Below are 72,089 nucleotides of genomic sequence, written 5' to 3'. Positions count from 1 at the left end.
AATCTTTTTAACCATAGTAGTACTGCAATTCCTTCTCAAAACTACACTACCTGTTGGAGATTGTTTTTGGAGCAATTCTCCCACCTCATGTGTAGCCCCGCTCTGATTGCCCTTGCTTCATTCAGACTCACTTCTCTCCTCTCCCACCCCCATTCCCACCCACCCCCATATCATCTCCTTTATAGCTAAACACCTAGTCCCACCCTACTCCAAAACCCCACTTCTTCCTCCCTAGCATTTCTGACTACTTCCTCTCTTACTCACTAAGTCTCACCTATCATACTTCACCCTCTCCCCCACTTACGTTAACATAGTTTATACTCTATCACTTATTACACTAAAACTACATTACTTACACCCTTTTTTCCTATATCCATCAAATATCACCAAATACTACTCCACTAAAATGTCTAGTCAATGCTTTTCAACCTTCTGATTTCTCCTTCTACCCCCTCTATCCCTTCTTTTAATACTCACATCACCCTACAACCACTTACACCCCATACACCCCTTTCCCACAAATCCAAATAGTAATAACTCCCTAAGCAATCATCTATCCTACTATATTTCATTATCTATCTTGATTTCAAACATTCTCATGCCTAAGGTTCAAATACCTCCCCAAAACACCACATTATTTAAATCAAAAACTAAGCCCTATATACTTACTCATGACAAACTCAAATTCATCTACTGTAACCGTATCACTCTCCTAGGTTGTGACATTCATCCTAATCTTGTCGCCACACCCCATACACCTAACCTCTCAAACTTTAACTCCAATCCTCCTCCAAACAAACACATTTCCTTCTACTCTATGAATACTAGAAGCATTTTAAACAAAGTAAGTGAATTACATATTTGGATCTCCCAACAAACTCCTGATATCCTAGTACTAACCAAAACATGGCTAAAACCCCAACACCTAGATAGAGGCTTCCTACTTTCCAGTTATAGTGTACATCGCCTAGACAGACAAAAGAAGAAAGGGGGTGGTATTGCCGTATTACATAAAAACCTCCTAACTACTTCAAACACTAAATCACCTTTTCCAGCTTTCCCCCCAGCCGAAATCTTATCTGTAAATCTAAGACTAAACAAATACTCTACCATTACTATAGTGGCAATTTACATACCTCCAGGAAACAACATTCCCCTTCTAGAAAACATACTTGCCTATTTCTCCGACAATATTTCCAATTAAACTATTATACTTGAAGACATCAGCATAAACTGGTTATCTCTCTGCCCTCCTAACCCATCCTCACACATAAATCTCTATGGATTTACCCAACTTATCACTGACCCCACCCATACCAATGACTGTCATTCAACCACTGACTGGATACTAGTCTCTCACCCTTCCAAATATCTCAAACTCCCTGAATGATTACTATCCTATAAAAGTTCTCAGATACACACCACAATATCATAAACCCCATAGGTCCATAAAATGCCGCAAACTAACAAACTTTGACCCTGTAATCTTCAGATCTCTCCTCTCTGAAGTAAATTGGACACCCTTACAACATCTCTCCTTAGATGAGGCAGTTCAGTTCTTTAACTCAACATTCCTAAATACTCTCAATTCTCTTGCACTTCTCCAAACAGTTCATATTAAATCAAACCCAGCTCCTTGGTTAACTAAAAGTACACGGGCATTATTAAAAAATAGGGATAAGGCATGGAAAACCTGGACAAAAAACAAACTCCAACAAGACTTGCAAAAGTATAAACAATTAAGAAATTTGGCCAAAAAATAAATAAATACAGACAAGAAAAACTTCTGTTTTAATCCACCCTCCACCTTTAAATCAAATCCCAGCAAGTTATGGTACTCAGTTAACCAAATATTACACCCAGGGTCCCCAAGCTCGCTCTTCAAATCCATGTCCTCACAAAACACATGAGGAAACTGCCACAATCTTTAACTCTTACTTTATTGATACAATAGCAAAACTGATTAACCCCACCCCCAACCAATCTATCCAGAATAACAATATGTATGTCACAGAACCACCACCAAAAGACAGCTCCATAAATAGTTTTTCCTTAAAATCAGTTTCCACCAACTTTATCAAAACACTATTATCCAAATTAAAACCATGCTCTACATCTGTTGACAATATCCCCTCTTCTTTCCTACAGATCACTGCTGATCCCCTTACTCTTCCAGTTTCTATACTAATTAATCACTCCATCTCATAATAAACTGTTCCTACAATCTGGAAACAATTCTATACCCTTCCTATACATAAAGGAGGTAACTCCACAGATACATCCAACTTTAGACCCATTGCTATACTCTCACCTCTCTCCAAACTTCTAGAAAAATGTATACACAAACAATGCAATACCTACTTCTAGAGAATCTACACACACCTACTCAACATGGTTATCGTCCTAATCATAGCACCACTATAGCCCTCCTCTCTTTCATTAATACTGTATCACTTGCCAGAGGCAACAATAATTTTATTTTTTATTTTACATTTGTTCACCGAGCTAGTCTAACTGGATATATGTCCATTTTCAGTAGAGGCCCGAGGAGATAAGCTCCATGACAAAACTGTTAACATAAAAAAATTACAAAGAGAATATATAACAAGAATGAAATTATAGTAACATATACACTGACAGATATGCTTAATAGGAAATCATTTGAAGAAGAGGTAACAAATACAATGAAAACTGGGATTTTAAAAAAGACATGGAGGTACATTCCATAAATGCAAAAGGAGGCATACAGGCTAGTTCAATTTACAGGTAAAGTAAATCTCTTAATGGCAAGGAAAAAAGAAAACAAGGAGGTAATACAGTCTGATGGCAAATACCGTACATTACACAAAGAAAGAGGATGCTTAATGATCAGTAATAGTACCAATGAGTTTCAAAGAAAAAATTAATAATTAAATAGTTTTACTAAAAAAAAAATTTTTTCTCACAGATAAGTGAGAGAGAGAAGGAAAAATAATGAGATACAGAGCATAGAGGTCATATATTGTAAAAAAGGAAATGACAGAAGAATTAATTATAAGGAAAAAAGGGGAGACAGGGCATAAATTGGGTAGGGGAGAGGTTTAGGCAGGTTTAGTACAGTTGCATGACCAGTGTGTTCTGAGGAAAATAAACTTACCTCCTGTCTGTTCTTAGACCTCTCAAAGGCCTTTAACACAGTCTCTCATGTTCTCATTCTGCAGAAACCCACGAACCTTAATTTCTCACCTGCTACTGTATCCTGGTTTAAACGTTACCTCTCTGATCGCTACCAGTCAGTAAAATGGCATTCAGCCTACTCCCCCTTGCTCACCATTAAAACAGGTGCTCCACAAAGTTCCATCCTTGGTCCACTACTTTTCAATATCTTTACCAATCTTCTCTCGTCTTCCTGTCCTGACTCATCTGTTATACAGTATGCAGATGGCTCTACAGTCATCTCTGTCACTGACTCTATAACTCAACCTGCATCAATTACTCAAACTTCCTTTAATTCAGTAGAAAACTGGCTAGCCAGCAACCAACTTATTACCAATCCAAGCAAGACTAAACTACTATTCTTTCTTCCAAAAAATCTTCACCACATCAAATCATCCTTCACTATACGGTCTCTAAATAATACCCCCATACAGGTAGACAACAGCACAAAATTACTAGGTGTCATCATTGATGACCACTTAAAGTTTGAGTTACATATCAACAATTGCATTAAGAAAACACATCAGAAGGTGAGGTTACTGTACCATAAAAAGAAGTTTCTTAATAAGGAAGCTATGTTAACCCTATCTAACTCTTACCTCTTACCCACCTTACTCTATAGTTCTCAAATTCTAACTAACCTCAACACTGGACTATTAGCCAGACTAGAAACAACTTACAACAAGATTGCCAGACTTGCTGCACAGAACGTATATAAGTCCCATCACTGTCTCTCTTTGCATGAACTATACTAGCATGAACTACCCAACCTTCTCCTACTAACTCAGACACAGATCATTCATTCAGTTCTCTACATCCCTCTTATTATCCAAGTCTCTCTACTCTAATCTCCTACTACACCCCAACATGATATCTCTGTAGTTCCAGCCAAGGGCTGTTACAAATTCATAAACCTAAAACTAAAATAGGGCAAAATCCCTACAGTTAACCCTTATAAGAGTTGGAATAATCAACCACTAGAAATCAGGACCCTTCAACAACAAAAACAATTCAAAACAGCCATTAAACAATACCTACAAACTAAATGGATATGTCAGTGTAACCATCCCCCATAAACCTGTCTCCTCTGGCTCCTAACTCACTCCTAGCTCCATCTCCTATCCCTCCTAACAACTGTATTCTACTTCTTATATCAACACCCTCCAGATTTAATCACATGTAAATATGTTTTTATTACTTCTTTAACTTTATTGTAATAAGATTTTATGAGTCTTGCATTATGTACACTTCTTTGTGACTTGTCTATGTATTACTACTTTGTATGTGAATTATGTAATCTCTCTTGGAGCTTTTCTCCTTGGGCATCCACTGAAAAAGGGCTACTTAGCTCAGCCAGACATTCCCAGTCCTCAAATGTAAAATAAAATAATAAATAAATAAATGTAGTTTGCACATACTCAGAGCAATGACATCACCTTCTTCTCCTTTGCAGCATTTCCAAATAAATGACGACTTGCCTGTGAATGGCTTAAAGCGTACCTTCTTGGTCATAGAAATGCAAGAGATGTATTTTCACAGTCTGCTTCTCTGTGTCAAAGATAAGCTACTACTTTTTATCATAGATAGGCTGAAATATGGAGCTGCAAGCTTTATTTTATTTTATACATTCCTTTCACAAGAACGATACCAAAAAAGTCACTCCCAGTTGTACAGCAGAAAGAATGTGTTTTTTGATTCAAATTAATGATGGGCTTTCTTCATAAATAGATGAACTGACAGACGTCATTGTGGACATTACCATGTGGGTAAGAGTCCCACATACAGGTGGAAATTCTCCACACTTTTTTTTCAGTTTGTGCTCTTGACTTTCCACTTTTTATTATTGTATCACCTATCTCTGTCGTACCCCATTGCTAATGAATACATGCTGTTATTTAACTGAAACACCAGTGCAGTCTCTACATTGACTTTCCCTACATTCAGAGAAATCCATTTACTTATATCTTAAATGAAGTGCTTGATATACAAAGTTTTCAGCATTTAACGTATGTAGTGTATAACTGACCACTGAACTCTTCAGCTTGCACACTTTATGTTTTACTTCCCTGCCGTTGGAGAGTTGGCTAAAGAATTAAGGTTAATGCACCCACACAAGCAAACATGAGCATGAATGTTCATGCATGAACAAGTATTAATATAAGTATGCACATGTGTAATTCATATTTATACCATATGTAGCTGTGTGACAATCTATACCTGTGGTATGAGTTACGGTATATGTACATGAGTATGTATACTAATACATTCAAATATCATAATTTGATGACGGACATGGTACTAGATTATGAACTACTTGAAGGTATTACAGGGTGTTATGCACAGATAGATATTGATAAATAAATACAGATAGAGACAGAGAGATAGCAAAAGCTTTGGTTAGCACTAGCTGTGCATTATACTTCTTCAGGTAATGCCATTTGAATGCCTGTAGTGAATCAGCTGTGATGGAGCATGTTAGATGACTGAAATAATGTTATACTTATCTGACTTGATATCTTTATATTAATATTAGAAACAAAAGAACAATAAAACACACACATTCTCACACGCCCACACCCCAAACACACACATTATGTGCACATACACTTATACAATTTAAATATATGTATATATGCTGAATAATAAAAAACCCTTTCTGCAAGTTATAACACATTGGTGCTTGGTTCCAGACCAGAACAGTTGCTAAGCTGATACAAATATAAAACAGTACAATGATGCATAAACACACTGGACTGTTTGGTAAAGAATACTTTTCACTCGATGAGCCTTATTACTAATTTCTCATAGTAAACCCTTAAAAGAGATTTTCAGTAAAGAATGTGGAATGAGGAATGACAACTCAAGATTTCAGGTTACTAAACATTTCAGTTACTGTGACAGCTACTCCTTGTGAAACCAGGTAAGAATCACCAGCAACCAGCTGCATTTCAGCAAATACCGGTTTGGCCCTGGGCCCCACATGTGTTCCATATTGTACATTGGATGAGCTGAAGACAACCCACAATGCTTCAAGAAGAAAGCCTTTATATTTGAAAAACATTTTCCTTAGTCAAAAAACAACACAAGACTAATATACTACAATCACAGATAACAAACTGATGGTTCAACAAAAAAACGGTTCTTGGGTATACCCCATTATCAAGCAGTACCAAAACTCTGGAATCACTGATATGCCAGAAAATGAATTCTTGACAATGCTGAGTAACACCAGTCACCTCAGAACAGCTAATATATGCTTAGACAAAGCATATATTATGAAAACATTGGAACTGTTGGTATACTTGTTTTCTCATGTAAGATGTAGTGCCATGCAACATACTGAAATGTGTTTGTACCACTGTAGAGAGTTTCAATTATATTTAATAACAGTGCATAACAGCAATGACTCTGAAGTGGACATGAGTAAAAGAGTGATGCCACAATCACCAGATTTAACTGCTGACTTTTGCAATGGAAAACAAGGCAGAATGGCTCTGTAAATCTGCTCTACAAATCATTTTTCTTTCTTTCTGCCCTTATCTTTTGTCAGTAATACAGGATTATTATTAATATTAATAATTTAATATTACCTATCATACTGACCAGTATGTTGTCCTGCATTTGTGAGTAGAGTGGTACAATAACAAAGAGGACCAGTTCACTTATTCTATTAAAACATTAATAAATTAAAATTAAAATGAAATTAACATTAAAATAGCAGCGAAATAGTGTCATTTAAGTAGACTAGAAAACAAAATTACTAATAAAAGGCAGATTACAATTTACTTATTTATTTATTGGCATTTGTTGACTGGGAAAGTCCACTGGGTCAGAAACCAATTTTCAAAGGAGGCCCAGGGAGAAAAGCTCCACAGACATTGTAATGTTCTACAGAAAAATACAAAATGAATACAGAGATATACATACAATACATAGGATAGGTATATTGGTACAAAGTGAATTTAGAACATTTACATATTATTACACTATAAAAATACAGAGTAAAATAATTTTTCATTTACAAAATGTAATCATAAGTGTAAATACAATATCGTAAATCAGAAGATTAGTAATATAAAGAGGAAGGAGTTAATATAGTAGAGGTTTTAGAAAGTAGGGTCTAAGTAGGTTAGTGTATAGGATTAAGGAGGCTTACACTGTATTCCACATGTGCAGGTGGTATTAAGGAGGTTTACATTGTATTCCACAGGTGCAGGTGGGATTAAGGAGGTTTGCACTATATTCCACAGGTGCAGGTGGGATTAAGGAGGTTTACACTGTATTCTACATGTGCAGGTGGGATTAAATAGGTTTACACTGTATTCCACATGTGCAGGTGGGATTAAGGAGGTTTACACTGTACAGTTGGGATTAAGGAGGTTTGTACTGTATTCCACAGGTGCAGGTGGGATTAAGGAGGTTTAAACTGTATTCCACAGGTGCCGGTGGGATTATGGAGTCTTACACTGTATTTCACAGGTGCAGGTAAGGATTAAGGAGGTTTACACTGTATTCCACAGGTGCAGGTGGGATTATTTAGATAGTGGCTATTTAGTGCAGTTTTGAAGGCTTTTATTGAGTCAAGATGAGTAATGTTAGGAGGGAGGGCAATCCATTGTTTGGCAATATTAAAGGAATATAGGCATTGCTCAGCTCTTTTGTTGGTTTAGTTACATTCAAAATGTTCTTGTTTGCTGACCAGAGGGTTCTAGTTGGGGTATATGTGTGTAGAATAGATTGGAGTGCTGGGCAGCTATTAGATTTGAATATTAGCTTGTGGGTGAGTGTTAACTGGCAGTGATGGAGATAGTGGTAAAATTCAAGCCAGGACAGGTTAGTAATAGCTTTATAGTGGTGTGAGCTGTTGGGCATGTTAGAGGCAAATTTGGCTATCTTGTAGTAACAAGATTGCACTTATTACTAATAGATGCATGGAGGTTTGTGAAAATGGGACTTCCATATGAGGGAAGGGAGAAGTAGAGTACTTGCTAGTATTATCTTTGTTTGCTTATCTAAGTAAAGTTTATGTCGATATAGTTTTCCAAGTTTGATGTGGGTTTTTCTTTACTGTATTGAGAATGTGTTGCTTGAAAGAGAGTTTATCAGGGGTGATTCCTAACAGTTTTGAACTTTTCACATGTTCAATTTCTGTATTGTTTTGTGAAAAAAATCTTGAAATATGTGGCTGGAGGTTTTGATGAAAATAGTAACAGTTTAGTTTTGTTGGGGTTCAACATTAACTGAGCATCATTTAGCCAGGTTTCTGTGGATGTGAATGAATTTTGGGTAATCTTTTGGAGGTTAGAGAAATTGTCGGAGGAAGAGATGATAGATGAATCATCAGCAAACTGAATAAGTATGCTTTGTTGGGAGGCTTTATTGAGATCATTAAAGAATATGTCATAAAGGAGGGGTCCTAAAATAGATCCTTCTGGGACTCCTATGTTATTGGCCAGATACTCTGATTGTTCATTTTGCCATCTAACAGATTGTTGTCTATTATTTAAGTAGGAGGAGAACTGGGTTAATACTCTCAGGGAGCATCCAGGTTTTTCTAGCTGTTGTAATAACTTAGGGTGTGATACTGTGTCGAAAGCCTTTGATAGATCTAATAAGAGTACAGAAGTTACTACGCCAGCATCAAGAGCTTTATTCATAGGTTCGTACTAGGCTTACATCCTTTTTGGACCATTTTAAGACTAGCCAATTACTCCTATCTGAGAATCAAACCCTGCACCTTCTGTCTGTACGGTAAACACCTTAACCATTACTTAAATTAACTGCAGCTGACTTTAGCGCTGTAGGTGATACAGCGCACAATTTCAGGAACAATATGCGAATCACAATGGTCACATCTTGATTGAAAAATAAAGTAAGCTAGTCTCGAACACCCAATGGCAGAAACTACACATCGAAGCCTGCCTAAAATTCCGGTTAGTGCCGACGGGTCTGAGAATTCTGAAATGCCACCTTCTGCTCATCCCATCCCTAATTATTGTGAGGCAATAAAAAAATCTAATAAGATAGTTTTTGTATATACAGATTCTTATTGAACACTATGATTCACTCATTAGTGAGTTAAAGAAAGAAATTGCTACTACAATAATAATGAATTAATTTTGACTTCGAGTTTGACATTCTGTTCAATGACCTTAAACACATGGTTTCATCTTTAGACATCAAATGTTTGAGGGACAAGAAACGTAAACTGCAAAGGGATTTTATTGATTTTAGTAAGTCCCAGGTTTTTTCTTGGCCCAAAGATTATCCATCGGTGAGGCTTGAAAAACCTGTTACTAATTGAGAATCCTAAACCAGTCACAACTACAGCGCCGGCGATACAAGAACAACGTTTGGATCAACAATTAAAAAACCAGTAGTAGTAGAGCGTCAAATTAACATTTATGATGTGGAGCATGTCTTTCAACTGACAAGCTCTAGTCTCGGTCACACTAGGAAACGGACACAACGCGTTATAATTTTCATTATTGACTATCGAAGTTATTTGAAGAAGGTTATTTGGCTTAGGTGAAGAAGGTTTGCCTTTTTTCCCTTGCCCTTGCCCTACTCAAGAGGAGAGGACTTGGCCGCCACAAACGACAAAAGGAAAAAGGAAGAAACAAAGAACAACAACACGACAAAGTAAAGAAGCAAGAAGAATGAACCAATTTGTTAACTTTGGACTGAATGATTGAATTTTATTAGCATTTATTAGTTATTTGTTTTTATTTCAATTAACGTTTGAATATTTTGAGACTTGGCTTCGGGTTCTTAAGTTCTTTCTTTCATTCATTGATCAAGTTGTAATGAGTTATTTATTGATAATGTTGCCTGAAATTGTTATTTTTAGAAAATTTAGATTAGAAATTGATATATGGTTTCAATGATTGTGAGAAAACATTTTTTTTTCTAAACCTTCAAAACCATTATTATTTATTTTTCAACAGCATCCTTTATTAGATTTTTTGGAACAGGCTGCTGATCTGATTTGTTTTGATCTATTTTTGAATCTGATGTCAAACCACAGTTTTTCTAATTTGACACCTAATGAGATGGTGCCCTGCTATTAGGCAGACATGCTGCGGACTATAGCTGGGTAATAAGCACAGCCCCAGCCCTGAGATGAGCAATGACAGTGCAGGATATGAGTGTTTCTTATGCATACTTATGCTTAAGCTATAAGACACACATACTTATTATAACCTAGCTATAACGCTTTATGAGACGCATCTGTGACAATGATTTGACATGATTTTTTATTGTTATTTGTTATGATTTGTTGATTTGTATTCTTTAGGAAAAGTAGAAAAATACTTAGAATACTTTTTTTCAACGCTTTATAAAAATACATAAGAAGTCGGGCTGGTTAACAGAACCACTGTCTTGTGTCCAGTCCAAACCGTTTGAAACACATTGTTTCTGAATTCAACATATTCTAAAAAAACCCATTGTTTTTGAATTTTAACAAGATATAAAAAGATCATCTTATCTTTAGTTAATTTAAAACAATCAATCAAACACATCCTATCTTATGATAATTGAATACTCAGTCACATTCAGAGTTTGATCCCGAGTATTGACATTCCAAAATCACAAAACATGGAGTATGTATGACAGGCTCAGAGTTATTGTTCAGTTAACATCTCATAAATGTAACAGATACATTATTAGAATAGAAATTGTTCTAGAATGGAAAAACAATAAATATTAGAATAAAACAGCTTTACTTACTTGGTATCCCATAATAAGCATGGCCATGTGCCAGAACCGTTGATTCAACTGGTGTGAATTTTGTGGGAAAATTTTTTTTAGTCTTTTTCAGATTGAGATTTTTCTGCCATTTGAAATTTGACAGTTCATCATGTTTGATTGGGTGTCAACTGGGCAGGGACAGTTCAGACCCTTATTTCAATTGCAATCCATTCTGCCACATCCACAGACAAGACTGGCTTTGATTCATGATATTCTACAATTTGAATAGATTTTTTTTAGAAAGAGCTATTCATGGGCTTAACATGTTAAGATACTGAGCCTTAATAGAAACTTTACACCGAAACCTTTTACACCAGGACCACTAGATCCTCAACATACTGGTAAGAATATTGTTAGGAACCAATTAACTAGTCTAGCAAGGAATACACAGTAGATACAGTAAAAGAACAACATAAAAGGAAGTTAGCTAGGAATTTCATATCTAGAGGTTACAACAAAAAGTTAGTGAATGAAGCCATCTCTAAGAACAAACTAAAAGAAATAACCATCACCAGAACAACAACCAAGACCATTCATCAGAATGATTCATCAGAATTTACCAATAGAATTAATAGAATTATCATATCTTTAATCAATATTATCATTCACATTCTTCATATACATGATAAACATTGGATGATCTTTCTGATAGATTGTAGAATACAATCCTCTATAGACACTCTCAATCTCATCAGGCTTGACAACTTGCATACTCTTTGACAAGAACACACTCACTATGACAACACTCATAACCACACAAACAACTCAAGCATCACAAGGCTCTCACTTTTGCTGTACCTAGCCTCATACCAATGCATACACACACATGGTTCCTACATACACACACAGTCACACACCACACACTACACACAGATCATAAGCACATGTTGATCATGCATGTACGCAATGTGTAGATGGAATTTAACTTCATTTATTTAGCCCTGACACAATTGAGTTAGTTCTTCTACATGGGGATGATGCATAGATCATTATGCTCAACACACCAGGACTGAAAAAGAACACACACAACATATGCATTAAATGCACTAAATGGTACACACACACGTGGAATAAGTACACATATATTTCACATATTGAAGTAGAGTTAGTGGACACAGATGGAAGGTTGTGCAACTAGGAAAACTTAAGTAAAAATTCCCCATTATTTGGGCTCTTGAAGCCATTTAAAACCTTATGATTTCTTAATAATAATGTTCAAATTTTAATATTGTTTTTTGCTAGGTTTTTTAAACATTGTTATGTATCATGAGCGCACCTTAACCATTATGCCAATCTCCCACCCTAAATATGTTCATAGATTAGTACTAAGCTAACTGCCCATGTAGATCATTTTAAGCCTAGCCAATTACCCCATGTGAGAACTGAACCCTGCAACTTGTGTCTGTAGGGTAAACACCTTAACCATTATGACAACCTCTCAACCTTATGACAACCTCTCACTGTATCAGTGAAGGAAAGTAAAGCTGTGGTTGTGCTATGTCCAGGACGGAATCCATGTTGAGTGGGAGCTAGGAGGTTGTTGTTAATGAGGTGATCTAGTAGTTGTGTATGTACACATTTTTCTAAGATTTTTGATAGTGGGGAGACTATGGATATTGGCTGGTAATTTGAGAGATCGTGGGTATTACTGCCTTTGTGTACAGGAGTTATAATGGACTTTTTCCATAGTTGGGGGACATAAGATTCAGATATTGAATGATTAATAAGGATACTTACAGGATAAGCTATATCTTTGGCTACAAGTTGCAAGTATTCAGGTGGTAAATTGTTGGTGGAGAGTGAGCAGGGTTTTAGTTTGGTTAGCAATCTAATAATTAGGGATGCAGGTACTGGTTGTAATGAGCAGGAAGGATTGAATGGGTTAGTGTCTGAGGAAAGCCTGGTGTGTATAGAGATAGATATGGGGTCCATTTGTATGACATTCTTATATTAAGATAAATAATTTGAAGCTCCATCCTAAAGGAGGCTACTGAGTTAATCTGACTTAATCTCCCTAAGAGACAGCCAAGTCCATAGAACAAGGCAAGATAATCAAAAGGCCATCTACTTGTAGTTTTCAACATACTTTTGGCATCAACTAACAGTACCTCAGTTGGTTTGCTCGGGCAAGTTGAGATACGGGACATATATATTTTTTTCTAATATGTGGTCCTAGATTGTAGAGGGCCTGATAGGTTTAAAAGCTAGCCTAGATTCTATAGTTCTAGACAAAACTTTTTCCACAGCACTCTGGACCTGATGCAATTAAAAGGTCTATTTTCAAGAACCCCTAGTAAATAAAAGTATAATATATGAGGATGGAGGAATGACTTAATGGTTAAGGTTTTTACCTCACAGATAGAAGGAACAGGGTTTGATTCTCACTTTTAAAAAGAAAATGGCTAGGCTTAAACTGGCCCATAATGGCAGCTAGCCTAGTATTTACATATGAATCTAAGCAATCCAAATGAAATAGTGGAGGTGCAGGTATATTCATTACAAATTCCACAACTGGAATAAACAGCTTGATCTACATAATGAAGTGCAAAGGTTTGAAAGCTACCAGCACTGAGCCTTGTGGGTCTGAGTATTGCCAAACACTAGACCTAGATATTTCAGCTTCAGTAAGAACTCTAAATGATTACCTCAATAAAATATAAAGGCAGACATGTAAGTGATCTTTGATGGTCAAACAGCAGCATAAACAAAGAGCGTTCCTGTTTTCATTGGTTTGAGATGAAGTGGACTGTTAATCATCCAATTAGCATGAAATTCAGTTTGGTAAAATCAGATGCCTGGCCCACACAAGTAAAAGTACAAGTGAACATCAGTTGTGTAACACTGAAAGCAATAACTGTGTTCCATTCATAACTTGTCTCAGCGGGTCCACCTACACCATAAACACTAGTGAAACCAAAATGATTTCTGTGGTACTTTGTACTTCAATGATAAATTAACCTTAAAAGTAACCCATTGGGAATGGCCTAAAGCAAGAGGGAAACCATGGAACATCTGGTGATTCATAGTGCTAAATGCTACCAAAAGATTAAGCATGAGCAATACGGAATTTAAAGCTTGATCCCTCAGCATGAGAAGGTTATTGACTACCACAATGAGATCAGATTCGCTGCTGTGATCTGTTCAAAAATGTGAATAGCATAAATCATGAAGGTCATGAGATTCATCTATCCATCCGCAACCTCTTTGGTTTTCCACATGGGATCAGAGTGTCACTTCACCAGTGACAATCATTTAGAACCAAGAAAGTCATGAGATGACAAGTGGAAATTGTGCTGTTCATAAATTACATCTTAAAGACATAACAAAGAAGTAGGAGTATATGGAGACAACTCCCAGTCTGACTAGACCAAATGAAGGCTTCTTAGCAATTTGGTTGTTAAATCCTCTTTTAAGTTAAAAGGAAAACCCTATGTCTCAAATAGGACCAAATGGTATGGAAAATAATTGCAATCAGGGACTCCTAGCAAGATAATACTAGCTTGCCAGTGTTCATACCAAATACATAGAAAGTTCAGGTAGCATACATAGTTATTAAACTGACATGCTAAGTCTGTCTGTAAATGAGCACAACTATGCCAAGATTTATAGAGGTCACTTATGTTAATGCACAATGGCTGTGAATAAGCCTAAGCAAATTAATACACAAAGATATGTAAATGAGGAATGAAGTAACCCAGTATATGCTAATGAATGTTTTTCTCACCTGTTTGCAATTCAATATTCCTGCGTTTTTTGCTGTCTGCAGAAACATTATATAAAGAGGAGTCTTGCCAGCCCTAGCTACTTTGCAGTCTGAAGATTCTGTCATTTGCTGATAGCCTTGCTATTTCCAGGTGTAAGCTGCTTGTCTAGGTTGAGCCAAAAGCAGTACTCGCCAGCCAAGAAGGCAGACATACAGGCAGAGGATAACTCACTATAATTTTGATAGGAAATACTTGACAGGATAAGAGTGGACAGGGATTTTACAATAGTCTTTGTGAGTATCTGAGAATCCCATATGGATACTGGAGGAATTCTTGGACTTCCAATCCCTGTGGATACAAAGGTATGTATAGCCCCACTATACTTGCCACATGTGAAAACCAAAGGAGGTGGTGCTTCAGTCTATATTAGAGATAAATTCACCTCCCGTCTAATTAGAGTGGACAACTACATGGAGTCACTCCAGGTCCAGGTTACAGTGGTAAGACTCACATTCAAGTCTTAGCAAGTTATAGATCCCCTCCATGGATCATGACACCCATGAAGCCTACTTAACCAAACTGAAGACAATTCAAATTTTACTGAACACACTAGCTAAGTGGTATTTCAATTATCCCACCATCAACTGGGAAACCTACACTAGCCCAAACTCACTAGCACAAAAGTTCCTTGGCTTTGAGAATTCAAATGCCCTGGAGCAAATTGTCCATACCCTGACAAGAGGAACAAACATTCAAGATCTGGTCCTCACCAACAGGTGCACTGCTGCAACTGCTGGATGCTCATTAGTTAATACTGACCACCAATCAGTCGCCTTCAAACTGGCACTAACACCAGAACTCACAAAGGGTGAAATCAGACTACAAAACTTCACCAAGGCAAATTATACCCTTCTAGATGAAGATATAAATGCATTCCATGCTCCACCCCAAGCTGGAAGTAATAACTATGCCAAAGCTTACATTAAAGCCCTGTACAATAACTTCCGTAAGTGTATAAACTGGGCTGTACTGGAAAGAATCAAAGCCACAGCCCTAAATAAAAACAAGCTGACATGGTGGAGGTCCAACATCAACAAACTCTACAATAAATGCAAAAAGCTGCTGTCCAAGAAATCAAAGGCAAGACCCTCAACAGGCATATAAGACAACTTGTCAAATCCTCCAAGAGCTCCTTTGAGAGAAACCTTGCAAGTACAGCCAAGGATAACCATAAGGCCTTTTACAGCTATGTAAGTAACCTAAAGGGTAGGACCCACGTAAGTGACTAACGGTATCACACACACTGACCCCACAGAGATAACAAACCTGCTAAAAGATAGGTCTGGTGAAAATTTTACTTCCTTAGCCCTTCCTAACTAAAACAAACCCTCCCCCACCCTACATATCTGAAGAGCAGGTCCTCAAAGCTCTGTCCAAGGCAAAAAAAACACAGCCTCTATGGGACCAGATGACACCCCAGGCTTTCTTCTAAACAGACTAAAACATGAAGTAGTATTTCAATCATAGTCTAACCACAGGCTTTGTTCCTGCAGAATGGAGAATAGCTACAGTTATTCCCCTCCACAAAGGTGGCCTAGCAACAGACTCAGGGAATTACACTTGTAAGGCCATGGAAAGTATCATTATGGACCTCTTGAATAAAGACATAGGTGACCAGCAAACCCTGGATTCTACCCAATTTGGCTTCGTGAAGGGTCTGTTAAATCTGGTGGATTTCTTTGAAAGTGTGACCAAGGCCATTGATGATGGCAAATCTGTGTACACAGCATACCTCGACTTGGCAAAGGCATTCAACACAATCCCACATTCAGGCATTACCAATAAACTTAGCAGACTGAATGTAAACCTTTTTGTTGCAAGATAGGTTGCATATTGGCTAACAAACTGGACAAACACTATCAACATGGGTGACTCCACATCAACCAGAAGACCTGTTACCAGTGGGGTACCACAGGGGACAGTGCTAGACTCCCTACTTTGGTATATACTTCACAGAAGTTCAGGTGAAAAGTAAGGGGTTGTGGCTGACTGCAAACAGATGACTGCAAACTAGGTACAATCATTGAATCACCAAATGATGTCAGTATACTCCAGGATCATTGCACACAGACCAGCAACTGGTGTATTACGTACAGCCTCAAACTGATTGCAAGGAAATGCATCCTCATTTCCTTCAGCACAAACAATATCCCTTCACACTATCAAATCAACAACAATACCCTAAGTACCCATGAAGTGGAAAGGGACCAGGGATCACAAGTTGACTGCGACCTTAACTTTGACCACAATGTGTCTACTATAGTAAGGGAAACATTCCACTTAGCACACTTGATTAGTAAACATATCACCTTGAGAGCAAAATAAGTTATAACCTCCCTATGCTTGGTACTTATCCAGCCCATAATTGAGTATAATACCCCATTTGGTATGTACCATACTAAGCACCTGCAGCAATTACAGAGACCTCAGAAGTTTCTGACAAAGATGATCAAGGGGCTCCAGCATGTGTCTTACACAGAGTGACTAAATTCTTAACTTTGACCACAATGTGTCTACTATAGTAAGGAAAACATTCCACTTAGCACACTTGATTAGTAAACACATCACCTTGAGAGCAAAATAAGTTATAACTTCCCTATACTTGGTACTTATCCAGCCCATAATTGAGTATAATACCCCATTTGGTATGTACCATACTAAGCACCTGCAGCAATTACAGAGACCTCAGAAGTTTCTAACAAAGATGATCAAGGGGCTCCAACATGTGTCTTACACAGAGTGACTAAATTCTTGTCACTATACTCCGTATCGTATAGACTTCTTAGGGGAGCCTTATGCCTGGCCTACAGAGTGATCCAAGACCCAAACCTAATGGACTTGCTGCATATCCGTAAATTAAATGAGTCTTGAGCTACCCATTCCAGGGACTTAAATATGCCCTGAGCTTTAAATAGGAGAAGCTAGAGGGACAGATTTATCTCTCAGTGACTGCCACGTCTTTGGAACAGGCTACCAATTCATGTAAAAAAGTGCACCATAAATTCTTGCCAGGGATATTGCCCACAACCCTCCTGGACATGGGCAGTCATCACTAAATGCAATCTTGGGTATTGACTAGCACACCATGGTATTACACTGGGTTGAAATGGCTAAGCTTAAAATGATCTCCGGGTTGATTGCCTAGTAATCTACTATGATCCTAAGGGACACAATGGGGATCTGACAGCCTTCTGCATCAAGGATACTGCAGCAATTCATGGATGTACTCTTGCAGCTGTATATCAGTACATCTAACTCCCAGTGTCACCTCAGGACCAGGCTAGGACTATGTGTGCCTTTTATGGGGTAGGACAGTTCCCCTGAGGTACTCAGTGTAATAACTTGCACCCATGTTGCAACTGGGGCCCATTCTAGTCCACAGGGTGAGTGGCACCACAAATACAAAGGGCTACCATTCCATCAGTTGCCAGGTAATGTGTGATACATGGGTGTGCATCACCAACATCTCTGCCCGGCATCCTGGCAGTGCACACTATTCCCATGTCTGTCATTGTATCTCACTCTACAGTCACTTCTTGCATTTTCTTTTTAGTACTGTATTTACATAATTATTAATGGTAAAATGTATAGCTGAATACTAAATCACTTTTCTTTTGTTTTGTCTCTCTCCCCTCTTCTTTCACTTGCTTTCTTTCCGCTCCCTCTCTTATCTGTTTTTTTTTTCTTTGAAGTAATGCTGGATGTCTATCAGAAGCATGGTTCATGAAACCAGTGAGAAATCCAAGTGGGATTGCAGAAGACACTTACAACACTGTCTCAGATCCATATTATCATCAAGAGGGTCTTCTGCCTTCAAGAGTGATTTTAGGTGCCTGGTGGAGCTCTTCAGTATGACACAGCTACTGAATGCAGGATATTTACTGCATGTTACATTCTGAACAACATGGTCATGCATCAGTCTGGTGGAGAAGTGACCTATGCTGTCACTGCAGCTTCCATTTCCAATAACAGTAAGAGTAATGATGACCAGCTGGTAACAGTAGTAAGGGACCCCATACTGCAGGCTTGCGCATGGCTTTTACAACTCAGAGTATAACTGAGTATAACTGATGCAAGCAGTCAGATCTATGGGCTAAGCTGTGTGGTGAAGGAACTGCTGTCATTGTTCATCTGACATTCTTTTTCTTCTTAAATAATTATTATTACTTTTTTCAGACAGTTACTCATAGTATTGTTTGTTAAAAGTCACGCCTGAGTACTCACTGACTTGTAGAGTGATCTCATATGGCACTATATAAGTAATAATTACATTTGTAACTGTCTTGCACAATAAAATTTACCTATGTATGCACGTACAAGTAGTACAGTTAGTAAAAACATATTTAATGAGTTCATACTTTGCATTTAAATGAAAACATATTTTTATATATTATGCAATGATTTTTCAGTTTAAAGTACAGTATATTGTCTGTTAAGGTACGGGACATCAATTATTTTATTTTGTCATACACAATAATTTATGACTTCAGAGACAAAAAATATCATAATTTGTGCAGTGGTGAGAGTGAGGTGGCAGCAATGTTTGTTTACATGGCAGAACAGTCATTTTAATCTGCAATTTTCTCATTACTGTGTTTCCATGAAGAATTGTGTATTATTACTTTTCAGTTACTGGTAACTGCCAGCTGTAACAATGGTAATGCATAGAGCATTGTAGTTAATGGCTACAGTCACATGTTAAGGCATGTAGATGTGTTTCCACAGTTCCATCAGGTTTTAAGGAGTATCATTATAGCAATGAAATGCATACAGTTGAAAAGTGTCCTAACACCCCCCCCCCCCTTTTAATAACTTATTCCCTTTTGAGTTAAATACTGACCTGTGTTTGTGAAGGTCAAATTGTAACTGAAATGTCACACTTGAACTGCAAGAGATCAAGGTCAAGTGTGTCCTACACATCTCCTGAAGGTAGGCTAGGTGAAAATGAAAGGGATGTTGAAGAGGGGCTGTCAAGAGAGCTGGATGGTGTTTTGGTTCCAATGTCATGGCTAACATGATGCAGGTGATCCTGCAGACATTGAATTAACAGTGTTGTGGGAACATGAACACAACCTTAAATGAGAGGTTCTGCTAGCTGTACACAAACACTGATGTGGCCTGAATGGAATCTGTTATACGTGTTCCCCCCTGACTAATAACAGTACTTTCTTGAGAAGCACTTGTAGTCTCATGTATTCTGCACCACATGTCCAGACATCCTGATATTAACTCATACCCCACTCTCTCTCTCCATTCAAACACTGACTCCAGCTTGAGTCTGGTAAGTCCTAACTAGTGTACAAATGGAAGCAGCCACAGATGGTGTGTCACCATATTACTCATCAGTGAGATTGTGGTATTATCCTTTCCCTGTGTCATTTCCAAGTAGTGCTGGAAATCATCACACATACCCTGGAAGACTCTGACCATTTCCAGCTGATGCTAGGTAGCAGTGCTCTGTGCCCTGTCAATGTCACAGCACAATTGTTGCTGGAAAGCCAATGCTTTATGTGTATCTCGGGGTACCTGTAACAAATTTCTGGACCTGGTTGCTCTTTAGAAAGCTGTCATTGTGAGGACTGTTACCTCTGAATGTTTGCCATCATCCTGAATGTGTTCATCTGAGTTTGGAGATACTGGTATAGAGTTGCAGGGGTGCTGCTCTTGTACAAGTTGAGTGCAGTGTCACCATGTGCTTGACTTTGTGATGCACTGTCATGTCCTGAAGAGTTACTAACATGTTGTGGGATGTGAGATCCTGACATTAAACTTAGGGACTGCCTCCCACTTTCCTCAGGCTGTCTCATAAATATAACTACGTTATCCACATCATCTCAGCAGCTACTGCCTATGTTCCTCAAATTTATTGCTATAGTGGAACTGTTTTTTTCTTCTGCTGACCCTGTAAAACATTATTTGAAAATATTATTAATAAAGAAATAGTATACACTGCTGTATATTTATTATGAAGATGTAAGTGACAGGAACCATTTGAAATATCTTAAGCCACCAGAGCGTGTCCCAAAACATGGAAACTGAATGGCTGAAAATGGACTTCCATATACCAACTCCAAGATGCCCATCTCACAGAATATTCTCTTTTCTATGAAGTACAGCAATGTAAGAGTTGCCAAGTAGTGCTGGAAATCCTTAGACATACTCTGGAGGACTCTGACCAATTACAGCTGACTTGGGAGTTGGTTGGGGTGTAAGGGGGTTTGCCTCCCTAGAACAATGAAGTTTAAAGGAGAATAGCAATCTTTGATGTTCACTCTTTTTGCCAGTTCTTGTTTTTTTTTTAGCTTGTTGGCACTCGGCATTTTGTTTGCCAACATTTCTATAGGGAACCAAGGTGGACACTTAGCATGTACACTGCCTCCATTGTCATTCTGTGCAAATGTGAAATGTTCACCTCATAACTGAAATTGCCATGTGTTTAATATAATTATTCTTTGTCAGCTTTTAATTCTCTATATAAGTATATTTTACTGTTTTTAAATCAGCTTTCCTGAGCAGATGAGTGTTGTTGCTGCAGATATTGGTAATAGCCAGTGTCCATACCATCTCTGATTATTCCAGTGCCATCATCTTCTGTGATAAAGTCATCCCCATGATAGATAAAGAGGAGATGTTCCTCATCTGGTGTTAGTGGGATAATTTTTGGAGGCCCTTGTGATGAGCCCTTTTTAACCCAGGGCAGTAACAAAGGAGTCTCAATCCTCACCACTGTCTCCAGTAAAGGACTGTCACTAAAAGCAGGGATAGAAATACACAATTTTCCCTAGGAGTACACTGGAACAGGTCCAAAAGCTGGACTATATGCTTCACTCTAGGTCTCCAAATGAGTCTCCACTCTAACCACTGCAGTGTGTCTCAGTTCTAGGTATCTGACACACTCACTCTTAAATGTCTGATATTCACACTTACACACACTCTTGGGAAAGACTAACACAGATTTACCTGCTATGTTTCTTTGCTCAAATTGCAAGGAAACAGCTGCCACCAGTCAGATACCACAATGCACTTCAGAAGGGGTGTTCAATTATATAGGACAAAATAGATATTGAAACAAACAGTAGCATGTATCCCAAGCAGTAAGACCTTTAGGAGTGGCCTGGTGTTATCACAATAAGCATAAACACTCTCAAGTTATTAAAAATATTAACTAAATAACCAGCCACAATGAGCGGTAGTAAACCTTTAATAACAAATAAAAGCATTCAAACCATGTAAATACTGAATAACCAATTCCAATAAAGTACAGAATTTCACACACAAGAAATATGAAAATAATACTGTAGGATAGATCTCACATTGATTTTAGAAAACCTCTAACTAGCTTGCTGTAGTTCCCTGATTATCTGAAGATTAACTGTCCCTATCTAATCTAAATAATTCAGCAAGTTCTGCAAAGTAAGATGAGGAATTATGTCCACACTCCAGGCTCACTGACTGGAACAACTATTCTCCTGGAAACAACTGGACCACTACTGCTGAACAGCTCTGGAAAACAACTACTGAACAATAATTGAACTACTGACTCAGAACCTGCTTTTTGTAGCAGATATTTTTCAAAAGTAACAGGAAGCTGCCATGAGAATTCTACTCTCATACCAGACTTTGAAAAGTAAACAAAGAGCTGCAGTGAAGATTCTATTCTCCCAGCTCTGGCACACAATGACATCACATCTAGGTCAGCTTACACTGTCATAACATGCATTCAGAATTTTCTTTACAAAAAGAATTTACATTTTGCCAGCCAGAAGATTGCTGATTGATATTCAAACATACTGCATAAATCAGAGTGATAATCAAAAGATATAAACTTATTTAAAAGTATAGCTAGTCATGCTGACATATGTAACATAGGGTAAGTTACAATTATTTACAATTATGTACAAAACTACAGCCAGTCATGCTAGCACAGATAACAAAATCTGATAGTCTCACAGCCCCCCCCCAGTATTGTTATGAACAATTGCATTCTGTCTCACCTTGCTTCTAGCACATCCAACCATATATTATTTGCCCTTTTCTTGCACTGTGTTAATATGCTGTTTCTGCCACCTACTGCATTAATGTCCAGAACAACTAGATTCCAAGTTTTAGCATTCTCAGCTTGTTTGGGTCCCCTTTACAAAACAGACATTTCTCACATATCCCAAGGGCTGCCATGAGGATGTGATTGTTCCCATGGCTGAAGGTGTTCTTTCTATGCCTTGATATGCCAGTATTACGTTAGAGATCATGACTGGTTGATTGTTCCAATCCAACACTTTGTGAATGCGGCAGCTGCTCCTCTCACCCCACCCTAGCAACATTATTGAGTAACACAAACTCCATAGTTATATACATATGCAAAATCTCAGTCCAGTCAAGTAAAGTTGTGCTACAGTAATAGTTATATCACAGGTATTTTCAGAACAGGACAGCACTTTTTAACAGCTTCATCTTTTTCCTAACCCCCTGTCATTTTCATGTATTCATAATACTGTCATTTTTCATTCTTCAATGACACTCAAAAATCTTCAAGTAGCGACACATGTATGCTTAGCCAACAACACATCCTTACTATTTCAGTACTTCACAATTAAAGCATGCATATATGCACAATCACCAAATAATACCAAAGTAAATTATTTTTTCAAGTGATTACTGATCACTTCCACTGCTGCTGTAAGTCTACATTTACAAGTGACAGCTTTACAGTATTCACTAAAGCCATGATAAGATGGCTGTCATATCAGTAAAATAAACATTCCTTCAAGATAAAGCACTACTTTTACATCATTTTGAAGTGTTTCAATATTTTCATATTTTTTCTTACTTTATGAAGGTGGAGGTTTCCTAAATCATCTACCACCTAACTCGAATAATTGCAACTTAAGATGTCATTGTTAAACTATTTCACATTAATTAAGGTCCATTTACATGTTCTGTATACAAATTAGGCCCTTTTACATTTATTTATATGAATTGCAATAATACGTGAAGTGTATGGTCGCATATCCATATAGCAAGCTCTCAGCTGCTCGTGAATGTAGCCTCAGGTTGGTTTGAATAGGTGGAGACAGTGGTGGTGTCTGCAGCAGTCTTCAGCAGGTCCCAGTATGCTGCAGAAATGTGAAAATAGCTTCAGATATGTTCAAAGCTGAATATATTTAGAAGAAATAAAATAAAGTCATATGTATGGCAGTCCGCATAACTATGAAGTATAATCTCTGCCCATCTAATCTGATCTGCCACATCTTCTTACCTCAAACCACTCAACATTTAATAAAAGTTGGTAATCACACACATAGGAATATGTATTTCTGACCTCCCCACAAATAAATAAATAAATACATAAGTATATACATAACTGCGGTTCTACTACATGAATAAATGACATTCAGGTGTAATACTCCAAAAAAGGTAGCTAAGGCATTACCCAGCAATTACAAGTAATACAAAGAAAAGTGATGGTTGTATACTGCTTTTTTTCTCCACCATATAAATAAAATATGAATATATTCCTTTTAAAAATATATATGTGACAAATCAGTTTTGGTTAAACCAGATGTGCTAATAACAGTACCTGGTCTAGTGCCTCTGCTGGTTACTGGGTGTGATTAAGATGAAGTCACACCCCAGCTGGAGTGGTACTAAACCTGTGAACTATAGCCCTGTTCATACTTTCTTCATTCTGATTCTGTCACAGCAAATGATGACAACACCTGTGAAGGGATGAGGCCACACTCCAAGCTGGTCATGCAAGTAGATCCTGATAAAGGTCCACCTTTTTAGGGAGTAGGATCTGGATAAGTTCCAGGCATGCACATATGGTTCAGACTGAAAAATAGATCAACATCTGGCAGGAGTTGTGTGAACAGTTCTCATCCCTGTCAGGAATCATCCTCTCTGGCCAATGGTGTCACTAAGCCCAACCAGCTGACCAACTGGGTTGATCATGGTCGAGAAAATAGGCCAGAGCTCTATAGTAAGCCAGTTTTATTATTTTTTGGGAGGTCATATGAAAAATAGCCTTAAAAATAAATGATAAGAAGGGTGCATAATTGAAGGTATTTTCTAGAAAAATATGTATCTGTGATATTATTATAATGATACAAAAGAAAGCATAAACATTAGGCAGGATTCACGAAACCTCCGTGTAAGAGTTAGCAAGTCTTACACGGAGGCTGCAGTTAAACTGTGTGATGTCAGCATGTCATGCATATTCATGAGGGCATGCTGAATCACACCCTAGGCTAACACGGTCCGTGTAGGAAAGTAGGGGGCGTGTCCGCACGGTGAGTCCTGCAAAGGGACACACCCCCAGAAGAATCACAGTCCCGAAAGGAAACTCCCACGAGCGAGTCCACGGAAATGTCAAGAAAAAAAACACCACACATGCCCCCACAGACTATAAACCCAACTGTAATGTAAAATGTAAAAATTAACAGTTTAATTTTTTTTTTATAATTTCAAAAATGTTTGCCCGTAATTGCGCTCATTTGCGCGGGTGTGCCCTTCGCTCAGCCACAGTTAGCAGTAATTGAAAAAGCATATTTTATTTTTTATTTTTTATTTTATTTTACATTTGTTAACCGGGGGTGTCTGACTGAGCCGAAAAGGCCCTTTTTCAGCAGAGGCCCGGGGAGAAATCTCTACAAAGAAAAATTACAGACACATTTAGTTATTTAGGCATGATCAGTATACACACAAATTACAAGAGACATGTTTTTACAGTGGTATGCGGCACAAACAGTTACAGTGGAGAGAACAATCAAAAAAATATTAATTTAAAAAATAAAGGTAAGTAATAGATTTGTGGTGTACGGCTGAACTTTGGAACGTAGGTAGAATACATACATAGTACACAGGTACAGTACATACATTGTAGATTAGTCAGTGTTTGTGAGTAAGATTGAAAAACTATCATAAAAATTGCTCTAGATTTAGAATGTATATGTTATCTGCTTTCACTAGCCTGGGGAGCAATCATGGCACTGCCAACTTTGCTTGAGATGTTGCCTGATGAGGTCTTTAAAGGAGGCTTTGGATGATGTGTTTTGAATGCTAGTAGGGACAGAGTTCTATTGTTTAGCCACCGAACTACTATATAGTGCATCTCCAAAGCTATTGTAGCTGTTGGTGACTTCTAGTAGTAGTTTGCTTAATGATCTAAGAGGCCTTTTGGCTGAGTGATGTTGTACTAGGTTTTTGAGGGCAGGACACTTATTGTGGAGGTAATAGATAGAATGACAGAGGCAGAGATGATTGAAGGTTAGGAGGTTAGGCAGTTCAAGCCAGTGGAGCTGTCTCAATGCAGTACAGTGATGAGTTCTATATGAGCAATTTGCAGCAAAGCGGGCAATTCTGTTATAGCAAGCTTCCATTTTGCTTAGTTCAGTTTTGTTGAGATTAGTCAGAATGGGAGATGCATAGAGTAGGGTGGATAGAAGTTGGGAGAGAGCAATGGCTGATCTTGTGTTGTTGGTAAGAAATGGTTTGATACGGTAGAGTGACCCCAGTTTGGCATGTACTTTTTTAATAGTCAAGTTCAGATGACTATCAAATTTTAGGTGTGAGTCTATGGTTATTCCCAATAGCTTAGTCTGTGCCACTGGAGCAATTGGAGTAGCATTTGTGGAGTAGATAGTGAATTGACTGTTAGTGCTTTTGTTAGAACTGGTTATAATCATAAGCTGAGTTTTCTTTGGATTGAGGATAAGTTGGGCTTTGGTAAGGTAGTTTTCAATGTCAGAGAATGCTAGTTGAGTTGTTTGCAGGAGGGTGGGAATGTTTTGTGCAGCACAGATTAAGGTAGTGTCATCTGCATACTGAATTATAGAAGCATGCTGTGTAGAGGTGTGGAGGTCATTTGTGAAGACTGTGAATAGTAGTGGTCCTAAGACAGAACCCTGTGGGACTCCTATAGTTATGGGCAGCTGAGGAGAGAGAGAATTTTCCCATTTCACAGCTTGGAACCTGTCAGTTAAGTAGCTTTGGAACCAGGTAAGAGTGGAATTAGATAGATGATATTGGTTTAGTTTGTTTAGCAGGATTTGGTGTGAGACTGTGTCAAATGCTTTGGACATATCCAAAAAGAGTTGACACTTGCAGGCCTTCATTTTGAGACGGTTTACTGTGTCTGCGAAGCAGAGGAGAGCTGTAGTGGTACTATGGGCAGGTCTGAAACCATGCTGAGAAGGTGACAGGATGTGGCAGTCTAGGAGATAGTTTAGCATCTGGGTATGGATGCATTTTTCTAGGATTTTGGCCAGGGGGGAGAGTAAAGCAATGGGTCTGTAGTTATTAAGTTCAGTGGAGGTCCCGCCTTTATGTATGGGTGTAACATAGGATATTTTCCAGAGTTTGGGGACATAGTTTTCAACAATTGATCTGTTTATGAGAGTGGAGACTGGGATAGCAATAGCATCTGCTGTGAGTTTCAAGAAATAGCTGGGGAGTAGGTCGGCTGCTGTTGATGAGGTTTTTAGTTTGGAGAGCATGCTTTTGATTGAAGTGGTGGAAACTGTTTTGAGGGTAAAGCCTGTATTAGTGTTATTTGTGTTGGGGGGGATAGTGAGGAAGGAACTGTCCTGTGATACTAAGGATAGAATTGAGTTCACAAAGTGGGAGTTGAATTGTGTTTTGATGGGAACTTTAGTGTCAGGGGTGGTTGGTTTGGGGTAGCCTTTTGGGTGGATTTCAGTAGCTGGTTTACATTTTTCCAAAATTGTTTGGGTTGTGTTGGTATTTAGTTTGTAATGTTGTGTAGTAGGATTTTTTGTCCATCCTAATGCATTTTTGCATGGTTGCAGTTCTTGGTACTTAGTTAGGCTTTGTGTTTCTTTGTTTTTGATAATAATGCCAGGCAGTGTCTCTGGACTTGAGGATTTGTTTGGTTTCTTTACTGAGCCAGGGGTTTGTAGAGGCTCTAACCTTGATTTTGCGCAATGGAGTGACAGTGTCTAGGTGTTGTAGAAATGTTTTGTTGAAATATGCTACAGCCTGGTCAAGTGGGAGAGTTTTTAGGGGGGTCCAGTCACAGTTACACAGTAAAGTGTTGAATACCTCAGGAGAGAACTTTTTTGTGTTTCTAGTGGATATATAGTTAGTGGTTTTGCATATGCTTGTTCTACTACGTATAAAGTATATTATGTTGTGGTCACTTAATGTGTCTGGGAGACAGCCTGTGTGGGGGTACAATGTGGGGTTGCTAGTTAGGACCCAGTCAAGGATGGATTCCCTTTTAGATTTTTTATCACACCTAGTTGGAATTTGGACTAGCTGCTGGTAGCCATGGAAATTTATTAGATTACTTGGTGGTTCTGATATACAGGTGAACCAATCTAGGTTGAAGTCCCCCAGAATAAGGGTTTCTTGTGAGTATGTGGAAGAACACCAGGATAAGAAGTCTTCAAGGCTAGCAGGTGTATTACCAGGTGGAATATAGATCACAATTGTGGTGATGACCTTTTTAGGGTGAAGTTGAAGTTGTGAGATAAGTATGTCCCAATTATTGGGGAGGGTAGGAGTTTGGTAATTGATAGACAGTTAAGTTGGACTTGTAGAGTAAGGCAGTTCCACCCCTTTATGAAGTGGTCTGTCTTGTCTAATGATATTGTATCCGGTAGGGAGAACTTCTGAGTTAGCTATGTTTTTATTTAGCCAGGTTTCTGTTAAAGCAACTATGTCTGGGGAGTAGTGTGCTATTGTGGCCTGGAGTTCAGGTATTTTATTTTGATACTTCTAATATTAATATTTAGCATTAAAAGATGGTTGGTTTTGCTGCTGTTGTTGATTTGCCCAGGGATGAAAAAAGTGGGGTGTTATGTTCTGACATTTGTGTTGGAGCAGTTTGTGTTGGACAGGATGGATTTGGGCCTGGGTTGGGGTGGATATCCCCACTTATGGTGAGCCTGGAGTTAAAATGGTTATACAGATGTTGGAGTTTGGTGAGGAGTGTGAGAAAGTATTGTGTTTTTGGAGTAGGAATGAGAGCGTATGTGTGTAGTTCTGAATTGGTCCTTATGTAGTTCTTGAATAAGTGTGGGCAGATATTATTATAATGTGTGGTGTCTGTGTATGAGAGTGCATAATGCAGTGTTGTGCTACTAAGTTTAGGGATATTGCTAGAGTGATAACTTGTGGTGTTGTAAAGAATTATGAGAAGACAGACTAGATTTAGTTGTGTGATAGTCATGGTTATAAAGTTTATGTTGTTTCTAGGTGGGGGTTCTGAATAGGAATTATAGGGTTGCACTATATGTGGATGGGGAAGTAGTGTGAGTAATGCAAAAAATGCCTAGTGGGAATGAGAGTGATTGGGAGTATTTTGTGTGGAGCAAGTTGGTGTGGTTTAATGAGATATGACTTGAGGAGCTGTGATTGGTGGAGGTGATGTGAGGGTGAGTTGTGGGTGTGGCTATGATTACTATAAATGTAGAGGTAGTGGGGGTGGGAGGGAATAGGGGGCAGGGCAGGGGAGAGAGCCCGAGGCATTAATGGAGCGGGGCAGAGCCAGAGCCAATCAAGGCAAGAGAAAAAAGTAAGTATTACTTTACAAATCCGAACACTTTTAAAACAAATTCCTGAGGTCTAATGGCTTACCTAGCAGAATGTAATTGCTGAAGAGCACTTGTGTCCTGGTGGGAGACTAGAAATTTAAAGATGGCTCCATGCTCAGCAGGATTCTAATATAGACTTTGTATTGGGGGAGGGAGATAGCACAAGGGGTGTAAACCAGGTGGAATGCAAAGAAATCAGAGAGGCAATCAGTGGAAATCAGTGAAGGCCTCAGAGAGGGTAAGTAATAATTCAAACTACCTGTAAAGTGAAGGAGAGAAGAGACAGCAAAGTTTATTAAGGTTGGGAGTGTGTCTTTACATTGACTTGCTGATTAGTAACCAGTTTGTGCACAGATTAGAGTAGGGAGATACATTAGCAATGACAGAGATGCAAATAAACAGGTGATCCTCCAAATGATACAAACTAAGGCAGAAAGAACTGAGAGGGCTGCTTGATGGTTAATTTAATTTAGTCACAGGGATGTGAATTAAATCTATACTGTCTATTGGACAGTTAGGATTACTGTACTATTGGGGGGGGGCACAAGGCTACAACAATCAGTTTTATTAGCAAGCTGAGAACTACTAAGAAATACTGCTAATGTAATAGCTTCACTCTCATAAAACATACAAGTAGAATGCCTGGGTGGACTGAACCTGCTCTTGAGGCTCAAAATGTATATCCTTGTTTAGTTTTAAATATGCAAATTAAGCCAAGTAGCAATAGCGTAGTGGTAGAGACGTCGGCCAAAGAGGAGGTAGTCACGGTTCGAGCCCCAACCACATCATTTTTTATTTTTAGTGAAATAAGCACGAAACAATCCCCTGACATATATGTACATATATATAACTATAATTTAAGTAAAATGTAATGAAATGGGCCATGTATTTTGAAGAAATCTGATACAATAAAAAAAAATTTTTATAAGTGCCCATAGCTGAGCAATGCTCTAACAAGCTGAGTATGACTGCCCGCAGGTGACCAGTGGTTTAACAGGTGTAATATGCGTGCCCAGAGTTGAGCAGCACTTTAACATGCTGAAACTGTGTGCCTGTAGTTGAGCAACATTTCTCATAGCGTAATATGCGTGCGCATAGCCAAATAACCCGTTAATCAGTGTAACCTGTTTGCTCGGAGCTGCGCGCCAACCGGCTTACCAGCGGGCAACGTTGAACAACCTGTATCAAAGCCACCTTTCCACAGACACACCTCCTAGCCTGTCTAGACAGAAGTAAAATAAAAAAAAAATGCCTAGGCTCGAATCCAGGATACTGTGCATCATAGTCAAAATACTGAACCACTAAGCCATGACAGCTGTACTGAAAAATGCAGTATTAGCATATATATAGGAATGAATGGAAATAGAAGCATGACAAAGCAGGTTTTTTTAAGCTGATACAATTCCAAAATGGCCAATCACATATAAGTGCGGGAAAAACGGCATATATAAGCCCCATAGGCGGGAATACACAGCATAACTGATTGTGGAACCTATTTGCAGTCAGGATGACAGGTGTAGGAGAGGGTAGTCGCTTCCGAGCACAGAGGTGGGGTGTTGAGGAGTCCAAATATATGGTTTGGCTCCTAGTCAATGATCATGAGGCTCAACTCATGCAGGGCCAGGTTCTGTGGGGAGCGTACAAGGCAGAGGCTTGGAACCGGTTGGCACATGATCTCACCAGTGCCACAGGCATACCAAGGACTGGTGAACAGGTCCGTCACCACCATGCGGACCTGAAGAGATGAAAGCAGGACCAACTGAAACGATAGATCCAGGAGGCCCGGCAAATGCCCAACGCCCCACTACTGAGTAAGTATCCATGTAATTACGTATGTAAGGAATTATCCTAGCTGATATTATGGAGATGCATGTTCCAATATTACTTAATTTATATTACAGCTGCAGGTGTGCATTCTGCGAATCGGCAAGCCTATGGTGATAGGCTGGAGCGGTTGCGCCACCAGGCAGGTTAGTAATTATTTTTCTGTAATTGTTATACAATATAAGTGAGAGAGTTTGTAAAAGAGTTCAGTGCAGTTACATATTAATAAAGTTTTGTATTATATAGGAAAAAATTGTTAGCCATGCTATAAATTTTAAAAACCTTAGTTTCTTGTTCCTGATGATGTACATCCAGAAAAAGACCGTAGGAATTCTGTTGAATTTTGCTGTTGTCTTTGAAAGATTTATATATTTCTTATATGTGAATTAATATAGAATTTATCTAAATATTCCAGCATTTTTAGGATTTTGTAAATATTTAGCTTAATTACTTTACATTTTAACATAGTATTACTATTATTATTTTACATGCTAATGATTTTTATGAGAAGCATTCCGTACATCATAGATTAAATGTCGTAATATAATGTTTATTTAGATATATAAAATATATAATGAATGCTTAAAAGAAAGGCTGAATTACTGAGCGACTGGTGACTTTCGCTTTGTTTTTAGACAGATTTTAATTGATCAGTCATTCAATTATGTATTCAATTAGTTTTAATGAAATGCTATATAAAGAAGGGTTTTGAACCTGTAATTTATTAAATCTGAAGAAGCGTATGTGATACGCGAAAGTGCTTATGTTATTTCAAATAAAGTTCCTTTCTGATTGATTCCTGATTCGTGGTGGTCGTTTTCCAGTTGTTCTTACATATTAATAAAGTTCAAATAACACTAGAAGAAAGATTCTGCTAGTACTGTATGATTAGATAAGTGATGCAGCCTGTAATCCAGAAATAAAAATTAAACAAGTCTGAAATAGAGATTTCCCACCTGTATTGTAATATCAGATAACCTGCTGCAGCCTGAAAATTAGTGGTAAACAAGCTAAAGACGTGTATCAAATGCATCCCCTTTGAAAATCTGCCATATGAAACAAGTGGGTCTGTTGGAAAGGATTGTTGTAACCAAGTATGACAGGTTAATAACGCCTAGAATAAAGTACCATCTTGAATTGTAAAAATAAAACAAGTGAGAGTATGAGAAAGAGGTATGAATTGACCAAGAAAGCTGTTATAACTTTTGAATAAAGTATACTGCAGTCAGTACATAATGAAATGAATGAGACAGCCACAACCAAAAAGTGAAATGTTTGAAATAAAGTACTGAAGCTGGAATGTGTCTGTCCCACAGTTTGGATATGTTGCTGTACCCTTGCAATATGGAGATAGTATGGTTGTATGAAATACTGAACATCCACAGTTGTGTAGAGCCATATAAATCAAATGTAGCAGGATGCTGTACCTGAACACAGCCAGATATGAACGTGTATGAATAAAATGCAATGTATATTAGTGTAGCAGTAACAGTCCCATCACCAACATTCCTATGGTTACATATAGGAAACTGTATTAAGACCTGTAGGGTATATATATCTGCAGCTAGTAGAGATGTACAGAATATGTATAGGTAGTTGAAGTTTTTAATGAAATATTTCTTCACCCTACCCTATATTTACAAATAATGCCGTTCCACAACAAACTGGGTATGTGTATTCACAATTAATTCCTATGGACATTTGTCCTGTTGGTTCAAACATATTTGCATGTACGTTGATGCATGTGCCCTGTTCACATGTTCAAACCTGATGGCCTGTTGCCATCAATCAACCCTGCATGCTGTTGGATTGTGTACTGTTGTTCAAAATATGCATGTGTTATGCTTGCTGTTCAATGTTTGGAATTCATGGGTGTTTGGTTAATGGGAATACTGATGCATGCTGAACTAATTTTGAATGGTATTGTTTGCAACTAACCCAAAATGTCCTAAAATATTGCTAAACATAGGACAACAGGGAAGGCGGGTTCCAGCGGACCCACCTCTCCCACCTCAGCTGGTGAGTGCACCTGGCACTAGTGCCCAGGCGGGAACCTCCTCCAGTGGCCCTGTGCCACCTTCAGGTGGAAGCACTGCAGGGGATGGGGCTCATCCCCCCTCTGTAAGCGTGGCCGGAGGAGACCGTCTACTCACCCTCCAAAGTGTCTGGTCTGTGGTGCATAGCGAGATCCAGAATTCTGTGCTTGAACCCCTATGCCAGCTTGAGGCTCGGGTGGTGCAACTCACAGGTGTGCCTACTGCCCGTCCTACACAGCCCCCAGCACAGTCCCATCCTGGGCTGTGAAGGCGCAGTGGCAACTGCCCATGGGTGGGGATCTCAGTTCCACTGTTGCCATCTGTGGGCTCATGGGCTTGCGATATCCAAACACCCATCCCTGTCAATTGTGTTTCCCCCCACGTGTCATACTCCGCCCCTGTATGTGTCTTGTTTGTCTTGTCTGTTAACCTCCCCTACCTACCTCCCCAAATATACCTACTTCCTGTACCTCACATTCCACTCTCACCTGAAAAAAAAATAAAAAAGGGCACTCTGTTCCCGCAAAAATTACCCCATACATAGCTGCCCATTTTGCAGACATATCTGCTGGACATGTGAACTGGTAATTACAATTGGCTGTACAACATATTTTGTTGCCCTCACCCCTCTCTTAGGGGTGGAAGGTTTCAAATTTCACACCAAATTACACACATATGCACAGCTGTTGCTGATAAAGAAATGGGAAGCTATGGGCCTTTCCTACATCCTTCCTGCAAATTCCGAGCTTGTTTTCCTACTGTCCTACTCTCTTTGTGCCCCCTTTTTCACCACTTTCCTATCTCCCCATTTTCTTTTCTTTTAAAGAAATTAGTACGGGTGTGCGCGAGAGTAAGCACTTATAAGCAGTAGTAAGCGGGTGTGCGCTTGTGTGCACTCAGCTAAGCATGTGTGCGCGAAGCTAAGCGGCACTGCGCATGTGTGAGCTCCACGCAAACCAGCGCTAACCCGTTTATAACTGCTTAAAAGTGCCTTAGTCACTCTGAATGACAAGGCCTGTAGTCTGCTCAGCAGCAAAATAAAATTCCTCTGTTAGTCTCGAACCCAGGACTTTGGAAACACTCGTCTGCATGACTTACCACTAAGCCATGACTGATATACAAGAACTTTGTGCTGAAAGCAATATATCATGAAATAGTAGGACTGAATATAAAGGGAATATAGGAAGGCTATTACACAAAGCTTTTCTTGCATCTTTACTGGCAATTCTTGTGGATTTGTATAACATTAGTGTGAGAACAGAAACAGCCATGCTAGTCGGTAGCTAGTAGGTAATAATGTGACAGGAGCACCTTGCAAACCACACACACTATCAGAGCAGGATAAACACTGCCATATTTGAATAGGTAAGAGGCCAGACCTCGCAACTGTGACTGATTTACAGGGATGTCCCTAATTTGAAAACAAATGTTAACTGTGCCCCACTGACTCCCTGTGAAATGTACTAACAGTAGGCAGAAAGGTGTTTTATCCCACGTAATGGTAACTGTCAATTACTGAAAGTATGCACTACTTGCATGTCAGAAATGGTGCAGTAATACATATGCTCAAAATATCCTACAGTCAAAACTGCAGAATATCTGAAATATATCATGGGTGTATCCCACTGATATGTACCATTCCCTGAGGCTGATAAAAGATACACCTGAGAGTATCTGAGGCCTGCAAGTATCACAAACTCACAGGCATATCATTCTGTCTGCTGTCACACATTCTGTGAATAGCTGTAGAATAGCTTCCACATGCACACCCGCATGTAGGTGTAAAACCCACAAATATCAAAGGATGTAGCCAACTAATCAAATAAGGACAGTATAGCAGTTTACAAGCGCTACATGTGCCTGCTATCCATAACTGCTAGTACAAAGTACAAGGCCCCACTACTGCTCAGTAGCAAAATAAAATAACCTTGTAGGTGTCAAGCCCCACACCTTGGCCAGACCAGACTGCATGCAGTACCACCAAACCACACCAAACATATAAGGAATTGCTGCTGAAAGAAATATGGCAAGCATTACAAGGAGTAAATGTAAATGGAAAATAGGAAACCATAGCAACACATTCCAGTAAAGACACCTAGCAGGCATTCAAGGAGTGAATGTAAAGGCCAAATAGTGAAGCCATAGCAATAAATTGCAAGAGCCACTGCTGTATACCAGTTACTCCACAAGTCCCACAGGAAAGCACATACTCCCATTTAAACAATATTAGTATTATTGGGTGTCAGTTAACATACACACTGAGAAGAATGAACTGGAGGAAGCAATAGTCAGGTTTCAGTACAACATGCATTTCAGTGCCTACAACACAGCCTGAAATATGAGAGACATACCAACCTTTATACTCACAGAACAGTGTCCACAGCATACCAGCATGGTCCCCACCTTAAAAATCTGAAAGGGCTATGCCTACCTAACCTAACATTTTATAGCACTGTCCTGAAATCACAGTGAGAACTGCAATTACCACACAGCAGGCTGCATGCAATTAGTAAATGCTGGCTAACAATTGGTGCAGAGGCAATCACATGCACATGTGCATATACCTACAAAAGCAGCCTGTACTCCCAGTCCACACATGCAATACTTTCATTGCAACATTCGGAGGGAGAGACAGAGAGAGAGAGAGACAAAGAGACAGAGAGAGGCACCAATAAAAAACAATAAAAACCAGCAAGCTAACCAGCAACAGGCCACCAAGCAGCAAGCCATCACAAACAGCAGTGACAAACAAAGGTAATGTAAACTAATAATCTAATAGTCTACATACCGTGAACCCTCCATATGTGTTAGCAGTCTGTATCTATATATATATGAAGATGTGCATAGGGTTGGGGACATACTGCAACTGTTAGTGATGGCTGGACATACATATGTATTTGAAGGTTGCTATGTGCTCATATCAATGTAGGTTCTAGTGCAACGTACAATGTAGGTTGTACAGTAATGGATGTTTAGCAGTATGTTAGTGTGTGTATTCGTATGTGTAAATAAAAAAGTATATATATATTATATGTGTATGTATGTATATTTATATATATGTATATATATATATATATATATATATATATATATATATATATATATAATATGCATATATGTGTACATAGATAGAGAGGGATGTATAAATAGATAGACATATATAGATAGACAGAATATGTATATACATATATATGTAATAGACACATACATATATAGATATATATATAGATACATACACATATACAGACAGATATGAATATCTAGGGATATGTATGTATATGAATATCTCTCTACCCCCCTCTCTATATATATATATATATACTGAGAGAGGCACATGTGTGTAGATGTAGTGCAACAGGTGCCTGGTGACAAAGGCATGGACTGCTAGTCACCTCTCCCACAAGGGGGGATAATATACTAGACCTGATCATCACAAACATGGGGACAAAATGCTCCACACCGGAAGTATCCCCCTCACTGGTGAGATCTGACCACAAACTAATCACCCTGGATATACATTTACCACCTCCACCCCCAGCACAAAAGACTACAGTGAGAAACTTCTCAAAAGCCGACTTTACACTTCTTAAGACTGAGATGGTATCATTTAAGCCCACAGGGCCAATGGAAACCACATCCCACAATGCTGAATCCTACACAAATGCCTTTTACGGACATCTCCAAGAATGCATGGATCGTGCAATCCCAAATAAAACCAAGTCCCTCTCCACCAAAGGTAAGCGTCCTGTCTGGTGGACCCCAGTCATAAACAAATTGTATAACAAAAGAAGGAAGCTACTGTAAGACAGAGCAAAATCCCATAAAGGGAAGGCATCTCTGATCAGCACTAGTAGAAAGCTATGTTCTCTCATAAAAACATCCAAGGCCAACTTTCAGAGTAAAATCACCAAGGACACTAAAGATAACCACAAGGCATTCTTCAGTTATGTTAGAAACCTGGGCGGAAACCCTCAGATATGCTCAGAGTTAGTACACAACGACAAAAAATTTACCGAACCCACAGATATTGCCAACATTCTGGCAGACAGGTTCAGTGCAAATTTCTCCCCTCCCTCACCTCCAAAAGAAGAAATACTCATGTTAGGTGAATGTAACCTCCTGTCATCTCTGATGTCCAGGTGAGAACCGCCCCCAGCAAAGCAAAAAACACAGCATCTATGGGTCCTGATGGTATCCCCGGCTGCGTGATACGTGAACTCCAAGAGGAGCTAAACCCTCATACAAAAATGTTATTTAACCTTAGCCTTACTACAGGATATGTACCTGAACACTGGCGTACAGCAACAGTGGTCCCACTCCACAAGGGAGGCTCCACTACAGACCCTGGGAACTACCACCCCATAAGCTTAACCAGCCTGGTCTGCAAAGCTATGGAAAGAATTATTATGGAACTCATAAACAACGACATTGGGGACCTACAGACACTTGATCCCACCCAGTTCGGCTTTGTAAAGGGCAGATCCTGCCTTTTGAACCTGGTTGACTTTTTCAAAACAGTCACTAGAGCCATTGATGAGGGCAAGGCAGTCCATACAGCCTACCTGGACACAATACCCCACTCAGGGATCATAGATAAGCTAAACAGCTTAAATGTAAATCCATATGTCACAAGATGTGTTGCAAACTGGCTAAAGAACAGAACCCATAAGTCAAAATTGCGGGAGCCATGTCAGACTCAAAACCAGTCACATGTGGTGTCCCACAGGGCTCTGTCCTGGGACCCCTCTTGTTCGGCATTTACTTCTCAGATGTGAAAGCAAACATGGGAGGGTTGTGGCTGACAAAGTTCGCAGATGACTGCAAACTAGACGCCATAGTCGATACACCAGCTGACACATACATCCTACAGAAAGGCCTCACCGAAACGGACAACTGGTGCCGGAATCATGGCCTTAAACTGAATGCCAAGAAATGTATAGTCATCCCCTTTGGGAAAAACAAAGTACCCACGAATTATCACATAGACAGTAACCCACTGAGTATGGAAAAAGTAATCAGAGACCTGGGGACCCAAGTTGATAGTGACCTCTCATTTGACACCCACGTTGCCAAAGTGGTTAGAAAGACTTTCTACCTTGCCCACCTTATCAAGAAGGGGTTCACATCCAGATCAAAGGAGGTCATCGTGCCCCTATACTCCTCCCTTATCAGGCCCATGATTGAGTACAATGCCCCATTTGCTATGTACCTCACCGGCACTTACAACAGCTGGAGAGACCCCAGAAGTACCTCACTAAGAGGATCAAGGGTCTCCAACATATGTCATATGCTACCAGGCTAAAGAAACTCCATCTCTATTCAGTAGCATACCGCCTGCTCAGAGGTGATCTGTGCCTGACGTACAAGGCCATGTCCAACCAGGAATTGATGGACATGCTCCACCTCAAAAAATCTAAATCCATAAGAACCACGAGAGCCAAAGATTTAAACCTCAGTACAAACATGAATAGAACATGCTGGAGGGACAGATTCATAACTCAGAGGCTTCCCATACTCTGGAACAGAATCCCAGTTCATGTTAGGTAGAGCCCCTCACTAACTCTCTTCAAGAGAAATCTTGACGAGTGGATGGGAGATCGTAGGTTTACCCCGAGGGTCACCCCTGTGTCGCTACTTGACAGAGGCACAGTAAACTAATTTTAATAAGTAAGGGGGTCTTCAATGTGTCACTACTAGACAAAGGCACAGTATTCTAAATTTATTCTGTACACCTTAGTACCACTACATGGGGTGGCGAAAGCTACATCTCTAGGGCTAGGCTTGCAAATGCCACAGGGCAGATAGCCTAGTACTAAACTAAACTATGAAACTATGAACACCAGTGTGGATACTGGAGTACCATACCCCATTCCAAAACACTTACACCACTAACCACCACATAGGTGGTTGCCTGCCTACTACTGGATGTGGCAGGAGGGAACATGGGAAACAAGTGTACAATAGCCTCCCCTTTGATATTCACAGTGGCACACTAGTCTTGTAATTCCTGTACATGGTACGTGTCAGCACAAATAGTGTGTCAGCTAGGGAAATATAGGTCACTGTACCCCTGTACACCTCACAATGTCCTACACGGTATGTACCTCCCATGACAACTACAGAAAGGGAGAAGGACACAGTCATACCTAACAAACAGTGATAATGCCCTCAAACACATTACCTATCCAGAGTGACTGACAAAACCACAGATAGAGTGCCTTTCATACTACCTACACAGAGGTTACCACTGCTGGATATACATAGTTAAGTCACACCCATAACTGTGACATACTGGGCAGGGTAGCATAACAGTATGCTGCTGTAGGCCCAGGGCCAATAGCATACTACCTACCTATGACACAATGCACGCACACATGTACTCATTGCAATAACAACTATGTGAGGTGGAATGAGTATGCCACTGACTGTGTGCAAGGTCTGTAATGGTGTGATTGCTCAGCATGACTTTGTGTCTGTCATGGTAGTGTGTGTCCTTGGTGTGAGGCCAGAGAAAGATGTGTCAGGTATTTGGATACAAACATACTACATTGCCATATGTTGTGCTGTGGTTCCCTGTATGTGACTGCGGTGTAGGTAGGGGAATGGCCACACAGACTAGGGTGCATTACCATTGAAATTTTTACTGTGAATTGCATGCATTGCATGGGTTGACAATGTTCCCCATCCATTACCTTGATACAAACCCCCAGTGTGAGGTTGTGCATTGGACCTCAAACAGTGTGCCGACTGCTGGTGTATACTAGTTTGTTGTATGGAGTGTGCCAGGCACTGTCACACAGTTGTTGGCTGAGCACTGATATGTGGTCATTTACATGTGTATCCCCCAATAGACAGACAGATGCTATATATGGCAGTTCAGTGATATCACTACAGTAGAGTATTATGTGTGCCATATCACTTGCTCACATATTTTTCTTTCCCTTCCAGGGCGATGGTGCACCAGTGCAACCCCACATACTCTGCTGCAGAGGAAGAGGAGATACACCAGAACCTGGTGCAGGATTTTGCCACACTCTTTTCCCACACCAGCCAGAACCAGCAGGAGAGGGCTGCACTGTGGCAAGACCTTGTCCGTTGGGTAAATGACATAGGCATGCATAACCAGACACATGAGCAGGTATGCCATCACTGCAGTGATTTAATTACAAATTCCCATCAGCATGCATCTGATATCCACAGGCAACAGCTTGCCACAGGTGGTGGGGCGGCTATACACCCCCCCTCACCAGACTGGAGGGGCTCCTCCTAAGTGTTGTGGCTCCAGCCCAACAACAACAACATCTACAGACATGTGTAATGATGGAGGCTGGAGCCACCCAGCATGTGGACTTGGAGCGTGCAGATAACATGCCATATCTATAGTTGACTGTTCTCTACACTGGTAGTTTATGCATGTGTGAGGTGTGTACTGTGTTTGTAGCTGTTATCCTGGTAAGTATTGTGCAAGAGTGATATTCTCAATATCAGCAGTAGACCTGTGAAAGCCAACTGTTGTACTACTGAACTGTATCATACTCACAGTATCAATGGCACAGTTGTGCCCACTGACAATAAATGTCTTATTTGTGCAGGTCCCTCTGGTGTAACAGCAAGGCAGCCAATCCATGCTGGTGAGTGTGTAATAACAATACTTTTAATACTAATGATAATAATAGTAATAATACCCTCAAACAGTATTGCTATGTGTTTGATTGCAGGTGTGTTTGTGTCTGTGTGTTTGTATCTCATGTACTGAGGAGTGTGCATGTGTGCATGTGCCCATGTGTGCATGTGCCCATATGTGCATGTGTGCATGTGCCCATGTGTGCATGTGTGCATGTGCCCATGTGCCCATGTGTGCATGTGTGCATGTGCCCATGTGCCCATATGTGCATGTGTGCATGTGTCTATGTGCCCATGTGCGCATGTGTGCATGTGCCCATGTGTGCATGTGTGCATGTGCCCATGTGCGCATGTGTGCATGTGCCCGTGTGCATCTGTGGTAACATTGTGTACACATTGTAAACTGTGTTTCCTGTCCTCCTCTCACAGGTTCTGGTGTTGCTCTCGTGGTGTGCAGCAGGGAACTTGAATCCACTGCTGGGGATAGTGATAATGATGATACATGTGTAATGGCACAGGGAGGTGTGCCAGGGTCCACTGTTGGTCAGTCAATCGACAGTACACAGCAGTCAACCCCATCAATGCGCACAGTCATCCTGCCAATACATCCATTGTCACCAGTGTCCTTAGGTGATGGACAGCATACAGTGAGCATTGACCAGGGTAATGTGGTATCAGTGGCACATGCATCCCCTCACAGCAGCCATGGCCAGAGTCCTGACATGGTACCACACAGGCAGATGTCCAGGGGTTCTCGTGGGAGCATCTGTGGTCGTACTGCCCCTGTCAGACGTGCCCACAGAGGTCTTTCAACCTCAACTATGTTCCGGGCTGTAATGCAGGCACAGGCACGTATGGAACAGTACACCAGACAGGGAGCTGAGAGCACATCGCACTGCTATGAATGACACTATGCGTGACGTTGCTGCTACCATCCGTAATTTCACCGAGGTCATTGACAGACATTGGGGGGACACATTAGATCTGTTCCACAACTACATGTCCATGAGTCAGGGCAATGCAGGACAGTTGAGGTGTCGAAGTGGATGTATGCCAGCAACATCAGCAGCTGGCAGTCGTCGCAGATGACAACAAACCTGCGTCCGCTCCCATAGTGTCAGTACCAGCCCCAGCAATGCTGGGTCTGTGCTGTCATCAGACCACCCTAGGAGACCATGTGCACGTGGTGCTGGACATTCCCAGCAGGGACATGTCTCCAGTCATCAACCAACTGCTTCTGATGACAGTACCCAGTCCGGCTTAGTGCCTGATACTGTCCGTAGCACCCCTGCCAGGCACAGGTACCGTGTCCGTGGCCAGAGACAGTGATCTATATGACCTGGCAGGTAGAGTCTGTGGCTGTCCACAAACACCCGTATATGGCAGCCACGAGGTGGAACTGTGTGTATGCATACACACATGCATAATGCTAACACCTAGGGCTAACACATACATGCACACACCACATCAACATTGCCCCATCTTGTACTGTTGTCCCTTACTAACACACACACACACATACATGTCGATTGGTTGTATCAGTGGCAGACTCAGGCATACCAAGTACACACCCTGTGCATATGATGAAACTGTGCCACCTCCTGCAATCTGTAACATTGATGCAGGAACAGGTTAACATGGTGCTGATGCATAGGGTGACTGCATGGAAGTGTAGTAATATTATCATGTTGTCAACAGTACAGTGTAATGATATCATTGTGGGTATATCCCAGCATGCCTGATGCATTAACAGTATGATTGTCATTGTATTGTTTGGTACACCACTATTAATTACCATAGTGTAATGTCTGCACATCTTTGCATTCTGGTGGTAAGGCTGAAAACAGAAGGCCACCTACATAGGTAGCACAGGAGATAAGACAATGGAAGCAATGATACTCAATGATGGACATGCAAACCGTAAGATGCATGCAGTCCAAACTCTACTCTGCATGGAGAATGTTGATATCTGTGCAGTAATAGACAACAGGTTCAAGACTCCCAAGAGCACCCTAGCACTACCAGGTTACACCTCATACCATGCTTGACTGCCCCAAAACACGGAACTAACTATGACAGGAGGGTGAGTCTCATTAAATGTCAAGGATACTGTGGTGGCAGGACAGGTAGCTTACATCCTTCTAAGTTGGGAACTGCTGATTGAGGGCTCAGTGTCTGTTATTCTAAATGTGTATTAGTTCTGGTTTAAGCACTTGGGCTTCAGGCCAGTTATTTTACATTACAAAGGTTCATGGTCTGCACTCTTGTGGGAGGAGAGGCTGGACTCTGCCCGTCTGAGCATGGAATTTCTGGCTAAAGGCTTATAGTGCCTGCATATTTAAACTGTTTCTTACTGAAATTGGTACACCTTGTTTGCTGTAGCATAGACTAGATCCAGACCTGCTGAATGTAGCTTTGTTTGTATGCTTGTTTGCTTGTTATTTCCCTGAAACACTAATTCCGCCTGAAACACAGCTTTTCAGTGCTTCTGTGGATCCCTAGTGACATCTGCATTGCTTACTGTATTCCTTGTTTCACTTGAAAGAAAGTTACTGTTTGTCATTTTTGCATTTAAGTTACCTGTAACACATTGCATTTGAGTTACCTGGCACTTGCTCACTAAAGCATTTATATATGCCAGCACTAACAAATTAAAAGCACTACACCCTCACAAACTCACCTTGAGTACCTTGTTCCCCATTGGCCCTTTTTGTTGTCAATTATAAAGGAATTCCCAATACTATTCTAGCATGTCCAAAGGTCAGTTGTCAATGTCCTCACTGGTCCAGCTGGTGAATCTGGGAATCTTGAGGTAATGTTACAACTGCCTCATGTACACAGACAACCCTCCCCTCCCCCCAACAAATTCCAACACATGTGAGAGATGCAACCATATAGCCAAACTGGAGGCTAAGCTCTCTCAACTCAGTACTGGCGAAACCTGTCAGGAGGAGAAGGAAACCACAGTCACTCCAATTCCAGTCTCACATAGACCTGCCACGACAGCAATCCAAACACATAAACACACAAAAACATACTCAGAGTCTCTAAATAAAAATCTGCCTAAGCAGCAGAGACCTCCAAAGCAGACACCCAAGCAACCACAACCCCAGTACAGATCACGTGCAACACATAGCTCACAAAGCCAGTGTGCCAAACAGTCACAGTCCTTAAGGCTAAACAACACACCTGATACACTTGTAATAGGTGACTCTATCGTCAGGCACACTGATGTCCTGCTCACCAGGCTGAACAAGGAGAGGGTCACGGTGAGATGCCTGTCGGGCTCTATGATCCGCCACATAACACAAGCACACAGGTCACTCCAAGGCAAGTACAAATATGACTCTCAGTCATTGTCCATGCCAGTGTGAATGACCTGAGACGTACCTCCCTGGACTACATGATAAGAGACATAGAGGAACTCTCTGAGCATGTGGCCCAGGCTGGTATGACCCTGACCTTGAGTAGCATCTTACCCTCACCAAGAATGATGCCACAATATGAAGACAAGATGATCAATTTCAACAATTGGCTTAAGTTTCGGTGTCATTCAAAGGGGATCCAATGCCTGTCAGCCTGGGATGACATGCTCGACAAGCCATGATGCTTTGCTAGGGACGGCTTGCACCTGTCACCCCTGGGCTTTCGGATATTAAAGGCTCTTTCTACCCCCATAGTGCGTTTTTTAGGCAAGGCTCAAAAGACAAAACCACCTACATAGGTATTACAAGGGATAGGAAACTAATAGTAATGCTACTCAACGCTAGCAGTGTAAAGCTCAAGATGCATGCACTGGAAACTGTCCTTAGCATGGAGAACATCAATATCTGTGCAGTAACAGAATTCTGGTTCAAGTCTCCTGAGAGCACCCCAGCACTGGCAGGTTATACCTCATACCATGCTTGTCGGCCCCAAAACTTGCACCGAACCAGAACAGGAGGGGGAGTATCAATATTCGTCAATGATACACACACCTCCAGGTTGGTGGCACAGCACGAAGCATCATAGACTATCCATGTGCAACTAACAGTGGGTAAAACTGCCTTCCCATTTATAGCCTGGCACACACCACCCTCCCAAACCTAGGAACCCCACTTGGCCTTCCTGAGAACACTGGAAATATGAAGGTCTCTCCAAACACCATTATATTGGTGGACTTCAACTACCCAAACATAGACTGGGAGCATTACTCTAGCTCCAACACCCTAGCTCAAAGGTTCCTAGCATTTATACACTCAAATGCTATGGAACAACTTGTTACCACTCCCACAAGAGGGGGAAACATACAGGACCTGATCATCACCAACATGGGGACTCTATGCTCCAGACCAGAAGTGTATCCCTCGCTGGTAAGATGACACCATAGACTACTCTCACCGTATATTCACATACCAACCGCAGCCCCTGCACAGAAAACCACAGTCAAAAAGTTGTGTAATGCAAATTCCATGTATTCACATGAGGCAGGCTTCACACATGGGAACTAGTTAAGGTCACAGGTACATATGTCTATGTGGCACACGCATACCTCATGTGTGCATTGACATTACTGATATAATCTATGTCATACAATATTAAGAGCAACACCCCACACACATGGACAAACTGTGTGACAAAAACACACATGGCATTTGAAGGATTCAAGCCCCTACCTAACAATGTTATGACACTTGAGAGAGACGCATTAGCAGAGCATGCTATTCACATTACTGGGAGGTTTCCCTTCTCCTGCTATACTTATAGGGTGCTGACATCATCAGTGTTTAGAAAGAGGAATGTGCATCATGTAGTGTGTTCTTCTAGTTGCCAAAAGGGACATTTCTTTCACACAGAATTACACACACACTAATCCCCCTCACCCAAACTGAGCATTTGCAGCATTCAAACCCCTACCTAACTATGTTATGACACTTGAGAGAGACGCATTAGCGGAGTGCACTATTCCTATTAGTGGGAGATTTTCCTTCTCCTGCTATACTTATAGGGTGCTGACATCATCAGTGTTTAGAAAGAGGAATGTGCATCATGTAGTGTGTTCTTCTAGTTGCCAAAAGGGACATTTCTTTCACAAAGAATTGCACACACACTAACCCCCCCAAACACACACACTGCGTATTTGCAGTATTCAAACCCCTACTTAACTATGTTATGACACTTGAGAAAGATGCATTAGCGGAGCACGCTATTTGCATTACTGGGAGGTTTCCCTTGTCCTGCTATACTTATAGGGTGCTGACATCATCAGTGTTTAGAAAGAGGAATGTGCATCATGTAGTGTGTTCTTCTAGTTGCCAAAAGGGACATTTCTTTCAAACAGAATTGCACACACACTAACCCCCCCTCTCCAATCACACAAACACACTGCACATTTGCGGGATTCAAACCCCTACCTAACTATATTATGACACCTGAGAGAAACGCATTAGCAGAGCGCGCTATTCAAATTACTGGGCATCTGTTCTTCTCCTGCAGTATTTATAGGGTGCTGACATCATTATTTATAAAGAGGTATGTACATCTATTACTATCTGTCAGTTAGGGGGATAGCATATATATGCATTAACAGCCGCCTACTTCAGGGTCACATATGCACATCAGCACTACCAGGTTATGTTTTATACCATGCTTCATGACCACAGGACCTGTAACACACAACACAACCAGTTCAGACCACCCCTCCCATATCCAGGAACCACACTTTGCTTCCCTGGGAACAGTGTAGGATATGAAGGTGTTCACATACACTGTTACAGTGGTTAACTTCAGGTACGGGTATATTGAGTGGGGGAACTACTCAAGCCTCAACAACATCACCCTACAGCCACTACAATTTGTGAATCCATGTGCTATGGCAGGACCACTCACCACAGCCACAAGGGGGAGTACATATTGGACCTGACCATCTGCAACATGGGGACTCTGTGTTCCACACCAGAGGTAGACCACCATTGTTAATATCTGACCATACCCAACTTTCCCTGGACATCCATATCCCATCCCCACCCCCAGGCAAGGAAGTCACTGCAAACAAAGTATTTATCAAAAGCAGACTTTGCACTTGTGAAGACTGGGGTGGAAGAGTTCAAAGGACCCATGCTGGGGGATTATACAGGACACTCTGCATAATCCTTGACAATTGCATTCTATGAGCATCTGGAAGGTTTGCATTGATCATGCTATCCCAAATAAACCCAAGACTCCTCCACAACAGGAGACCTGTCTGGTGTACACCAGCCATATATAAGCTGTACAACAGAACAAGGGAGCTAATACATTACAGAGCAATATCCCACAGAGGGAGGACGTCTCTGAACAGTATTGGCACGACACTTCAATCCCTCAAAATCATCACTTCAAAGTGTTGACAGTGAAATTGTCCAGACACTGCAGATAAGGCTCCCCTCAGTCTGTAATTGATGCCCAATTACTGTTATAAGTCCTCGCCAACCCTCTTCCAGCAAACACCAGCCACATGGATGTGACATTGCAAATTCAACCCCTGGGATCTCCACTGTGTCCCTGCTTGATGGAGGCACAGCACACTAGCCTTAAACGGTGCCTTCTGTGACCTACTTTACAGAGGCACAGTAGCCTTCTGTACTGGGGAGGCAGACGCCAAACACACTCTGGCTAAGTTTGTATTCCCTAGGGCAAACAGCCTAGTATTGACCTCTACACCCATATGTTTAATTTTCAGATGCACAATATTTGTTGCTGATAAACTGTTTGCAGGTCTTTATTGCCATAGCTTTCCCTGTTTCTATGAACAACTTGTTTATCTGTGGAAGATGTTTGAATATGAGAGGGATCCACTATTTAACTTATGTCTCTGTAGTCATTTAACTGGGTGCACTGGGCAGATTGCTGTATTGTGGGAGTTTCCTGGATTAACACATACAAATACCAGATATGTGTGGCCAACTGCTAAACTGAGACATGGCCTAAGTGTGTGAGCATGCCCAGTTCAGGATTTCCATGGCTTGTTGCCTGACATATGTCTCATTTATCAAAGTGTGCGAGCATGCCCAGTGTGAGCTTTCCATATGTTGAAATCTGCAGTCCACCACATTTGTGGTTGTGTGTGAACTTCAACAATATTTCACATTTATAGTTGTGTGTTGGGAGTCGTGTACTTACTGCCCAACTGCTTTTTGTCTGAACCCAACAGGGATTATACTGTGCCTGCAGGGTTTCCATGGGATAGTTTGCATACAGTTGTCAACATCCTTCATACTGACCAAACACTGTAATATCGTATAGCGTACTGGTTCAGTACTTTCACTGTGGTGTAGACTATCCTGGGTTTCAGTCCTATCACTGCTTTAAATATTCATAGTGAGCACACCAGACTGGTTAAGGGCCAGTTGTGCACATATGACCATGTTGCATTTTGTTCAGATATGGACTACTTAAACCAGGCTTGTCCAACATTGGTAGTGTATTTCCCAACTTGGGTGGACATTGACAAACACTAGCTATGTGCCCTAGGCCATTTCTAATGCTAGTCAGAGAGTGTGTTTGTCCTTCAACACACATTGTAACTGGAGTTTGCCATAACATATTTCAAGGTTAGTATACTGTGCCTCTGTCTACCCGTGACATAACAGTGATACCCAGGGTAAACCTACCATCTCCCATCCACTCATCAAGATTACTTTTGAAGAGAGTCAATGAGGGACTCTCTGGCTAACCTGTACTGAGAGTTTATTCAAGAGTGGAGGGAGCTTCTGGGTTATGGATCAATCACTACAGCATGTCCTATTTATGTCAGTGCTGGGGTTCAGGTCTCTCATGTGCATAGCTCACTGGCATTCAGATTTTACAAGGTGCAGTATGTTCATTGATTCCAGTTTGGACATGGCTTTATACATCAGGCACAGATTGCCTCTGGGCAGGCAGTATGGCACTGTGTGGAGCTGCAGTTTGTTTAATCAGGCAACACATGGCATCTGTTCGAGCTCTTTGATCCTCCTGGTGAGGTACTTTTGGGGTCTTTCCAGTTGCTGGAGGTGTCTGCTGAGGTACATCCCACAGGGGCTATTGTACTCAATTGTGAGGCTGATGAAGGATGACTGAAGAGGCACGATGACCTCCCCTGATCTAGATGTGACTACCTTCATGATTAGGTGGGTATATGGTATGTTTCTATAACCACTACAGCCACATGGTTGTCAAATGCAAGATATCTATCAACTTGTGTCACCAGGTCTCTTATTACTTCTAAAGTACTTAATGGGTTAACACCTATGTGGTAATTGGTAGGCACTTACTGTTTATCCACAGGGGATGACTATACACTTTTCTGCATTTAGCTTGATGACATGGCTCTGGCACCAGTTGTCTGTTTCTATGTGGCCCTTTTGTAGGATGCTTGTGTCAGCTAGAGGGTCAGATATGGTGCCCAGTTTGTAGTCCTCTGCAAACTTGTTCAGACAAAGTCCTTCCATGTTGGCCTGTACCTATGGGAAATATATACCAAACAAGGGAGGTACCAGGACCGAGCCTTGTGGGATGCCAGTTGTAGCTGGTTTGTAGTCGGACATGACTGCACCATTTCTGACCATGTCAGTTCTGTCCTTGGGCTGGTTTGCAACCCATCTACTGACATAGGGGTTTATATTTAAGCTGGTGAGCTTATCTATAATGAACACGCGAGGTATTGTATGGAAGGCTTTTGCAAGGTCCAGATAGGCTGTGTGGACCACATTCCCCTCATCAATGGCCTTGATGACTGTTTCAAATGAGTCAAACATGTTTAAGGGGCAGGATCTGCCCTTAAGAAAGCCACGCTGGGTAGGGTCCAGTGTCTGTAGATCCCCAATATCTTTATTTCTGAGATCCATGATGATCCTTTCCATAGCTTTGCAGACCAAGCTTGTCAGGATTCTGGGGTGATAGTTTGCAGTATCCATTCAGGGACCACCTTTGTGGAGAGGGACCACTGTTGCTGTACACTGCTCTTTGGGTACATATCCTGTGGTAAGGCTGAAACTGAGCAGTAGTGTTATTTGGCATTCCATTCTTCTTGGAGTTCATGTTGGACACAGCCCAGGACACCATCTGGTACCATTGATGCCGTGTGTTTTGCTTTGGAGATGCTGGCTGTTACCTCAGCATCTGCAATGTCAGGGGGCCAGCACTCTGCTGGGATAGATATTTGGCATTTTGGTGGTGGTGGTGGGGGTTGCACTGAACCTGTCAGGTTGGATGTTGGCAATGTGTGTGGGTTTGGTGTATTATTTGTAATATTTGAGTAATTCAGAGCATATATGTGAATTCCCACCGAGATTCCTACCATCAGTTAAGAAAGCCTTGTGATTATCCTTAGTGTCCTGTACAATTTGTATCTTCATAGGTTCATAGGTTCATACTAGGCTATCTGCCCTAGGGCATTTATAAGCCTAGCCAGTGTGTGTGTGGCTTTCACCACCCCTTGCTATGTGAATATTATGCCCATTTAGGGTTTACTTTACTGTGCCTCTGTCTAGACGTGACACAGTGATGACCCCCAGTGTAAATCTACAATCTCCCATCCACTCGTCAAGATTCCTGTTGAAGAGAGTCAGTGAGGGGCTCTGCCTAACATGGACTGGGATTCTGTTCCAGAGTGTAGGGAGCCTCTGGGTTATGAATCTGTCCCTCCAGCACATCCTATTTATTTATGTGTTGAGGTTGACATTTCTCGCTCTCGCGGCTCTGATTGATTTGGATTTTCTGAGGTGGAGCATGTCCATTAATTCTGGATTGGACATGGCCTTATACATTGGGCATACATCGCCTCTGAGTAGGCAGTATGTGACTGCATACAGCTGGGGTGTCTTCAGCCGGGCAGCATTTGACAAATGTTTGAGACCCTTTATCCTCTTGGTGAGGTACTTCTGAGGTCTTTCTAACTGCTGCAGGTGTCGGGTAAGGTACATCCCAAATGGGGCATTCTACTCAATTATGGGCCTGATAAGAGAAGAGTACAGGGGCACAATGACCTCTCTTGATGTAGATGTGAATCCTTTCATGATAAGGTGGCCAATATAGAAGGTCTTCCTAGCCATCTTGGCAATGTGATTGTCACATGAGAGGTTACTGTCCACTTGTGTCCCTAGGTCCCTGATTACTTCTTCCGTACGTAATGGATTACCACCTATGTGGTAATTTGTGAGTACCTTGTTTGGTATTTGGAGAGACATTCATACTCTCCAGTGTCTTCAGGAAGGCTGAGTGGGTTTCCTGGGTTTGAGAGGGTGGTCTGTAGCATGCTACAAACTGTACAGCAGTTTTGCCTATGGTTAGTTGAACATGGATGGTCTCTGATGCGTCGTGCATTGTCAGTAACCTGGAGGTGTGGGTATCTTTGCTGAATATGGATACTCCCCCTCCTTTTGTGGTTTGGTCCAGGTTTTGGGGCCGAAAAGCATGATATGATGCTCTCAGGAGCCTTGATGCAGGTTTCCGTCACTGCACAGACATTGATGTTCTCCATACTGGGATGGGCCTCGTGAGTATGCATCTTGAGGTTTAGACTTCTGGCATTGAGCAGCATTACCCTTATGTTTTTTCCACTTATGTTTTCTAGGGAGGTGGGTTTGTCTTTTCAGCCTTGCCTACAAAAGGCAGTATTGAGGTGTTAAGAGCCTTAGCCAATATCCAGATGCCCAGGGGTGACAGGTGCAAGCCATCCCTGTCAAAGCAGCGTGGCTTGTCAAGCATGTCATCCCAAGCAGACAGACACTGGATACCCTTGGAATGACACCAGTAATTGAGACAATTGTTAAAGCTGATCATTCTGTGTTTGTACTGTGGCATCATTCTTGGTGAGGGTAGGATGCTGCTCAGGGTGAGGGTCATACTGGCCTGGGCTACATAATCGGAGAGCCCCTCTATGTCTCTTTTCATGTAGTCCAGGGAGGTACATCTCAGGTCATTCACACCAGCATGGACAATGACTAAGTCATATTTGTACTTGCTTTGGAGTGACCTGCATGCTTGTGTTATGTGGCGGATTGTAGCAGCCTACATGTGGCTTACTGCACCCTTTTCCTTTTTCAGACTGGTGAGCGGGACATCAGTGTGTCTGACTATGGAGTCACCTATTACAAGTGTGTCAGGCATGTTGTTTGTCCTTAAGGGCTGTGACTGTTTGGCACACCGACTTTGTGTACTATGTGTTGCATGTGCTATGTTTGGAGGTAGTGGTTGCTTGGGTGTCTGCTTTGGAGGCCTCTGTTGATTTGGTGGATTTTTAATTAGAGCCTCCGGGAATGTTTTTGTGTGTTTATGTCATTGGTTTGCAGTTGTGATAGGTCTATGTGAGACTGGGTTTGGGGGGTGTGTGGTTACCTTCTCCTCCTGACTAGTTTTGACAGTACTGAGTTGAGAGAGCTCAGCCTCCAGTTTGGATAAATGGTTGCATCTCTCACATATATTTGTATTTTTTTTTGGGGGGGGGGTTGTCTGTGTACATGGGGCAGGTGTAACATTGCCTCAAGATTCACAGATTCAACATGTTGTAGCTGTCCATAGTGGATTTTATGTGTGGCCATATTTTATTGCCATAATACTGATCAGAGATTACTTCCCTTTTTGGGATTTGCTCTATCATGTAGTAGCTTCCTCCTTCTCTTGCATGGTTTGGTAATGGCTGGGGTCCACCATGCCAGATGCCTGCATGTATGGAATTGGGTCTTGGTTTTATTTGGGAGTGCATAATCCATGCATTCCTGAAAGTGTTCATAGAATGCATTTATAAAGGGTTCTGAGGTGTGGCCCATATTTTCCACAGGCACAGGACCTTTAATGGATTCCACATCAGTTTGGAGGAGTGCAACGTTTGCTTTACACATGTTTGTCACTGTGGTTTTTTGCCCAGGGACTGGGGTCAGGATGTGAATATCCAGTGTGATTACTCTATGTTCTGATCTTACCAGTGAGGGATACACTTCTCATCTGGCCATAGAGTACCCATGTTGCTGATTATCACATCCAGTATGCTTACCCCTCTTGTGGGAGTGGTAAGTTGTTCCTGAGCATTTTGGTTTATGAATTCCAGGAACCTTTGGCCTAGGGTGTTGGAGCTAGAATAATGCTCCCAGTCTATGTTTGAGTATTTTCAGTCACCCAATATAATGTTGTTTGGAGAGCTTGATATTTTCATGTGTTCTGACATAGGCCAAGTGCAGTTCCTGGCATTAGGAGGGTAGTCTGTAGCAGATTACAAACTGGGAGGCAGTTTTAGCCACTGTTACTTGACCACGGATAGTCCATGCTGCTTCTTGTTGTGGTACCAACATGGGGGTGTGGTTATCCTTGAAAATTATTGCTAGTCACCCTCCTTTTGTAGTTTGTTCCATGTTTTGGGGCTGTAAAGCACGGTATGAGGTGTAACCTGGTAGTGTTAGGGTGCTCTTGTGAGCCTTGACCCAGTTTTCTGTTACAGAACAGATATCAACATTCTCTATGCTGATGGGAGTTTAGACTGCATGCATCTTGCTGTTTAGACTTCTGGCATTGGGTAGCATTACATCTAGGTTATTATCCATTGTGATACCTATGGAGGTGAGTTTGTGTTTTGAGCCTTACCTATTGAAGGCACGGTGGGGGTGACAACAGCCTTTGCCAGTATCCAAAAGGCCAGGAGTGATAGCTGCATGCCATCCCTAGCAGGTGGAGCATCGTGTCTTGCTCAGCATGTCATCCCAGGCTGGCACACATTGGATCCCCTTTGACTAACAGCAATACTTATGCCAATTATTGTAATTGATCATCTCATCTTCATATTGTGGCATCATGCTTGGTGAGGGTAGGATGTTAGTCAGGGTCATCAAGTTTGCATATACTACATGGTGTTACATTGCTTAACACATGGCAATCATGCCTCAGGTGCTGCTGCAGGGCTGTCTATGTTGGATGCACATACTACACTCCCTGTACATGTTTGAAAGCAGGTTGTGTCAACTTAGGCATCCCTTTTACTATATGTGTGAGTCAGAGAGAGGTATCATTTCCAGGGTTCCTACTGAGCCAGTGTATGTGCTATGCGTTGCCACTTTGCCAAGGCCAAGGCATACTGGACACGCCTTCTTCTGCCTCCTGGGGCAGGCTCAGGTTGTTCCTCCTCCGAGTCATGCTCTGCCTGTGATTGGCTTGGCAATGGTGGGGGGCTGTTTGGCCCAGCCCTATGCTGGACCTGCTGCAGCTGTTTTCACAGAATCATATTATGTAGCATAGCACATACCATGACAATTTGGGTACATGTAGTTGGTGAGTACTGCAAGGCTCCACCAGATGTATCCAGGCACCGGAACCATGACTTGAGCAGCCCAAACACACGCTTGATTACATTTCGTGTTTGTGTGTGTGTCTCATTATGGCGTTCTTGTTCAGGTGTGTGTGCATTTCTGATAGGTGTCATCAGCCATGGCTCCAGTGCGTAGCCAGCATCCCCCACTAAGTGACCATGTGGGATGTCCCCATTGGCAAATGTCTGGTACAGCTGCGTCAAATGCCAGATATGGGAATCATGGTAGCTTCCAGGGCAGCCAGCACACACATTCATTATTATGCCCTGGGCATCACACACAACCTGGCAGTTGATGGAGGGGAAGCCCTTGCGGTTAATGTAGGCCCTACCCCACTCACCAGCTGGTGCTTTGATGCATATATGTGTGCAGTCTATTGCACCCGCTATTTGCTGGAAGAGACGCATATTGCTGGCCAATACCTCACGGGAATTGGGGAAATATACATGATCACCGACATGTGCTGACATGGCATCCAGGAACTGGTGCAGTACCCTGGATGCTGATGCCTGTGATATCCCCATCATATCCCCAGTTGGTCTCTGGAAGGTACCTGTTGCTAGTATTCTTAGGCCAACACATACCTTGGTTTCCACTGGAATGGGTTCCCCTCTGTTGGTTCTGTGTGCGAGGCGTGGCCTGCACAGCTCAACAATTTGCTGTAGGAGGTCTCTGTCCACTCTATAGCGCTCCACTATCTCCAGCTCATGTAACCCCTGGTAGGTGACCCTGGGCCTGTACACTCTTCACCGTCTCCTCACTGTGGGTTGTCCGGCAGCATTTGCATAGTCACCACCCTCAGCAAGTTGCATATGTCTCCTTATAACAGCTATGGCAGCCCCTAGCATTTTTGGTCTGAGTGAAGCTTTTTCAGTTTTCACTTCTAATAGCTTACTCCTCCGTTGCAGTGTCTCTTGAGAGAAACATTCTGCACTGTTGTTTGTAGAGTTTTAAGTGCTGGGCTGGGCTACTGTTCTGCCTGTGTAATTGCCTGCTTCTGATTGTTTTCACCTGGTAGCTCTGCCAGTTATACCTGCTAGCTTCCTACTATTTTTCATGCTTCCTTTTTCCCTTCTGTTTCCTCAGGGGGGAGCGACGCGCATACCAGCGAAAACACGCTCACAGTGGCTAACAGGCTTAGACGGACTAGAATCTGCTTATTCGGGTTAAAATGCGCACACACCAGCGCAAACAAGTTTACAGGTGTTTAAACAGGCTCCTACACGCTTACTCTGCCTTAAACGCACGCACTCACACTTACACGTGCGCACTCTGGCTTACTCGTGCCTACCAGCGTGCACACACGCACATGCACGCCCAGCAAGAAACTTTGGTGTTATCCATAGTGTACACCTTCCATTTCTTGGCTTTCCCATGTCTACTTGTTGACACTCCTCTTTCCATGACGTGTGACTGACATCTTTCACATGCCACTGTGCTCCAATGAGCTGCATTTCTTTCATACATTCCCCCCTGTGATGTCACCTATCTCCTACTCTGTTACTCCCCCTTATCCTACTCCTACACTGCACGGAATGTGCTCATTTCCTATGTGACAGTACGATTCACTATCCTACCACTCATTTACATGGGATTGCCTACTAGTGCTTAGTTACATGTCTTACACTCAGCTTCTCCCCTTAGCAACCCCTACTCAGTGGCCATGTTGTTTTAGCCTGCTATTCACTTGCATTGTAAATTCATGCTTTGCATAAAACCCACATTTGTGGGTTTGATTTTTTTGTTTTTTTTATAGCGCAGTCCATTTGTGTGGCGCTGCACTACAAAAAATAAAACATTTTTATTTTATTTTTGCATCGGGGTACATGGCCAGTGGCCACATATTTGGCCATTGGCATGCTGCCTGGGACATTTGCAACCTTTATTTGGAGCTGACAAGGCTCCATTGTGTTATTTGCAGAATGGTACTCAGTTATCAACTGAGTACATTTCTGTAGATAACATGGCTCTTACACGGGCAGGTTTCTGCTTCCTGGATCGTGAAATTACCTCATTTGCATGCCTTTCAGCTGCAAGTGAGGTAATTAGCATATCCACGCCCTGTCCATGTAAGAGCCGTTTTAGGTGCTCTCTTACACGCACATACAGGCTGTTCCTGGATTGCGATGGCTGCATGGAGTCTTACACTACTCTTAGACTCTGTGCAAGCCATCATGAATCCTGCCCATTATCTATATAAAGAACTGCATCTGTATACAAATATATGGAATGTTTATATGCTAACATAATTGTCTATATAAATACAAATGTAACACGTGTATGAGAAAAATAATCTGCATATATATGTCTGTAAATCACAGATATACATCTGCATGTGTACACTTACAGCTATTTATTAATACATTTATACAGAAAGCAAAAAAGTTTGCATTTCCATATATTTTTCATTTACATTACTTGCAGACAGTTTGTGCAAGCCAGAAAATTATTTATTAGTATAATAATTGTAAAAGGTAGTAATTTGTTCCAAAATATTAACTGTACATACAAGATGACTGAACTCAGTCAGTCGCCACACCCTAGTCAAAGTGGTGGCTGGGGGAATGCGGTGGAGACTGCAGTATCAAGTGAATGTCCAGCACATACTTTGTTAAAAAATGACCATTTGTATTACTTCTGTATACATTCTTAAATCATTCCCTTATGTGCTTATAATTCTTAAGCAAGAATGCTATCAAAGCACACACTTTTGTACAGTTAAGGAAATGAAAACTTCTATGACTTGCTACATTGTGTGTGTGTGTGTGTGTGTGTGTGTGTGTGTGTGTGTGTGTGTGTGTGTGTGTGTCTGTCTGTCTGTCTATGCGCACACTTTCTGCCTGAACAGAGACAATTAAGTCAAATAATGCGTTGACTAAAAGAAGGGCTTCTCCATCATTCCACTGATTACCATCCCTATTTGCAATATGAATTCCATGAAATATCCTTGAATACAGGCTACAGAGGAAGCCTCCTCACAGAAACTTAACCTCTCATAATCTGAATCAGTTCCATGTGAAGTTCACTAGATTTTCCTTTAAACCGCTATTTAAGTCACCTAAAGTAATCGATTTTCATGCTCTAACACTGCATTAATGAGGAAACTAATGAATGTATGAATAGAAGAACCACCAGGAATGGACTCATTTCAAAGATGTTTAGCAGAAAACTAGAAGCCTTGATCCCATAAATTCAATGTATTCCTGCTGATTAAGCTAAGAAGCATGAAAAAGTGCAGTGTGATATATTCCAGCATGATGGTTGTGTATAAGAAGCCTTGAAAGTATTCATTTTTCTTTTCTTAAAGAGCAGAAAGATAAAATTGCAGCAACTAGAGAGAAATTCAGTAATTATGTGAGCACAGAAAGAATTTGCTGTTTGTTCATCATTTGTTCTTTATAAGAGCACAAGTTCCTACAGGGACTAAAGATGCTTACATTCAGAACCAGAGCTCATTTGGTGTCATGTGCAAACCCAGCCTGGCTCCCCTCAGCACAAAGATAAGGAGGCAAATTTGTAACAGGCAGTTTCAAAAGTTACCACACACTCATCTCAGTACTTCAGCCGAGAGCTATATAGTTGAATCTAGCATCATTATTTGCTTATTGGTCTGTCTTATCCCCACAGCAATATCAATACTGATACCACACTTCTGCATCATTGGCACCTGCCCATTATGCCCCTGACATGTTGCACCCAAGGTACCTGACTCCTTTGGCCCACCATACTTTTGCTATAGATTACTGATGTTGAAGAATAGGGCTAAATACTGTGAATTTGATGAGCTGCATGTTTAATTGATAACAATAGCATAGTTTGTGGTACAACAAATAATAAACAAAGAGAAAACTATTAACAGAAATGAATCTGATTCATGGCTAGCCTTGCATGTCAGTGAATTGGGCAGCCACCTAGAGTACCTTTCAGGCAGGGGTAGTTTTCTGACTTGTGTAGTTTATTTTGATAGAATAAATCAAGTGTTAATTTACTTTAAAGTACATCAATAAATATATAAATTAAGACAAAACAAAAAAGTAAACAAAGTTAATGGTCCATGGCACTTCTGTTCAGAATCAAAACTGACATAGCTGATGCAGATGACAGGGAAGGTGCTGTTTTCTGCCCAGTCAGTACATGTGTTTTTCTGGTCCATACTAAGGCAATCTGTCTAATTCACTGGACAACCAGGACATGAAGCCTAACAGTTTTCACTGGTGAGGCAGATAGAAAATACATGGTGGTACAGGTGCAGTAGCAAGAGGTAATTTTATTTGATCCTTGTAGAAAACCAGATAAGGCCATGGGACAGTTTTGCAGGGCCAATTTTTGAGCACTTTACTGCGGCTGCCATACTTATGTGAAATAAAGTTGCAGCACACTGTGGCCTGCCATACTTATGTGAAATAAAGTTGCAGCACACTGTGGCCCTTTTTTATTTCATTTGGGCATTTGAGATGTACACAGAAAATTAATGCTGTTTGTTAATTATTGTGGAATTACTGCACTAGCATGATTATTTGAGTGAATGACATTTGAATACTTTATTGTGACTGTTTGTGTGAAATAATATTTAAATATGTTGCTGTGACCATTATTTGTTTTCACAAAGCAGATGTCTGAGGTGCACACAGTCAACAAAGTTGGGTATAACTGTTGATTCTATTGGTAAGGGGCTGTCTGTGGATAAAAGTGAATGACCCTTTTGTTGGTTGCTCATTTTAAACTCACATTAATTTCTCTTTGCTGGACTAATGTACATTTATGTGAAGTAAGTTAGAAACCCTTAGCTTTGCTACTGTGTGTTTGTGTGAATCAAGCTTACATTACTTTGGACATGATTTTTACAACAATCAGAAATCTAAGGTGTACACAGTCATTAGTGTAACTTTACCTGGCCTGGCTCTGTGCCACAGAGGGATGGGGCCTTTACTGTTATCCAGCAAAGTGGGTTCAAATATAGGCACCGTCACTGGAAGAACCAAGTTGGGTGTGAGAAGAGTGAAGGAGTACAGCTCACACTCCTCTCCTGGAGGAAGGGGTGGGATCCAGGTGCTTGGGGAGCACATATTTACCATGGAGACTGAGGATACCCAACTCCCATGCCTAATAGAAGTTGGCAGGGCTGATTGCTGGCAATGTTTTTGTAGAAATAAGGGACAGTCAGCACAGCAAGCATATTGCAGGTTCCCCTTCTTCTTCTTTAGCTGTTCCTGAAAGGTAAAAAAAAAAAAATCCTCAAACCACCAATGAAGGGTGCCTGCATGACAGCCCTCCAGACTGACCGCCATGCCTATGATGGGGAACAAATGAGCCAAATTACCAGAAGGAGGTTAATGATCAACAGGCTGTTTGGCAAAAAATATTAGACCCCCCCCCAATGTAGTTATACTTTTTTTCTGGATGTGGGGGTTAACTGATCCTGTGGTGATGATCTAAATAGTCTACAACAGGGCTTTGTAGTACTACTACTGGTATTTGAGCAAAACAACCTGGATACTTTATTCTGGCTTTTTATGTATGCAGCCAATAAAGTATTTTTAATTGAGGAGTACAGAGGTCATTTTTGGAAAAAAGTGACTTATCTCTATTGCGATGTGATAACTGTTGATATAGTGCCAGACTAGAGTCAAGCTCAACAGGGTCTTCTTTCCCCACTGATTATGCCAAGCCCATTCCCTTGGCTGTGGTTTCGCTAGATAGTAGGTAGGGACAGTGGGAATCTCATTCATCCATTCATGTGTGTCACTAATTAGATGATGAGGCATTTGGCTACCTTAAGAGAGTCATAGTTACTCCCGCTGTTTATCCATGTGTCATTCACTTTGACATTCAGAGCACTGGGCATAAATAAATATTGATATGATAACTATTAATAAACCACTGATCTGGTGTGGCAGGACTTAGAAGTATAAAATGCTGTATTGTTTGTGCTGAAATTAGTATGAAGCTGTCATTGCAATGGGTTATGCATTTACACACTTGTATGTGTGTCTGTGTGTATGGGGGTACTGCTTTGTATTTAACAGTAACACAATTGCAGTAATTTCTTTCACTTTCTGTCACATGTTAACATCAATATTATACACAATAATAGCTATCTTTGGTGGTATGAGGAAGATGTATGTGAAGCCACTAATTGCTGGCACAATGATTTAGTGGATAGCATTACCATCTCACATTGCTTGGCAGTCTAGTTTGTTTCTTGTCTGTGGCTTCTCTTGTGATAATTCTGCAGTTCTGCCATGTCTCTTAGTTGGTTTGTTTATGTACTCTGGTTCCCTTCAACACTTCAACGGCATGCCATAGGGGAACTGGCATTCCTCCAATTTTCCTATTAGTGAGTATTCTTTGTGTGTGTGTGTGTGTGTGTGTGTGTGTGTGTGTGTGTGTGTGTGTGTGTGTGTGTGTGTGTGTGTGTGTGTGTGTGTGCATGTGCTTTAATCAGTGTTGCTTGTTGTTAGATGTGTGTGCATCTATAAAAGATCACTGTATTTTGTGCTAGCCCTAGCTTGTCCAGGGCAGTGTGCATGTGTGTGTGTGTGTGTGTGTGTGTGTGTGTGTGTGTGTGTGTGTGTGTGTGTAAAACTAACAACCAGTTCTTACTTGTTGACACACATGCACAATTCTCATAGGCAGATATATAACTCTTCTGGGTAGCAGTAAAAAAGAATCATTACCAAGACATTTTCTATAATGTGTATAGTGTGTTGTGTAAATGTGCACTGCTGTAGTATTATGATGTAGTTAGGTAGGGGTTTGAATCCTGCACTTGCCAACTGTCTGTGTATGTGTGTCTCCCTGTGGAGGAGCAACCTTTTCAGACATCCAAAAATCCACCACCTCAAAACAAAACACATGCAACGCATACTTCAATAAATCAGTGTGCCAATCAATCACAGCCCTTAAGGCCAAACACCATGCCTGATACACTAGTAATAGGTGACTCTATAGTCAGACACACTGATGTCCCGCTTACCAGGCTGAACAAGGAGAGGGTGACTGTGAGCTGCCTATTGGGAGCTAGGATCTGCCACATAACACACGCACTCAGGTCACTCCAAAGCAAGTACAAATATGACTCCATCATTGTCCATGCTGGCATGAATGACCTGAGACGTACCTCCCTGGACTACATGAAAAGAGACATAGAGGAGCTCTCTGATTATGTAGCCCAGGCTGGTATGACCCTGACCCTGACCCTGAGCAGCATCTTGCCCTCACCAAGAATGATGCCACAATACAAAGACAAGATGATCAGCTTTAATAATTGGCTCAAGTACTGGTGTCATTCTAAGGGGATCCAATGTCTGTCTGCCTGGGATGACATGTTGGATAAGCCACGCTGCTTCGCAAGGGATGGCTTGCACCTGTCACCACTGGGCTTCCGGATATTGGCTAAGGCTCTTGCCACCCCATAGTGCCTTTTTTAGGCAAGGCTCAAAAGACAAACCCACCTCCTTAGAAAACAAAAATGGAAAAAAACTAAGGGTAATGCTCAACGCCAGAAGTCTAAATCTCAAGATGCAGGCACTAGATGCACTCCTCAGTATGGAGAACATCGACGTCTGTGCAGTAACTGAAACCTGGTTTAAGGCTCCTGAGAGCACCCCAGTGCTACCAGGCTATACCTTGTATCATGCTTTTCGGCCCCAAAACCCGGGCGAACCACAAAGGAGGGAGTGTCCATATTCATCAAGGACACCCACACCTCCAGGTTAGTAGCAACACATGAAGCATCAGAGACCATACAGGTGCAACTAACCATAGGCAAAACTGCTATACAACTGGTAGCATGTTACAGACCACCCTCCCAATTTCAGGAAACCCACTCAGCCTTCCTGAAGACATTGGAGGATATGAATGTATCACAAAATACCATCATACTGGGAGACTTCAACTACCCTAACATAGATTGGGTACATTATTCTAGCCCTAACACCCTAGCCCAAAGGTTCCTGGAATTCATAAATTCAAATGCACTGGAACAACTAGTCACCTCTCCCACTAGGGGAGATAATATACTAGACCTGATCATCACAAACATGGGGACAAAATGCTCCACACCGGAGGTATACCCCTCACTAGTGAGATACCACAAACTAATCACCCTGGATATACATAACCCACCTCCACCCCCAGCACAAAAGACCATAGTGAAAAACTTCTCAAAAGCAGACTTCACTCTTCTTAAGACTGAGATGGTATCCTTTAAGCCCACTGGGCCAGTGGATACCACATCCCACAATGCTGAATCCTTCACAAATGCTTTCTATGGACATCTCCAAGAATGCATGGATCATGCAATCCCAAATAAATCCAAGTCCCTCTCCACCAAAGGCAAGCATCCTGTCTGGTGGACCTCAGCCATAAACAAATTGTATAACAAAAGAAGGAAGCTACTGCACGACAGAGCAAAATCCCATAAAGGGAAGACATATCTGATCAACACTAGCAGAAAACTATGTTCTCTCATAAAAACATCCAAGGCCAACTTTGAGAGAAAAATCGCTAAGGACACTAAAGATAACCACAAAGCCTTCTTCAGCTATGTTAGAAACCTGGGTGGAAACCCTCAGATATGCTCAGAGTTAGTTCACAACAACAAAAAATATACTGAACCCACAGATATTGCCAACATTCTGGCTGACAGGTTCAGTGCAAATTTCTCCCCTCCCTCACCCCCAAAAGAAGAAATACTTATCCCAGCTGAATGTAATCTCCCTGTCATCTCAGATGTCCAGGTGAGAGCTGCCCTCAGCAAAGCTAAAAACACAGCATCAATGGGACCTGATGGTATCCCGGGTTGTGTGCTACGTGAACTCCAAGAGGAGCTAAACCCGCACATAAAAATGCTATTTAACCTTAGCCTTACTACAGGATATGTACCTGAACACTGGCGTACAGCAACAGTGGTCCCACTCCACAAAGGGGGTACCTCTGCAGACCCTGGGAACTGTCTGCAAAGCTATGGAAAGAATCATTATGGAACTCATAAACAGAGACATTGGGGACCTACAGACACTTGACCCCACCCAGTCCAGCTTTGTAAAGGGCAGAATCTGCCTTTTGAACCTGGTTGACTTTTTCGAAACAGTCACTAGAGCCATTGATGAGAGCAAAGCAGTCCATACAGCCTACCTGGACTTGGCTAAGGCCTTCGACACAATACCCCACTCAGGCATCATAGATAAGCTCAACAGCTTAAATGTAAACCCTTATGTCACTAGATGGGTTGCAAACTGGTTAAAGGACAGAACCCATAAAGTTAAAATCGCTGGAGCAATGTCAGACTCAAAGCCAGTCACAAGTGGTGTCCCACAGGGATCTGTCCTGGGACCCCTCTTGTTCGGCATTTATTTCTCAGATGTTAAAGCAAACATGGGAGGGTTGTGGCTGACAAAGTTCGCAGATGACTGCAAACTAGGCGCCATAGTCGATACACCAGCGGACACATACATCCTACAAAATGGCCTCACAGAAACGGACAACTGGTGCCGGAGTCATGGCCTTAAACTAAATGCCAAAAAATGTATAGTCACCCCCTTTGGGAAAAACAAAGTACCCACAAATTATCACATAGACAGCAACCCACTGAGTACGGAAAAAGTAATCAGAGACCTAGGGACCCAAGTCGACAGCGACCTCTCATTTGACACCCACGTTGCCAAAGTGGTTAGAAAAACATTCTACCTTGCACACCTTATCATGAAGGGATTAACATCCAGATCCAAGGATGTCATTGTACCCCTATACTCCTCCCTCATAAGACCCATGATTGAGTACAATGCCCCATTTGGTATGTACCTCACCCGGCATTTGCAACAGCTGGAGAGACCACAAAAGTACCTCACCAAGAGGATCAAGGGTCTCCAACATATGTCTTATTCTGCCAGACTAAAGAAACTCCAGCTCTATTCAGTAGCATACCACCTGCTCAGAGGTGATCTCTGCCTGACGTACAAGGCCATGTCCAATCAGGAACTGATGGACATGCTCCACCTCAAAAAATCCAAATCCATCAGAACCACGAGAGCTAAAGACTTAATCCTCAGCACAAGTATGAATAGGACATGCTGGAGGGATAGGCTCATAACCCAGAGGCTTCCCATGCTCTGGAACAAGATCCCAGTTCATGTTAGGCAGAGCCCCTCACTGACTCTCTTCAAGAGAAATCTTGATGAGTGGATGGGAGATCGTAAGTTTACCCCAGGGGTCACATCTGTGTCACTACTAGACAGGGGCACAGTAAACTAATTCTATTATATAAGGGGACCTTCACTGTGTCACTACTAGACAGAGGCACAGCATTCTAAATCTGTGCATTTTGTACCATTTTATGGGGTGGCGAAAGCCACATCACTATGGCTAGGCTTACAAATGCCCAGGGCAGATAGCCTAGTACTAAACTATGAAACTATGAAACTATAAAAGTAACACATAAAATGCATGACAGAGCAGCTAGTTCCTCAGAGCTTCTGGGGACCTGGAGCATCCTACACTAATGGCTACTTATGTGGATCTGGACATTGGTTTTGTTGAGACCTAAATAATCTAGAACTGGTACTGCACAGAAGGTCAGAGTGTGTGTGTGTGTGTGTGTGTGTGTGTGTGTGTGTGTGTGTGTGTGTGTGTGTGTGTGTGTGTGTGTGTGTGTGTTGGGGGGTGCTGAGGAAAGCATAGTCATTATTTCTATAACAGGTTCATAGGATGATACTAGGCTACTGGCCTGGAGGCCCTTATAAGGCTAGCCAAGAATTTTGCCCATGTTCCCATAAAGTCAGCATATCTGTTTCCCCTGTCCAGCAGGGACACAGGTGAAATCCCAGGGGTGTATTTTCTTTTTCCCATCCAGTCATCCAGGTTCCTCTTAAAGAGGGCTAGAGAGGTACTATGCTTGACATGGAGTTTATTACATAGATCTGGGAATCTTTGGGGCAGAAATCTATCCCACCGACAAGTTTTATTAATGTCACAGAGCAGGTTGAGGCCTTGCGTGCAGGTTTCCCAAGATGAGTTTGACTTACAGATATGCAGCAATTCCATCAAGGCTGGGTCTGAGATGGCCTTGTATGCCAGGCACAGGTTACCTCTGAGCAGTCTGTATGAGACTGACTAGAGGGGCAAGGCGTTTAGCCTATCAGTATAGGACAGGTGTTTGAGACCCTGGATTTTCCTGGTCAGGAACCTCTGTGGGCTCTCCAGCTGCTGCATGTGCTTGGCAAGGTAAATGTCGAAGGGGGCACTGTACTCAATAATGGGCCTGATAAGGGAGGAGTACAGGAATGTTATGACCTCCTTGTTCCTGGATGAAATACCCTTACTTATGAGGTGTGCCATGTAGAAAGCCTTCCATATAATGGAGGCAACATGGTGGTCAAAAGTCAGGTTGCTATCAACCTGGGTGCCCAAGGCCCTCACGACTGATTGCATGCTTAGTACATTGTTATTAATGTGAGAATTAGTGGGGACTCCATTTTCCCCAAAGGGGATAAGGTTGCATTTCTTGGCAATCAGTTTGAGGCCATGCTTCTGGCACCAGTCATTTGTTTGGTTAAGGCCATCTTGGAGGATATTCACATCACTAGGGGAGTTTAAGAAAGCACCCAGCTTGCAGTCATCTGCAAGCTTGGTCAGTCACAGACCACTGGTTTTGGCTTGCACCTCAGAAAAGTATATCCAAAACAGTAGATGCCCCAAGACAGATCCTTTGGGTACACTGCTCATTATGGATCTACTACTAGAGGTGGCTTCCCCCATTTTGACTGAGTGGGTTTTATTAGTGAGCCAGTTAGCTACCCATCTGATAACATACGGGTTGATGCCTAGCTGGGAGAGTTTATCTATTATGCCTGAGTGGGGAATAGTGTCAAAGGCTTTGGCTAGGTCAAGCTAGGTGGTGGGCACTGTCCATGACTTTGGTGACTGTTTTGAAGAAGTCAACCAAGTTTAACAGGCATGATCTACCTTTGACAAAACCAAACTGTGTGGGGTCAAGCGTTTGGAGGTTGCCAATGTCCTTGTTTATAAGGTCCATGATAATGCCTCCATGGCCTTGCAGATCAGGCTAGTTCCGCTGATGGGACTATAACTGCCTGGGTCAGTGGATGCTCCACCTTTGTGTAGAGGGATCACAGTGGCTGTCCTCCATTTGACTGGGATGAAGCCAATGCTCAGTCTTTGGTTGAATAGGGTACCTAATGTAGCTGGCAGTTCATACCTGAGTTCATGTAGTATACAGCCAGGGATGTTGCCAGGTCCCATGGTGATGGGGGGAGGGGGGCAGGTGCTGGGCATCTCCTGGTTTACTGATGGGGGGACGGGGTGTGAAGTTTTCACTGAACCTGTCTGCCAGTCGGTTGGGTATATCTACGGCATTTGTGTATGTGGTGTTATTGACCACCACTTAAGAGCAGATTTGGGTGTTACCTTTCAGACTGTGGACATATGTGAAGAAGGCCCTGTGATTGTACTTAGTGGATGTGGCCAATTTGGACTCAAAGTTAGCCTTAGAGGTTTTCACCAGTGACAATTTTACTTACTATCAAACTTCGGTGTTTTGCACAGAAGGTCACTTACTTATTTAGGTGCAATGTACTGGCCGGGACCAATAAGGTGGAATACATTACTATGACAGTTGTTTTTTCACTTTTTTAATAATCAAACATCTGGCATATATGGGTTGCTATGTTTTGTGGCAAGGGCAAGTAGGCATTGTGGTGTATATACACATCTGGCAGCAAACATTTTAAATATGTAATAATGTTCTGTTTGTTCTTTCACTTTCACACTTTTCCAATATCAAAAGGGCACAAATATGGTTGTTGTCTTCTTAGGGGTAAGGATGAGGGGGCTATAATGAGTACATGTATGATAGCAGCAACTTGAAATGGGGAGGGTGGGGTGAAGTGTAGTGAGGCAGACAATATTCCCAGATATGATTTATGTATTGTCATGAGCATTTAACTACTCAGACTATTATAACTACTATTTTGTCAGGTTTGAAAATTAAGCTTTGAACATATATTTTCCTTCTTTCAAGGTACAAGCCCAGGTTTCTGTACCATACAGTATTATTGGTCACACCACTACTTTGTACACCTTACTTTTCGGCTTCTTTGACCATCTTCTGTCATACATTACACCTGACACTCTATGCCAGTTGGCTGCAGCCTCTCTGATTCTAAGTTTGACCTATTCATTCAGACTTGCCTTCTCCTCAACAGCCCCTCCCAGATCTTTGAAGCCTTTAACCTTTTCCACTATGTTCCTTTCCATCTCAGTTTTCAGCTTATTCTGATTTCCCCAAGTTGCTGCCTTTACCACTGTCTTACCTGTACTTACTTTCATCCCATGTGCCTTCAGTTTGAATTCCATTCCTCTATCCTTTGCTGAAGTTCTTGCTCAGAGTCTGCCTGTAATGCCACTTCTTTTGCATGCAGCAACTTAGTTGATCTGTCTCCCCTGACACGTTTCCTAATGTAGTCTATCACCAATAGGAACAACAGTAGGCTCAAAGCTGAACCCTGATGTACATCCACTCCCACTGGGAATCCCTGTGTGAGTCACTGGATCTTTGTTCATAGCCTGCATTAATTCTACTTTCTGCCTTTTTTGACACTTACTAAAAACTTAAAATTGTTGTATCAGTGTTCCTCTCATGCAAGAATTGAAGTATTTTTTTCACTTTTATGCTTTATTATTACTTATAATGATCAAAAGGTGTCTTCCCTTTTAAGGATTTTGCTCTATCTTGTAGTAGCTTCCTCCTTTTGTTGTAGAGCTTGTTTATGGCTGGGGTCCACCAGACTGGACGCTTGCCTTTGGTACAAAGAGTCTTTGTTTTGTTTGGGATTGCCTGATCCATGCAGTCCTGTAGGTGCTGGTAGAAGGCATTTGTAAGTGATTCAGCGGCTTGAGTAATGGTTTCCGCAGGCTCGGGGGCCTTAAAAGAGACCACACTAGTCTTTAGAAGTGTGAAGTCGGCTTTTGAGAAGTTCTTCACTGTGGTCTTTTTTATCTCAGGTGGGGCGGGATGTGGACTTCCAGTGAGATTAGTTTATGATCTGATCTCATCAGTGAGGGGTATACTTCCGGTGTTGAACATTGTGACCCCATGTTCGTGATGATGAGATCTAGTATGTTTTCTCCTCTTGTGGGGATGGCAACTAGTTGTTCCATGGCATTTGAGTTTATGAACTCTAGGAACCTTTGGGCTAGAGTGTTGGGGCTTGAGTTGTGATCCCAGTCTATATTCAGTATGATGGTGTTTGGAGATACATTTATCCCCTCCAGTGTTTTCAGGAAAGCTATGTGAGGTTCCTGAGTTTGAGAGGGTGGCCTGTAACATGCTACAAATTGCAGAGCAGTCTTGCCTATGGTTAATTGCACCTGGATGGTCTCCGATGCATGCCACCAACCTTGAGGTGTGGGTGTCCTTGATGAATATGGACACCCCCTCCTTTCTTGGTGTTGTCCGGATTTTGGGGCGGGCATGATATGAGGTAAAACCTGATAGTGCCGGGGTGCTCTCAGGAGCCTTGAACCAGGTTTCAGTCACAGCACAGACATCGATGTTCTCCATACTGAGAAGGGCCTCAAGTGCAAGGGAGTATGCTTTATTATTATTATCATCATCATCATCATCATCAATTATTATTATTATTATTATTATTATTATGCACCCCAGGCCTCCGCTGACAACAGTCTAGTTACGCAGTTGAACTTTCCTGGTAAACAAATTGAAAGAAATAAAGTAAATAAATAAATAAGAGTGCTCACATAGAAAGGAAACTATTTATTGTGAAAAAAATCCAAATGATAACATATAGTAAAAAAAAAAAAAAAAGCTTAAATGGCAGCATACCACAAACATTTGCAAAAGCTTTAATGTTCTAACTTTAATGACTTTCGGCTTGAGTCCTAGCTGAAAGTCTTTCAGACCAGCTGCCCCACCCAGGTAGCACAATACAAAATATAAAGCTGCAGGTCATTTCTATACTTTTTAATAAGCTCACTGCAGACAAGGACTATCTGAACATTAGCCCACACACTCAGCATCTGTGTGTTGTTTATTCACAATTCTGACAAAGCCAGACGCACCACTTACTTCAGGTTTAAGAATGGTAGTTAGTACAGTGGAAAGCAGAGTTAAGCAGATATTACTCCCAGCCATAATATGAATGGAAGAGCTACCCTTCAGTTAAAGACTGAAAAATTAATTCAGCATCTTACAAACAACCTGGAGGTCTGACAAACCACTGCAGGCATAACCCAAATGGCATACTCCTTCCTCCAGATGACAGTACTTGAAAAGGAAACGGACTCAAAACATTAAAATTTACCCTAAAATACACTGTTGAATCATATTTTTTACACACAGAGAAAAATGACGTGGCAGACAGCTATCACCATTTTGTGATCACAGTCATTTATACAAAACTGTTTATTTTTTTCATTTAACTGAGATGCTGCATTGCAAATTGATTTTAGATTGGTGTATTGTACATTTGTCTGACAGTCAGAAATGCTTCTTTCTACACGTTATTATATTTTCTTTTCATATGAATGTAGGCACGATTATTCAAAAAAGCCATAAGGAGTAAGTACAGTTCTGTAAACTCTTACCATTATAGCAGGTGTCCTTGCCTTCACTGCTGCAGTATTCGTAACATACGGGATTCCCTGCTGTGGAAGCCCAATATCCAACCAGTCTACCAAAGACCCCTGTTGCTTTAGAGGTATGCTGAATGTCACCTAAACACTCCACTGAGTCCCCTGGTTGTGTTCTGTTCTGCCTCACCCCATCAAAACTGAGTCCCCTGGTTGTGTTCTGTTTTACCTCACCCCATCACTACGGAGTACCCTGGTTGTAATCTGCGCTACCTCCAGCTAGTCACCACTAAGCCTCCTGGTGGTGTTCTGTTCTACCTCACCTTCAGAAACACAACTGAGATGTCCTGCACCCATTCCTAACCACAGTATTTTCTGACTTGAGTATCACTGCAGAATTCCTCCATTTATATAATTCATGTCTTATCCCTCCACTTCCCCCTTTTATGAAGTTATGGGTTTCATGTCACTTACTGAATATGCCATCACTCCCAGTGCCCTCAGTCTAAGCCTGCTATGCCTCTCAGCATTTTTGTAGTATTACTCTCTATATTCTTGAACAAACCAATGACATAATGTGCCAGAAGGTGCCCTAGTGGTGCCAGATATAGTGGGAGAATGTAAAACCATTGCCTTCAGTTAATAACTACCTTTTTCCCCTTTGGTCTTATGTATATTTATTTATCTCTTTATCCTTTGTTGATCATGTTGGTCGCTCTAGGCTAGTGGCTTGTTTTCAAGGCAAACCTGATGTGGTATTTCTATTACAAGGGGAAAGTCTGCCAAGGCATCTAAGAATTCCCCTGCTCTTTTTGATAAGTGCTGTTGGAGCTTTTGCATCCATCTGAACTGCCTCCGTCTCAAACAGACGGCACCTTAACCTGAAAGATAACATACTCAGGAATGCAGCATGAGAAGGAAAACACACTGAGGAGTGCAGCACTCCCTAATGTTGCACTGAAGTTTCAGCAACACAATCACCTAGAGTGAGATTAGAACCCACAGCTTTTTTTTCTTTTTAATTTTTATATAAGCTTCTGAAGTAGCACAAAGCTGCAACCCTTCATGGAATTATAGAAAACTGAAATATAGTTGAATTTCCTTGTAAACTTTTATCATCATGTAGCTGTGTACCATGTACCAGACCGTACTTTACATCACAAATAATAAAATTATGTCCTTATCATTTCCTGGCTCCCTCTTTAATGCAGTTGTACAATGACACCATCACAATTCTTTCTTTAAACATTAGAAACAATCCTGTCCTAAGGGAAAAACTGATCAGATTTCTGTACACCTCTCCCATGACATCTGTAAAGAGTGTAAACACACAAGGTGGGAGGACATCTGGGCAGTGTGCCTTACCTTCCCTAAACCCTCTGTATACCAAGATATTTTGCATCTGGCTGCCTGGTGAGTCTCTCACTCCTCATCTGTCCACATGGCTCCATTCATTCCTATATCTCCCTCCACTGCTGATACATTGGCTTTGCAACAATGAGGTACATAATTCATTTAGCACTCACAGGTTGCTTTTCTGCCTCCTTATGACTTAAACTTTTACTATCACAATCATTACCCTTTGGCTTTGATCTGTGCACTTGAACAACTCTTAGTGCCTCTTACCCACATGGGCCAATTGCTTTTCCTTAGGAAAAGCCTAAAAATGCCTTAACATACCTCATAATCTTTACCATTTCCTTTCTTGATTCCATGAATGTTTTCTCATCATCCTTCTAAATGTATATTTCTGCCTTTTGTTGCTACTTCTCTTATGAAAGCACTCCTTCACTCTTGGCTGAACCCATACTTTGTAGCCCTACAGTGTACTTAATGCTTCAGCTACCATCACTATTTGTATCTGAATACAACATCAACACTTTAGGTTCTGAAATTGATCTTACAGACAGAATAAGAGTCATGTAATTGTTTTCTTCACTTCGTTGAGCATAGGATAGTATAATCACCATTATCCTGAGGATGTCATATCTCAGTTGTCCCATTTCTTCCCCCCACCAGCTGGTGAGAGGAAGACCTAGTATATTAGGCTACCTTTTCAGGGTCATAAGGTTCATCTGAAGACTGACATCTGTCTCTTTTTGGAAAGGTTTCTACTCCCAAATCCTTACACCAAAATAAGTATATCCCTCCGCCAGAATATGTATATCCCTCCACCAGAATAAGTATATCCCTCCTAGTTGACTACAGAGAGGATAATGTACACCACCACTGCTACTGCTTTATTTGTTTTCTTTTTTTGTAATTGACTTGCTGATCAGGCATATTTCACTTTCACGCTTCTTGGACTTATAACATGCTTCATTCAAAAATCACTTTCACGCTTCTTGAACTTATAACATGCTTCATTCAAAAATCCCTTTCACATCACATTTTCTCTCTCTCTCTCTATATATATATATATATGTATATATATAT

The sequence above is a fragment of the Protopterus annectens genome, chromosome 2.part0, assembly GCF_019279795.1.
Source record: "Protopterus annectens isolate FY-2018-M chromosome 2.part0, PAN1.0, whole genome shotgun sequence".
In the NCBI taxonomy this organism is placed as follows: domain Eukaryota; kingdom Metazoa; phylum Chordata; order Ceratodontiformes; family Protopteridae; genus Protopterus; species Protopterus annectens.
Note: the sequence above shows the minus strand (reverse complement) of the source record.